At 36.6% G+C, this 72,089-nt stretch overlaps 2 protein-coding genes across 2 annotated transcripts; both read right to left on the reverse strand.

Moving 5' to 3' along the window:
* Positions 1-8,187: 8,187 nt before the first annotated feature.
* slc25a5 (solute carrier family 25 member 5) lies at positions 8,188-20,511 on the reverse strand. Its single transcript, XM_062044274.1, has 4 exons — positions 20,277-20,511; positions 10,286-10,772; positions 10,077-10,217; positions 8,188-8,554 (listed from the first exon to the last, which is right to left on the reverse strand). The coding sequence occupies exons 1-4, from the start codon at positions 20,385-20,387 to the stop codon at positions 8,397-8,399; spliced, it is 897 nt and encodes a 298-aa protein (XP_061900258.1). The 5' UTR covers positions 20,388-20,511; the 3' UTR covers positions 8,188-8,396.
* Positions 20,512-34,105: 13,594 nt separating this feature from the next.
* Positions 34,106-58,238, reverse strand: slc25a43 (solute carrier family 25 member 43). The gene is made up of 5 exons (XM_062043436.1): positions 57,911-58,238; positions 56,170-56,411; positions 55,935-56,107; positions 50,229-50,363; positions 34,106-34,836 (listed from the first exon to the last, which is right to left on the reverse strand). The coding sequence occupies exons 1-5, from the start codon at positions 58,180-58,182 to the stop codon at positions 34,603-34,605; spliced, it is 1,056 nt and encodes a 351-aa protein (XP_061899420.1). The 5' UTR covers positions 58,183-58,238; the 3' UTR covers positions 34,106-34,602.
* Between the last annotated feature and the right edge of the window lie 13,851 nt (positions 58,239-72,089).

Genomic DNA, 72,089 nt, shown 5'->3' on the forward strand with positions numbered 1-72,089 from the left:
GTTTATATTATTATTGTTTTATTATTATATATATATGGTCTATATATATAATAAATCTTTGAACATTACTGCCCTCTGGTGTCAGTTGCCGTCATCTTCCCCTCAGTAACCATAACAGTAAGTTTCCGCCAATATTGATTAGGGACCTGACGGCACAGTGACTTTAGCCCCGCCCCCTGTGAAACATTTTTTTTCTCCTTTTCGCCCCATTCACCATGTCTTTTTCTTTTTTTCGCTTCACACCGGTGGATTTGTCTTGTCCTGCCGAACTATCATGGAAAGGTATGTTTAGTAGCGACATGAGCAAGGAGGAATTTTCTCGTCGCCTGGACACCCTCCTCCCACCCTTAGAGACTGTTCCTCAGTCAGCAGGAAGCGTCTGGCATCCGCTTTCGGAGGGGGGGGATAGTACTGGTGGCTGTGCTGGTGTGGTGGCGCAGCTGCACCCAGACAGGCTACCCCCTGCCAGACAAATTCCACCTGTCTTCCGCTTTTCCCAGCCGCAGCCACCAGTCCCCTGGCTAGCCTCCGAGCTAGCACCAGTCCCCAGGATAGCCCCCGCGTCTCCACCAGCTCCCAGGCTGGCCCCGACCTATGCCCTTCGGCCAGCAGCGCCGACCTCTGCCCCTCAGCCAGCAGCACTGGCTTCAGCACCTCGGCCAGCTCCTCAGCTGCCCTCCTCGTCTCCGGCGCGATGACGTCTGCCGCTTCCACGCCGCCGATGACGTCCGCTGCTTCCACGCCGCCGATGACGTCCGCCGCTTCCACGCCGCCGATGACATCCGCCGCTTCCACGACGGCATCTTCCTGTTCCTCTTCGCCTAAGAAGACAATGTGCCCTCCTCTTCGTGTCCGGCGAGCCGTACCACGGCACCCTCTTCGTTTCCAGCGGGATGCACCACAGCGCCACTCGCGTCCGCCTTCCCGACGGTCAAGAAGTCGACCGTTCCTTGGTCGTCTATATTTTGTTTTATTTACTCAAACTAGAATGTTACAGTACCGTCATAGATGACCACTTTCACGGTGACTTTTAATCACTCAATACATAAACCCTTCTGAAGATCCCAAAAACTCATTTTAAACCCCATGGAGACCTGGCATTCCAGGCTATAGCTCCCAGACTCTGGAACAACTTGCACCAGTCCCTCCGTGATCTTGACCGTGTTGAGACTGTTAAGAAACATTTGAAAACTTCTCTTTTTAGTAAAGCTTTTAGGTAATGCACCTTTAACTGTCATTTGTAATCCACTTTGTATCCTTTTTCCCCTGTTGTTTTAATTGAATTGTTGTTTTACTTCACCTATGTTTTGTACAGCGCTGTGTGATTTTATCTATGAAAAGCGCTTTATAAATTAAATGTACTAAAAATGTACACAAAACCCTGACTGTGACTTCCAAAGTCTGAAAAATGACAACATAATCCAGGCTAGTATGAAGGATCTAAGGCAGTGTTTTTCAACCGTTTTCCCGAGGCACACCACTAGCAGAAAACATAAAAAAAACGAAACTCAGCAGCCGATATTGACAGTAAAAAGTCGTTCTCGCAATTGTTTAATATGAATTCAAACCATAACCCAGCATGCATCACTATAGTTCTTGTCTCAAAGTAGGTGTACTGTCACCACCTGTCACATCACACCCTGACTTATTTGGACTTTTTTGATGTTTTCCTGTGTGTAGTGTTTCCTATTTTGTTGTTGATTGTCATGTCATGTACGGATGTACTTTGTGGACGCCGTCTGCTCCACACGCTGTAAGTCTTTGCTGTCGTCCAGCATTCTGTTTTTGTTTACTTTGCAGCCAGTTCAGTTTTAGTTTTGTTTTGCATAGCCATCCCTAAGCTTCAATGACTTTTCTTAGGGGCACTCGCCTTTTGTTTATTTTTGGTTTAAGCATTAGATACATTTTTACCTGCATCCTTCCTCCCGCTGTCGCCTGCATGTTGCGATCACGACAAACCATGTTCCCGACATCCACAAAGCAATTAGCTACCTGCTGCCACCTACTGATATGGAAGAGCATAATACGGTTAATCTGCCCAGCTCTAGACAGCACTGACACTCAATGGCCCATTATATGCAGTACGTCAGCAGGCTCTCGACAGCCGAGCGATAGAAGGTCACCATCAGCTACCTCTCCAGTCTGTTCTTCCTCAGCACCCTCAGGAAGGGAAGTCTCCGCTGGGCCTTCCGGATGACCGCAGTTGTATTTTGGGTCCAGGAGAGGTCAGCAGATATGAGGGTGCAGAGGAACTTGAAGGAGCTGACTCTCTCCACCTCCTCGCCGTTGTTGTAGAGGGGGGCGGGGTCTGCAGTGTTTTTCCTGAAGTCAAAGATGAGTTCCTTGGTTTTTGTGGTGTTCAGTGCCAGATTATTCACTGAACACCACGCTGATAGTTTCAGGACCTCATCTCTGTATGCAGACTCATCCCCCCTGTAATGGGACCCACCACCGTTGTGTCATCGGCGAATTTGATTATGGTGTTCTCTGGGTGGGCTGGACTACAGTCATGGGTGTAGAGGGAACACAGCAAAGGGCTCAGCACACACCCCTGTGGAGAGCCGATGCTGAGTGTGCGGGAGGGGAGATGGGGGCCCAGTTTCACTGTCTGAGGTTGGTTGGTCAGGAAGTCCTTAATTCAAAGACAGGTGGGTGTGGGGAGGCCGAAGTCCAGCAGATTGGTGACCAGGATGTCTGGAATGATTGTAATGAAGGCGGAGCTATAGTCGATGAAAAGCATCCTGACATAGCTCCCCCGGTGTTCCAGGTGGCTCAGTGCCGAGTGGAGAGCCATGGTTATGGCGTCGTCTGTGGATCTGTTTGCCCGGTAGGCAAACTGCTGTGGGTCTAGGGGGGGGGAGGCAGACTTGAATGTGGTGTAGGACCAGCCTCTCGAAGCACTTCATGATGACAGGTGTGAGTGCTACTGGGCTATAGTCATTGAGGTTGTTTGTGGCAGCTTTCTTGGGTACCGGGATAATTGTGGCAGATTTAAGGCAGGGTGGGATGAGTGCCTGTGCCAAGGAAAGGTTGAAGAGGACAGTTACAATGTAGGAGAGCTGGTCAGCACATGCTTTGAGCATGAGGTACACCGTCTGGACCAGCTGCCTTCCTGGGGTTCATTGCCTTGAGCACCCGCCTGACCTCGTGCTCCTCAAGTGTGAGAGTGGGAGTGCTGGGTGCTGGGGGGGTTGGGAGGGCTGGGGTTGGTGTGGTTGTGACTGTTTGTGATGTCTCAAAGCGAGCGAAGAAGCAGTTCAGCTCCTCTGCCAGCGATACATCCCAGTCCCCGGTTGCTGCGTCACAGCCTTTATAATTGGTGATGTGGTTAGGGGTGAGGTTAAGGTTTTCATTGTATATAAGTGTGACCTCCCACACCCTTTTAAGGGGACGGGCAATATGCGCATTCGTAGGACGAGATGCCTCGTTAAGCGGGAAAAATTTGTTGTTAAGATTGTTGTCTCTAATGACCTCATTAATTAATAACGTTTTGGTAGACAATGATCTTATGTTTAAAAAGCCCATATTATAGGTAGTGGGCTGTTTTGAGGAGTTTTTGTCATTTAACAAGTACAGGAACAGCTAGCTAGCTTGAGTGGAAGTCTGCTCAACCTTTTTTGAGGAAAGGCACATTTTTATAAAAAGGAAAGTACGGAGGCACACCACTAACAGAAAAGGTTAAAAATGAAACTCCACCAGGTTGCCGTGCCTTATTTTGAGTTTGTTGTTGTTTTCCTGTGTGTAGTGCTTTAGTACCTGTCTTGCGGTTATTTTGGTGACCCTTCCTTCCTGTTTTGTTGGTGTTTTCCTGTAGCAGCTTCACGCCTTCCTTTGAGTGCTATTGCCTGACCTGCTTTGTTATAGCAATCGAGACTATTTAAGTTGTGCGTACGCTATCCTTCTTCGTGGGGACATTGTTGTTTGTCATGTCATGTACGGATGCACTTTGTGGACGCCATCTGCTGCTCCACACGCTGTAAGTCTTTGCAGTCGTCCAGCATTCTGTTTTTGTTTACCTTATAGCAAGTTCAGTTTTACTTTCGTTTTGCATAGCCATCCCTAAGCTTCAGTGCCTTTTCCTTTCCCTTTTGTTCATTTTTGGTTTAATCATTACATACCATGCACTTACCTCCCATTGTGCTCTGCATATTGGGATCACGACAAACCATCCTCGACGCATTCCGACTTCTACAAAGCAATGAACTACCTGCAGCCACCTACTGATATGGAAGAGTATTACATGGTTAACCTGCCGAGCTCTATACAGCACAGACACTCGACAACGGCACACTATTTGCAGAATATAATTATTGATTTGCAAAAAATATTTTTTGGACCAATTAGGTGAAGTTGCAAAATTTCCCACGGCACACCAGACAATATCCCACGGCATGTGCCGCGGCACAGTGGTTGAAAAACACTGGTCTACAGTCATACAGTAACAAGCAATTACACCTCTATTAAACTCAAATACCATAGATCAAATATATTAACCCTAGTAATATCATCAACACTTACCTGACTGGATGAAGTCCTTGGGCTCAAATACTAGTGTGGCCTCAATAGCCCTGCTGTAGTGTGTAGCATGCTGGGAATTATCTGTGCATGTGATGGAGGAATGCACAGTGCAGGGTTGAAATTCTACTGAATTTGCATGAAATCAGGTTGTTTCAGCTAATAATCATGCTGCAAGATCTAGCATGTTGCATTCAATGTTTATTCCCATTAATTCCCATATATATCCATGGAAAGTTTCCAACTTTTAATATTCCCGGAATTTTGCAACCCTAGTTTTGACACACCAATGCTCCTCGCCTCGGCTCAACAACGTCACCGCCGCACATGTGGATGAGAAATAACTACGGGTGTTTTCCAAAGGCAGTAATGTGTGGCCAACTTGTCACTTATTACTTAGTGCACTCTAAGTTTAATAATACGCTGTGGAAGTCTTGCACTTCCGGGTCCTTTGGACCACCAATTACCGACATGCCAGGCTCTTCCAGGTTGACAACAATGTTTTATTTTACAATAAAACGTGCAAAGTCTTTTGGGGTGCTTTTCAGCAGTTGCCTTTTCTATCAATTGAGCACACGAATGGTTTCTCTCCAGTGTCGTCTGTCTCGCTCTCGCTCCACCACCAACTCAACTCTCCTCCCCGGCTGCTGCCTTTTAACAGAGCGACAGGTGATTAGATAATCAGGCTGATCTCGAAGCCGGTCCTGGCACACCCCGTTTCGCTGCAGGTCCGCAGGCCACGCCCTCCCTGTCCCGCATACGCAAAGAAAACTTATTGTCTTTTATTCCCGCTCTTATTTCTTCCACTTCCTGGTGTCCAACACACAACACATGTCCTCATATCCTGTGTCCCCCGCCCTTAAGTTCCCCTCACAATGGTTCCGGTGTTGTCCTGTGACCTGAGTAACCAACACATGACAAATAGTAATTTTTTTTAGTACTTTATTATTAGCGGTGTATATATACTAAAACCCTCTAGTCCCACCATTACACAACTAACCCGACAGCAAAAGAGTTAGATTTTGAGATCGTGATTTTTTTTTACATTCCCGATGCTTCGGTTGATGAATAAACAAATTAACTTTACGGGGAAGAAACCGCCATCTATGACTGTTGTCTCTTGTGAATTGTTTGAAGGTATGTAACATTATTGTTTTGACATTCGCAAGCTTTAAAGTTTTAGTATTATTATTTAGTATCTTAGCCTAACACTAAACTTTTAAACACTGAATCATTAAACACTAAATCTTTTAAACACTTCATTTTTATACACCGCATTTTTATGTATCAAACTTATACACACTGAATTTTTACACACCAAATCTTCAAACACTGCATTTTTATACACTGAATTTTTCAGCACTGAATCATTAAACACTAACTTTTTAAACACTGCATTTTTATATATGGAATTTTTAAACACCGGACTTTTATACACTAGATTTTTATACACTAAATGTTTAAACACTGAACTTTTAAACATAGAATTTTTAAACACAGAATTTTTTTACAATAAACCTTTAAACACCGCATTTTCAAACACTGAATTTTTAAACACCAAATTTTTAAACATTGAATTTTTAAACACTGAACTTTTAAACACTGAATTATTAAACACTAAATCTTTAAACACTAAATTTTTATACACCGCATTTTTATGCATCGAACTTATAACACTGAATTTTTACACACTAAATCTTCAAACACCGCATTTTTATGCATCGAACTTATAACACTGAATTTTTACACACTAAATCTTCAAACACTGCATTTTTATACACTGAATTTTTTAAACACTAAATCTTTAAACACTGCATTTTTATATATGGAATTTTTAAACAGCGGACTTTTATACACTACATTTTTATACACTGAATTTTTAAACAATTAACTTTTAAACACTGAATTTTTTTACAATAAACCTTTAAACACCGCATTTTTAAACATTGAACTTTTAAACACCAACTTTTTAAACATTGAACTTTTAAACACTGAATTATTAAACACTAAATCTTTAAACACTTCATTTTTATACACCACATTTTTATGCATCAAACTTATACACACTGAATTTTTACACACTAAATCTTTAAACACTGCATTTTTACACACTGATTTTTTTAAACACTGAATTTTTAAACACTATGGGTGGAATTTTTAAACACCGGACTTTTATACACTACATTTTTATACACTCAATTTTTAAACACTGAACTATTAAACACTGAGTTTTTAAACAATGAATTTTTTTTACAATGAACCTTTAAACACCGCATTTTTAAACACTGAATTTTTAAAACACCAAATTTTTAAACATTGAATTTTTAAACACTGAATTATTAAACCCTAAATCTTTAAACACTTCATTTTTATACACCGCATTTTTATACATCGAACTTATACACACTGAATTTTTACACACTAAATCTTCAAACACTGCATTTTTAAACATTGAATTTTTAAACACTAAATCATTAAACACTGCATTTTTATATATGGAATTTTTAAACACCGGACTTTTATACACTACATTTTTATACACTCAATTTTTAAACACTGAACTTTTAAACACTGAATTTTTTTACAATAAACCTTTAAACACCGCATTTTTAAACACTGAATTTTTATGCATCAGACTTATACACACTGAATTTTTACACACTAAATCTTTAAACACCGCATTTTTATACACTGAATTTTTAAACACCGGACTTTTATACAGTACATTTTTATACACTCAATTTTTAAACGCTGAACTTTTAAACACTGAGTTTTTAAACAGTGAATCTTTTTACAATAAACCTTTAAACACCGCATTTTTAAACACTGAATTATTAAACACTTCATTTTTATACACGCAACTTTTAAACACTGAACTTTTAAACACCAAAATTTTAAACACCAGACTTTTATACACTAAAAATTGAGTGTATAAAAATTTAAACACTGAACTTTTAAACACTGAATTTTTAAATACTGAATTATTTTTTTTTACAATAAACCTTTAAACACCGCAATTTTAAACACTGAACTTTTAAACACTGAATTATTAAACACTAAATCTTTAAACACGGAACTTTTAAACACCAAATTTTTAAACGCTGAATTTTCAAACACTCCCATTTTGCCAACACATTTTTTTTAGTGAAATAGTCAGCATAATTTCATGCAAAAAAATTCCGTTCACAAAATTCAGTGTCCAAAAAAGCTTGTGTAATAGAGACACAAATTAACCCCCACCCCACCCCCCGGTGGGAGTAACCATAGCAACCGCATAGCTTGTTTATGCCGGGGGCCGGCCCTGCTGCGAGAGCTAATAGTGTTAGGTGTGTGTTGTAGTGGTGTTTCAAAGTCACACAGCCCTAGGTGAAAGTCTGGTGGCCGCATTAGTCTGGCAGGAGATCAGAGTGAAATTAGAAAGTCTGCAACGCGTTAATCATGACGCCGCTAAATGTGAACGTGTGAAGGCAGCTTGGATGACACACCGCTGACTTTGGCTCACCCCCTAAGACACACTGACTTTGGCTCACCCCCTAAGACACACTGACTTTGGCTCACCCCCTAAGACACGCTGACTTTGGCTCACCCCCTAACACAACCTGGCGCGCCACTTCTGCTGTTTGCCACTAGAGGGTGCCAAAGGTCACTCGCTGGTGCAGAAAAAGGTCAGACTCAAGACCAAGATGGAGGTTTATTTCTCTTTCTCTGCTTTCTTGCATCAAGGGAACGAGGTTCTGACGTGGCCCAAAACAAAACAAAACAACAACAACAACAACAACAAAGAGTGCCGACCTGGTACAACTAGTAGCCCAATACTAGTTGGTCCCGATAAAGAGATGTGTAGCGTTTCAGTCCGTCTGAATGTACCAACATGTGACACGTTACAGAACTTTCTTCAGCTCGTCGTACAGCACCAGCACGAAGGCCCCGCCCATGCCTCGCAGCACGTTAGACCACGCCCCCTTGAAGAAAGCCTTGGAGCCCTCGTCGCGGGTGATCTTCCTCCAGCAGTCCAGGGTGCCGCTGTACATGATGTCGGCTAGGAGGAGGAACCCGCGTTAGAAGCCACCTTGGCAGAGGGTACTTTCACACACTTCTTTCTAGACTTTCCAGCCAGACAACACCAGTACCATGCTTAGTTACCAACACATAGTTAGTGACTATCAATGACAAAGACAACACCAGTACCATGTTTAGTTACCAACACATAGTTAGTGACTATCAATGACAAAGACAACACCAGTACCATGCTTAGTTACAGACACATAGTTAGTGACTATCAATGACAAAGACAACACCAGTACCATGCTTAGTTACCAACACATAGTTAGTGACTATCAATGACAAAGACAACACCAGTACCATGCTTAGTTACAGACACATAGTTAGTGACTATCAATGACAAAGACAACACCAGTACCATGCTTAGTTACCGACACATAGTTAGTGACTATCAATGACAAAGTTTGGTATCTTGATCTACGAACCATATATATATATATATATATATATATATATATATATATATATATATATATATATGGTTCGTAGATCAAGATACCAAACTTTGTGTATATATATATATATATATATATATATATATATATATATATATATATATATATATATATATATATATATATATATATATACTGCGGCGCGAGCATGATGATGTCATGTTATGGATGGGAAAATGCATTTTTAGACAATATGATTTGCCTGAGTGGCTAGGCGACACAGAGAGTACACAAGCGGCAGAAAATGGATTAGAAAGGACGGATTTTTAAAAATAACAATTAAATAAATAAATAAATAAATATATCCGGCCCGCGGGCTGTAGTTTGGGGACCCCTGCACTAAAGCGTCCCATGTGTGATGTCTGTAGGAGTGTTTTCATGCACATTTGTTACGTGCTATTGAAATGTAATGAAGCTAGCGTCATTAGCATTAGCCAATATGCTAACACGTTTACAAGTGTTTGTGTTAGCATTATTAACTTGCGACGGCATTCTTTTTGTGTTGTTTCAGGTTAAAAAATCCCTCAGTAAATTCACCAAAACGTCACCGTGGAGTTATTGAGTCTGTTTAGTTGATTGGAGAGGTAGCCCATGGCAATGCCTTGTGTTTTGTTTGATCAGCCGTTTTACTGCCGTGTTACAGACAGTTTGGAAACAATTAAGGTATGTAAATACACATTTATAAAATATTTCTGCGTGATTAACGCTGCTAAAATATGGAAAAAAAAAGGTTTTTCCTAAAATTTTGTGGAAAATTAAGGTAGCTGCTAGCTTATAAAAATAGTGTCCGGGATCGGCGTATGTGATCGGCAATAAATTGTATTAATCGACAATGACGATCACGTACTTTTTCATAAAATACTGATCGGTGGCCGATCACATCATTAATTATTATGTTTACTTGAGTTACTTGCTATTAAACATTTGCAGTTTTATAATCTATTGTCAAAGTATCGGCTCAAACCTCGAAATCGTATCGGATCCAAGGCTAAAACATCGGAAACGGAGGTTCCTATGTACAGATGAGACAAAATGGGCGATTACCTCCTTTGCGTCCGGACTGCATCATCATACGACGGCGGACGGTGTCGAAGGGGTAGGACACCAGGCCGGCCACGGCGGTCACAGACTGAGCGATCATCCAGCTGACGAAAATGTGCGTGTTCTTGGGGTCGGGAAGCATGCCTGCCAAGGAAAGACAACGGTCAGAAGGTGTGGCGAAGAAGCGGGAAGGAGCCCGGACCACGTCTCACCCTTGGCGGTGTCGTAGACGCCAAAGTAGGCGGCCCTGTAGATGATGATGCCCTGCACCGACACGCTGAAGCCCTGGTACAGACCCTTGATGCCGTCCGACTTGGAGATCTTCACCAAGCAGTCCCCCAGACCTTTGAACTCGCGCCCGCCTCCGGATTTGCCCACGTCGGCGGCCAGACGCGTCCTGGCGAAGTCCAGGGGGTAGACGAAGCACAGCGACGTGGCGCCCGCCGCCCCGCCGGAGGCCAGGTTCCCGGCGAAGTACCTCCAGAACTGCTTGTGCTTGTCCACGCCGTCCAGGAAGATCTTCTTGTATTTGTCCTTGAAGGCGAAGTTGAGGGCCTGAGTGGGGAAGTAGCGGATGACGTTGGCCAGGTTGCCTCTCCAGAAGGCCAGGAAGCCTTGCTCCTTGGGGATGCGGACCACGCAGTCGATGATGCCCTTGTACTGCTTGTCCACCGAGATCTGCTTGCTGGCGTGTTGGACCTGAGGACACAGCAGAGTGAGCGTCAGACTGCGTCGAGGATCTCTGCACGGTGCGGCCTCTGTGAGACTTCATCCATCACTACAACGCGCCACGGACTTTGACTCTCTGAGGACCAGATCCTGACCATGGGTGACATCAGAGACACCCCGGTGACTTTAGTTCAACTCACGTTTTTGCAGCAGATCCCCCCAAAACACAAGTTCGTCATATACAGTAGAGGATCTTTGACGATAGCATGTTTTGCACTAGTTCCTTGAACACAACGCTAGGGTTAGGGTTAGGGTCATACAAAGTAATGACCAACATTAAAATACAGTAGCCTAGGTAGGCCTAAGTAGTCATTAAAAACAAGACAGGACAAGTAATTTAATATATTTGGACACTGTAACATTACACACAGTTTGAACAGTAACACTGTTTGAATATAGGAATGTAAAACACTGTACTTTCATCAAGTGATTCTTTCGCGTACCACTAGATGGAGCCAGAGAATCACTGTTATAGAGGATCTTTGGCCCAAAACATTTTTTTAAGTCAGTCCATAATAATACTGTCATTTAGAAGGTCTTTGAACAGAGTTTTTGCAACACTTCTTTAAGAACAGCAGTCACTCCCGTCATGTAGAGGATCTTTGTGTAGCATTTTAAGTTTGGCCCTTAGAAACAGCGGAGCACACCAGTCACGTAGGAGATCTTTGACTGTCGTTTTCGCAACACGTCTTTAAAAACCGCAGTCCCTCGTCATTTAGAGGATCTTTGACTATAGCATGTTTTGCACTAGTTCCTTGAACACAACGCATGGCTCCTGTCATATATAATGCTTCTCACACTACCAGCTTAATGACCAACATTAAAATACAGTAGCCTAGTAGGCCTAAGTAGTCATTAAAAACAAGGCAGGACGTTTATTTAATATGTTTGGCCACTGTAACATTACACACAGTTTGAACATTGACACTGTGTTTGAATACAGGAACATAAAACACTGTACTTTCATCAAGTGATTATGGCCTAAGTAGCCGCTGCTACTGCTTTTTCTTTAATGGCGGGGCACTCAATGTTAAAGGTGCATTACTGCCACCTACTGTATTGGAGTGTGAAACAGGGTTGGCTTCCTTCTCCCTCCTACATACATACATATACTGTATATATACATACATACATATATATGTACACAATACACTATATTGCCAAAAGTATTTGGCCACCCACCCAAATGATGAGAATCAGGTGCCCTAATGACTTGGCCCGGTGTATAAAATCAAGCACTTAGGCATGGAGACTGTTTCTACAAACATTTGTGAAAGAATGAGCCACTCTCAGTGATTTCCAGCGTGGAACTGTCATAGGATGCCACCTGTGCAACAAATCCAGTCGTGAAATTTCCTCGTTTTTTTATATATGTTGCCTCGTTTAATAAACAGTAGTCAAAGCTCACGTTTCGCACGGACTGTTTAGGCGTTGCACAGCGTGTTTACGTCACAGATCATACGGCGCCTGCACTGCACAACGGCGCTCTTTTAAATACGCTTGAGTTTAGAAAACTTTTTTTGCCGACATAACTCGCAACGGCAGACGCCGCAGAAAGCAGTGGACAAGAGCCACAGCAAAACGAGGGAATTAAGAAGCCACAAAAGTTGTCTAAGGTGTGGGAACACTTCACACTAAAATGGAAGGAAAATGCAGTCGTATGCAAACATCGCAGCTGGCATACCACAATAGCACAAGTTCGATGCTGTAGCACCTGTCGAGAAAGCGTCCGGAGGCGACGTAAGTCATCGATTATCAAATGTAAACGCAAAAGTTGTGTTAGTAAAATAAATGTTATTCCTTATGATAACCAGGATGTGTTCTCTCACTCCCGCCGAGTCATCAAATGCCGCCGAAAGGTGTTGAAAACTAACAATGCTATCCGAGCTGTCGTGTTCAATTAGCCTTTCACAAGTAACCACGCGAAAGTAGTCGAGCAAAGTTATTCGGGTTATTCAAGTCATGCAACCACATGCTCCTTGGGATAGCTTGCACTCGCATCCCCTATAGCAGGCCTGGGCAATTATTTTGACTCGAGGGGCCAAATTTAGAGACAATAATGTGTCTGGGGCCGGTATATATGATTTTTAAGAACACTAGTGAAGTGAATTACATTTATATAGCACTTTTTCTCAAGTGACTCAAAGCGCTTTACATTGAGGAACCTAATATCTAAGTTACATTTAAACCAGTGAACACTAATACAAAACCTCACAATAATGTCTGATTGAATGCTTAAAACTTTGACTGACCGCCTTGAAAAACAGAATGGAATTTTACATTTTTTTTACTGAATGAGACACCCAGAATTTACATGAAAATAAAGAATGTTACAATATTAACTATGAAGCATAAAACACTGAATATTGACAACATGTGAACGTCACACAAGGTGTGTGACGTTCATCGACATATTTTACAATCAAGCAAAACGCAACAAACACAGCGAAATACAAACGTGAAGGATAAAAAAAAAAAAAACACCACAATCTGATATATGTGATATATCACTAAGCTTTAGAACTTTGTTGTAAAAATCTCCTTCCATGTTTGTCCCTGACACCCGCATTTCAGGCTGGCCGCTCTGGAAACACTCTGTGGAAACGCTCCCCACCCACGTCTTAGCTGCTATGACTTACATTACCATAGTAACTATTGACCTCCCTGCTTGGCACTCAGCATCAAGGGTTGGAATTGGGGGTTAAATCACCAAAAATGATTCCCGGGCGCGGCCACTGCTGCTGCTCACTGCTCCCCTCACCTCCCAGGGGGTGATCAAGGGTGATGGGTCAAATGCAGAGAATAATTTCGCCACACCATGTGTGTGTGACAATCATTGGTACTTTAACTTAACTTTTAATTAGATTACCATAGTAACTGGTCGTGGAACTGTGGACCAGCTCTATACTCTCGGCAGGGTCCTTGAGGGTGCATGGGAGTTTGCCCAACCAGTCTACATGTGTTTTGTGGACTTGGAGAAGGCATTCAAACGTGTCCCTCGGGAAGTCCTGTGGGGAGTGCTCAGAGAGTATGGGGTATCGGACTGTCTGATTGTGGCGGTCCGCTCCCTGTATGATCAGTGCCAGAGTTTGGTCCGCATTACCGGCAGTAAGTCGGACACGTTTCCAGTGAGGGTTGGACTTCGCCAGGGCTGCCCTTTGTCACCCATTCTGTTCATAACTTTTATGGACAGAATTTCTAGGCGCGGTCAAGGCGTTGAGGGTATCTGGTTTGGTGGCTGCAGGATTAGGTCTCTGCTTTTTGCAGATGATGTGGTCCTGATGGCTTCATCTGGCCAGGATCTTCAGCTCTCGCTGGATCGGTTCGCAGCTGAGTGTGAAGCGACTGGGATGAGAATCAGCACCTCCAAGTCCAAGTCCATGGTTCTCGCCCGGAAAAGGGTGGAGTGCGGAGGAGACCCTGCCCCAAGTGGAGGAGTTGAAGTACCTTGGAGTCTTGTTCACGAGTGAGGGAAGAGTGGATGGTGAGATCGACAGGCGGATCGGTGCGGCGTCTTCAGTAATGCGGACGCTGTATCGATCCGTTGTGGTGAAGAAGGAGCTGAGGCGGAAGGCAAAGCTCTCAATTTACCGGTCGATCTACGTTCCCATCCTCACCTATGGTCATGAGCTTTGGGTTATGACCGAAAGGACAAGATCACGGGTACAAGCGGCCGAAATGAGTTTCCTCCGCCGGGTGGCGGGTCTCTCCCTTAGAGATAGGGTGAGAAGCTCTGCCATCCGGGGGGAGCTCAAAGTAAAGCCGCTGCTCCTCCACATCGAGAGGAGCCAGTTGAGGTGGTTCGGGCATCTGGTCAGGATGCCACCCGAGCGCCTCCCTAGGGAGGTGTTTAGGGCACGTCCGACCGGTAGGAGGCCACGGGGAAGACCCAGGACACGTTGGGAAGACTATGTCTCCTGGCTGGCCTGGGAACGCCTCGGGATCCCCCGGGAAGAGCTGGACGAAGTGGCTGGGGAGAGGGAAGTCTGGGTTTCCCTGCTTAGGCTGCTGCCCCCGCGACCCGACCTCGGATAAGCGGAAGAAGATGGATGGATGGACCATAGTAACTAGTATATCATGCAAAAGTGCAGATTCCAACCATTGAAATACTTTGTATAGTTCAAGACTTCTGGTAATTAGAAAACATGACTGCACATCATAATGGCAGCTACACTTTCAATCTTAAAGATCTAAAATAAAAATGGGTGGAATGTCCTGCCAGATTGAAAATCTTAACGGGCCTTAATTTGCCCAGGTCTGCACTATAGTCTCTGTAGAATGTAAGAGTTCCAAGTCCTCGTTTACAGTGGTAGCACTTGTGTGCCAAGTTCCTGTCAGCCATATTGGTTCCGAATATGAAGTTGCACATTTCAAATGCAGTATTAAAGGCACTACCTAATCCACTTTTTATGTTTGATATAATGAAAACTGTTCCTATTGTGTTATTTGTGATATAAGAATATATTGTTATGTTAACTTTCTCAGGGAATATTAATTTTGAACTAATTTTATATATGTGTGTTTTCATCTCAAACATGTTATGATGGCAAAATGAACATTCACTACTATTTTGCATGCAATGAATGCGATGAACTGTATTGCATTCTTAAAATGTAAAACTGTTTTTGTCTTTTTATATTGTTTATGTATTGTTGGCAGGTTGAAAACAGCTCGGCGGAGTTGCGTGGAGAATCCAACATAATCATCAAAAATGCACGAGCGACAAGGACTTTGTTTATGCGGTCACATCACACAGCACATAGGATCTGTGAGCGCACCTGTTTTCATTAGCACACATAAAATTGGCACAATCAAGCGCATTTCAGCTGTGTGTGTCAGCCTTCAATAAAGAAAACAGCTGTGTGTGTTAGCCTTCAATAAAGAAAACAGGCGTATAGTAAATAAAAGACAATTAGGCCAAACACAATAATTGAGGGCAAATCTTAACATGTATAATTAAACCCTAATTTTCGATTTTCGGGATTTTTGATAGAATACACAATTACTAAAATATTCGATAGCTGCAGCTCTAGAAACATCACTAAAATGCTTTGGTAGTTGCTGCTTAGTACCGCTTTGGGAGTAACCTCCTTCTGTCCATGTCTTCCAGCTTCCTCTCTTCGTTTTCTCCTTTCTCTACTATATTTCCCACGATGAGTGATTGCATGTTCCAAGACTCTACTTCATTGCACCTGTCACATCATTCTGTTGGGTGCTTGTTGATAAGGTGCAATGTCTTATTCAGTCTGGTGCGTTCTAATCTAACACGTGATAGGATTCCTTCCTCTGTTGTGCTCCCCCTTACACTTCTTCCCACTTCTGTGTTCTGTATCGCATACGTATTAAGGATCTTTGTCTCGTTTTTTTTCTTTTTTTTTTAAGTCTTTGACTAACATTTTGTCTTTAGGTCCTTAAAAAAAACAGCAAAGCATTCCTGTCGTATAGAAAATCTTGGATTAGCGTTTTAGAAGTAGGTCTTTAAAAAGCAGTAGAGTGCTTCAGTCATTTATTAAACTGTGGTATGTGGGCGCCATCTAGTGGTATGCCAAAGAATCACTTAATTAAATATTGTTTGTGCAATTAATTGTATTTGATTCATTAGTCGAAGGTGCTGTTTGCAAAGCTAAAAATATTACTAGAACACCACCTGCTAGCTTATGTTATCATTAGTGGTTTCACTCAACACATTTGTTGGACAATTGTCTACATTTTTCATAATTACAAAGTTTTTTTTAATACAAAGGTCTACTACATTACTGTATTTTAATGTTGTCATCATGGTGGTACTTGATGAATACTTAGGTCTACTACATTATTGTATTTTAATGTTGTCATCATGGTGGTACTTGATGAATACTTAGGTCTACTACATTATTGTATTTTAATGTTGTCATCATGGTGGTACTTGATGAATACTTAGGTCTACTACATTATTGTATTTTAATGTTGTCATCATGGTGGTACTTAATGAATACTTAGGTCTCCTACATTACTGTATTTTAATGTTGTCATCATGGTGGTACTTGATGAATACTTAGGTCTACTACACTACTGTATTTTAATGTTGTCATTATGGTGGTACTTAATGAATACTTAGGTCTACTACATTACTGTATTTTAATGTTGTCATCATGGTGGTACTTGATGAATACTTAGGTCTACTACAATACTTTATTTAATGTTGTCATTATGTTGGTATTTAATGAATACTTAGGTCTACTCACTACTGTATTTTAATTTTGTCATTATGGTGGTACTTAATGAATACTTTGGTCTACTACACTACTGCATTTTAATGTTTTAATTATGGTGGTACTTAATGAATACTTTGGTCTACTACACTACTGTATTTTAATTAAAGTTAATTTTGGTGGAACTTAATGAATACTTAGGTCTACTACACTACTGCATTTTAATGTTAGTGATTATGGTGGTACTTAATGAATACTTAGGTCTACTACAATACTTTATTTAATGTTGTCATTATGGTGGTAATTATTGAATACTTAGGTCTAATACACTACTGTATTTTAATTAAAGTTAATTTTGGTGGTACTTAATGAATACTTAGATCTACTACACTACTGTATTTAATGTTCTCATTATGGTGGTACTTAATACTTAGGCCTACTACAGTACTGTATTTTAATGTCAGTGATTACGGTGGTACTTAATGAATACTTAGGACTACTGTCAGGGTTGTCCCTGACAGTTTGATCAAGTTTTAGTTTGCCTCTGCGTTTGTCTTGGTTTCCTGTTCTTAGTTTCCTGTCAGTGCTTTTATTTTGTCTTCATTTCCTGATTCTCCCTGACTGCTTTGTCCCCTCCGTTGTGGCTGATTGGCACGTGGCCACACCTGGTGCCAGTCAGCCAGCTGCCTATTTAAACCTGTACTGCCCTCCAGTCACGGCTGGATTATTGTCATTAAGACTTGTAGCTCCTACCTGTTACTTGTCTCTGTTCCTGTATGCCGTGGACTGCTTTCAGTCTTTTTGTTCCTAGCTCCTGTTTGCTGGATCCTGTTTCCCGTTTTCCAGTTTGGCGTTCCTGGTTTGTGTCTTTTTATGAGTAGCTGTGCAGCTGGGGAGGCACAGCTACACATCCCAGTGGGTCTGCAAGAGATGGCGCCATCATCTCCGAGGGGTCTGCAACAGACGGCGCCATCCTCTCCGGTGGACCAGCAGACGCCACCACCCTCCTTCCCGGGTGGCTGGGAAGGAGGGTGGTGGCGTCTGCTCGTCCACCGGAGAGGATGGCGCCGTCTGTTGCAGACCCCTCGGAGATGATGGCGCCATCTCTTGCAGACCCACTGGGATGTGTAGCTGTACCTCCCCAGCTGCACAGCTCCTCATAAAAAGACACAAACCAGGAACACCAAACTGGAAACAGGATCCAGCAAACAGGAGCTAGGAACAAAAAGACTGAAAGCAGTCCACGGCATACAGGAACAGAGACAAGTAACAGGTAGGAGCTACAAGTCTTTATAGGAAATGAAGACAAAATAAAAGCACTGACAGGAAACCAAGACAAACGCAGAGGCACACTAAAACTTGATCAAACTGTCAGGGACAACCCTGACAACTACAACACTACTGGATTTAATGTTGCTATGGTGGTACTTAATGAATACTTTAGTCTACTACATTACTGTATTTTAATGTTACAGTGGTACTTAATGAATACTTAGGTCTACTACATTACTGTATTTTAATGTTATTATAGTGGTACTTAATGAATACTTAGGTCTACTACACTACTGTATTTAATGTTGTCATTATGGTGGTACCTAATGAATACTTAGGTCTACTACATTACTGTATTTTAATGTTATTATGGTGGTACTTAATGAATACTTAGGCCTACTACACTACTGTATTTTAATGTTACTATGGTGGTACTTAATGAATACTTTCGTCTACTACATTACTGTATTTTAATGTTACAGTGGTACTTAATGAATACTTAGGTCTACTACATTACTGTATTTTAATGTTATTATAGTGGTACTTAATGAATACTTAGGTCTACTACATTATGTATTTTAATGTTATTACGGTGGTACTTAATGAATACTTAGATCTACTACACTACTGTATTTAATGTTGTCATTATGCTGGTACTTAATTAATACTTAGGTCTACTACACTACTGTATTTAATGTTATGGTGGTACTTAATGAATACTTAGGTCTACTACACTACTGTATTTAATGTTGTCATTATGGTGGTACTTAATGAATACTTAGATCTACTACACTACTGTATTTAATGTTGTCATTATGGTGGTACTTAATGAATACTTAGGTCTACTACACTAATTGTATTTAATGTTCCCATTACGGTGGTACTTAATTAATACTTAGGTTTACTACATTACTGTATTTTAATGTTATTATGGTGGTAATGAATACTTAGGTCTGCTACACTACTGTATTTTAATGTTGTCATTATGGTGGTACTTAATGAATACTTAGGTCTACTACACTACTGTATTTAATGTTGTCATTATGGTGGTACTTAATGAATACTTAGGTCTACTACACTACTGTTTTTAATGTTGTCATTATGGTGGTACTTAATGAATACTTAGGTCTACTACACTACTGTATTTAATGTTATTATGGTGGTACTTAATGAATACTTAGGTCTACTACACTACTGTATTTAATGTTATTATGGTGGTACTTAATGAATACTTAGGTCTACTACATTACTGTATTTTAATGTCATTATGGTGGTACTTAATGAATACTTAGGTTTACTACATTACTGTATTTTAATGTTGTTATTATGGTGGTACTTAATGAATACTTAGGTCTACTACACTACTGTTTTTTAATGTCATTATGGTGGTACTTAATGAATACTTAGGTCTACTACATTACTGTATTAATGTCATTATGGTGGTACTTAATGAATACTTAGGTTTACTACATTACTGTATTTTAATGTTGTTATTATGGTGGTACTTAATGAATACTTAGGTCTACTACACTACTGTATTTAATGTTATTATGGTGGTACTTAATGAATACTTAGGTCTACTACACTACTGTATTTAATGTTATTATGGTGGTACTTAATGAATACTTAGGTCTACTACACTACTGTGGTCATTATGGTGGTACTTGGTAAACAAAGTAAGAGAATCACTAATATAGAGCATCGTGTTTCTTTAGTTTATGACTTCATAACTTTATCATAATTTGGTGAGGTAACAATGATGCATTTACTTGACATCGCAGCACTATATTACACACAAATTAAGAATAAGTGACCTTGTGAAAATGAAGTTAAAATAAACGTGACGTAGTTAGTGAAAGTTAAAAGTCGACATATTTGGTGAGAGTATTACATAACAGCTGCTCCAGTAGCTGAACTCTTGGCAGCGTTGAGCAAAAGATAGACAACATGACAACTCATTTCATGTCGGTAAAAGAAGTAAATGGAATAAAAAAAAGGTGTTTTGACGCACCTGCAGCAGCAGCTTGACTCTCTCGATGGGGGCCACGGCTGTCTTGGAGATGGCCGCGGCGATACCGCCAGCCAGGAAGTCCTTGGCGAAAGAAATGGCTTGTTCATTCATCCTCCTGACGTCTTGGTTTCACAAATTAAAATACAATTTAAAAAAAGGGCTCGGTCGGGATGGTTCGCCGCTCGGGTGGCAATGGCCGAGTCCGAGGAGGAGGAGATGGGATTTAATGCTGAGGGCGGGAACGCCAACTTCTGCTCTTCGTTTTCATTGGTGGAGCGTCTGGGCAAGTGGGCGGGGCTTACCTTCTTCCGCCTCGACTCTGCTGGTGGTGATCGCCTGATTGGTGATGGGCATTCCGACTCCTTTTGAAAAGAGTCGCTTCGTATGAATCGGCTCAATAAAAGAGTCATTAAACACCAATTCTATGATTCTATTGCCAAGTTATGTGCGGAATGATGGACTATCGTACGAAACATGCATTGTGACTACTATGTTTCATTAAAGGAATGTTTTCAAATCTCTCTCTTTGGTGTGTGTACTCAAGTAAGTTGCACCCTTCCTGGTTTAACAGATCACATTTTGATCTGGATTGCTAAACAATCACAAATGTTTTGTAAAAAACAAAACAAAACCAAAGCGTCTGGCTCCAATTATTCGCTCCAAAGAGTCTGTTCGAATATTATTATATCAGTTTTTTCACCAAGTATCACCTCAGAAAACACTTTGCTCTCCAAGTACCACCATAATAACATTAAATACAGTAGTGTAGTAGACCTAAGTATTCATTAAGTACCACCATAATAACATTAAATACAGTAGTGTAGTAGACCTAAGTATTCATTAAAGTAGTGTAGTAGACCTAAGTATTCATTAAGTACCACCATAATGACAACATTAAATACAGTAGTGTAGTAGACCTAAGTATTCATTAAGTACCACCATAATGACAACATTAAATACAGTAGTGTAGTAGACCCAAGTATTCATTAAGTACCACCATAATAACATTAAATACAGTAGTGTAGTAGACTTAAGTATTCATTAAAGTAGTGTAGTAGACATAAGTATTCATTAAGTACCACCATAATGACCAACATTAAAATACAGTAGTGTAGTAGACCTAAGTATTCATTAAGTACCACCATAATAACATTAAATACAGTAGTGTAGTAGACCTAAGTATTCATTAAGTACCACCATAATAACATTAAATACAGTAGTGTAGTAGACCTAAGTATTCATTAAGTACCACCATAATAACATTAAATACAGTAGTGTAGTAGACCTAAGTATTCATTAAAGTAGTGTAGTAGACCTAAGTATTCATTAAGTACCACCATAATGACCAACATTAAAATACAGTAGTGTAGTAGACCTAAGTATTCATTAAGTACCACCATAATAACATTAAATACAGTAGTGTAGTAGACCTAAGTATTCATTAAGTACCACCATAATAACATTAAATACAGTAGGGTAGTAGACCTAAGTATTCATTAAAGTAGTGTAGTAGACCTAAGTATTCATTAAGTACCACCATAATGACCAACATTAAAATACAGTAGTGTAGTAGACCTAAGTATTCATTAAGTACCACAATAACATTAAATCCAGTAGTGTAGTAGACCTAAGTATTCATCAAAAACAAGGCAGAGGTTTTATTTAACAAGTATATTTATTTAATATGTAAACAAAAAAGGAAAACATATATGTTGTCGATAATAGTTGTTTAATGTCAATAAAATATGAATAGGGTCACCATTACAAACTGTAATGTGTACAGTACCCACCTTTGAACTGTTTTCTGACTACCATGATGCATAAGCAGCTTGGCACTAATAATATACAGTAATATAATAATATACAGTATAATAATAGTAATAACAATAATATGCAGTAATATAATAATATACAGTATAATAATAGTAATAATAATAATATACAGTAATATAATAATAATATATAGTAATATAATAATATACCGTATACTAATAATAATATACACTATAATAATAATATACAGTAATATAATAATAATATATAGTAATATCATAATAATAATATACAGTAATATAATAATAATAATGATAATAGACAGTAATATAATAATAATGTACAGTAATATAATAATAATGATAATAGACAGTAATATAATAATGTACAGTAATATAATAATAATATTACACAGTATTAAAGCATAATAATTAATAACAATAATAATCCATTGCTTTCGGTCTCCCCTAGAGGGGGGGGGATACCCACATATGCGGTCCTCTCCAAGGTTTCTCATAGTCATTCACATTGACGTCCCACTGGGGTGAGTTTTCCTTGCCCGTATGTGGGCTCTGTACCGAGGATGTCGTTGTGGCTTGTACAGCCCTTTGAGACACTTGTGATTTAGGGCTATATAAATAAACATTGATTGATTGAATAAGAATGTACAGTAATATAGTAATAATAATACACAGTAATTTAATAATATACAGTAATGTAATGAAAATATACAGTCATTTAATAATGACGATAATATTCAGTAATATAATAATGAAAATATTCAGAAATATAATGATAATATTTAGTAGTATAATAATAATATACAGTAATATAATAATACTGAGGCAGCACGGTGGAACAGGGGTCAGTGCATGTGCCTCGCAATACGAAGGTCCTGAGTAGTGCTGAGTTCAATCCCGGGCTCGGGATCTTTCTGTGTGGAGTTTGCATGTTCTCCTCCGTGACTGCGTGGGTTCCCTCCGGGTACCTCCGAAGACATGCACCTGGGGATAGGCTCCTCCCACCTCCAAAGACATGCACCTGGGGATAGGCTCCTCCCACCTCCAAAGACATGCACCTGGGGATAGGCTCCTCCCACCTCCAAAGACATGCACCTGGGGATAAGTTGATTGGCAACACTAAATGGTCCCTAGTGTGTGAATGTGAGTGTGAATGTTGTCTGTCTATCTGTGTTGGCCCTGTGATGAGGTGGCGACTTGTCCAGGGTGTACCCTGCCTTCCGCCCGAATGCAGCTGAGATAGGCTCCAGCACCCCCGCCACCCCAAAAGGGACAAGCGGTAGTAAATGGATGGATGGATGGATGGATAATAATACTGAGATAGGCTCCAGCACCCCGCGACCCCGAACAGGACAAGCGGTAGAAAATGGATGGATGGATAATATTCAGTAATATGATAATAATATTCAGTACTTTAGGACAGTGGTCCCCAACCAATGCTTGAAAATTTGTCCCATGCACTTGGACGCCTTAACATGCACGAAAAGTCCGCAAATTTTGCAGGCGCGTCAGGTACGGCCAATATATATTGGGTATAGTGTTGTCCCCATACCAATATTTTGGTATTGGTACCAAAATGTGTTTCGATACTTTGATACATTTCTAAATAAAGGGGGGACCACAAAAAAATGGCAATATTGTCTTTATTTGAACATATGTTTATTATTGTAATTTAGTCCTTAAATAAAATAGTGAACATACTAGACAACTTGTCTTTTAGTAGTAAGTAAACAAACAAAGACTCCTAATTAGTCTGCTGACGTATGCAGTAACATATTGTGTCATTTATACACCTATTATTTTGTACACATTATGAGGGACAAACTGTAAAAATTGATTATTAATCTACTTGTTCATTTACTGTTAAAATATGCTTATTTTCTGTTTGAACATGTTCTATCTACACTTCTGTTCAAATGTAATAATTATTCTCTTCTTTGATACTTTACATTAGTTTTGGATGATACCACACATTTAGGTATCGATCCGATACCAAGTAGTTACAGGATCATACATTGGTCATATTCAAAGTCCTCATGTGTCCAGGGACGTATTTCCCGACTTTATAAACGTAGTATACATTTTTTTTGAAAGAAAAAAGATTTTAAAAAATATCGATGTAATCACAATAGTATCAACTAGATACGCTATTGTACTTGGTATCATTACAGTGGATGTCAGGTGTAGATCCACCCATGGCGTTTGTTTACATTGTGACGCCGGTGAGCTGTTGTATCCTCCTACGGTGTGCATGTTTAGCTATTCCTTGTCCTCCAGTGATAATAATACTTGTAAGAAACTCAGTGATTTAGAAGTAGCTAAAACACTGCCGACTGCGGATGGACGTTAGCTGCTAGCTAGCTAGCTAGCCATGTCTTAACGCACCTCTTCCTGAGGGTGTTTCAGTGTTTTAACTTCACCTTTATCTGTACTTTTTACGCCAAAATGCGTCCGTTCTCCCTTTTCTGTCTACACACTGTGTCTGCTTGTAAGTACTCTGTGCGTGTGCGCTGCCGAACATGCTCATCTGCTCGTAAAACCAGCGATAAATTGGAAACTGGTACTTTTCAAACAGAGTATAGTACCGTTTTTGATTCATTAGTACCGTGATACTATACTAGTATTGTACAACCCTAATTGGGGGGGGGGGGGGGGGGGGGGGTCCCGAATTTTTGGCGGTAAGTCAGAGCATGGGAGAGGACGTGACCACAAGCGTGACAAGGTCGAGGGCCTTTTTTAATTGTTATTTATTTTTTTGGCAAACTTTTCTCAAGTAAATAATGTGGGTGATAATAAAAGGACAATAAGTCTCATTAGAGAAAGTCGAAAGATTTCCGACTTTGTGTGAGGGGAAGCAGCTGCTATGGAGGGTAAAGGTCACCCCAGCTGTCACGCTCCTTTGGCTGTCACTCTGTAAAGTGTGTGCGTGCGCGTAGTATGACGTGAGTAAATCAGCTGACCACTTACACACCTTAAATGCGTCAGTCGAAGAGACCCCCGGGTGTACTTTCCACTCCATGCAGGCAGCGACTGACATGAAAAGCACCAAAAAAAAAAAGTCCAACACAAATCAACGTGAAGTTTATTGCTCTCCAACTTGCTGGTTAAAAACATCCACACCGTCTGAAATATCGACTCTTTTCATTTCAGGTTGTGACGTCGCCGCTGGAATGCACCACTTGGAAGGCACGTGGTGTACTAATAACACTTTAGCAGCAGGACATGAAGGAGATTGTTATGGAGTCCAGTCCTTCAGTCCGTCCAGGTTTTTGGGGGTTTCACGTGTTTAATGGCACTATGGTGGTCATGACAGTTAGTACAAAACCCCCAAAGCAGTGAAGTTGTCACGTTGTGTAAATGGTAAATAAAAAGAGAATACAATGATTTGCAAATCCTTTTCAACTTAACATTCGAACTGGTAAACTTTGTTATTTTTCGCAAATAATCATGAACTTAGAATTTAATGGCAGCGACACATTGCAAAAAAAAGTTGTCACAGGGGCATTTTTACCACTGTGTTACATGGCCTTTCCTTTTAACAACACTCAGTAAAGGTTTGGGAACTGAGGAGACACATTTTTGAAGTGGAATTATTTCCCGTTCTTGCTTGATGTACAGCTTAAGTTGTTCAACAGTCTCCCTTCTGCTACAGGCAGGCCAGTCTAGTACCCGCACTCTTTTACTATGAAGCCACGCCAGTTGTAACACGTGGCTTGGCATTGTCTTGCTGAAATAAGCAGGGGCGTCCATGGTAACGTTGCTTGGATGGCAACATATGTTGCTCCAAAACCTGTATGTACCTTTCAGCATTAATGGTGCCTTCACAGATGTGTAAGTTACCCATGTCTTGGGCACTAACACACCCCCATACCATCACACATGCTGGCTTTTACACTTTGCGCCCAGAACAATCTGGATGTTTTTTTTCCTTTGTTCACGACGTCCACAATTTCCAAAAACAATTTGAAATGTGGACCCGTCAGACCACAGAACACTTTCCCACTTTGTATCAGTCCATCTTAGATGAGCTCGGGCCCAGCGAAGCCGGCAGCGTTTCTGGGTGTTGTTGACAAATGGCTTTCGCTTTGCATAGTAGAGTTTTAACTTGCACTTACTTATGTAGCGACCAACTGTAGTTACTGTCAGTGGTTTTCTGAAGTGCTCCTGAGCCCATGTGGTGATATCCTTTATACACTGATGTCGCTTTTTGAGGGATCAAAGGTCACGGGCATTCAATGTTGCTTACGTGCAGTGATTTCTCCAGATTCTCTGAACCTTTTGATGATATTACGGAGCGTAGATGGTGAAATCCCTAAATTCCTTGTAATAGCTGGTTGAGTAATCCATTCATCCATCCATTTTCTACCAAATGTCCCTTTCCGGGTCGCGGGGGGTGCTGGAGTCTACCTCGGCTGCATTCGGGTGGAAGGCGGGGTACACCCTGGACAAATCGCCACCTCATCGCAGAGCCAACACTGAAAGAATGTTGTTCCTAAACAATTTGCTCAGGCATTTGTTGACAAAGTGGTGACCCTCGCCCCGTCCTTGTTTGTGAATGACTGAGCATTTCATGGAAGCTGCTTTTATACCCAATCATGGCACCCACCTGTTCCCAATTAGCCTGTTCATCTGTGGGATGTTCCAAATAAGTGTTTGATGAGCATTCCTCAACTTTATCACTCTTTTTTGCCACTTGTGCCAGCTTTTTTGAAACATGTCGCAGGCATCAAATTCCAAATGAGCTAATATTTGCAAAAAATAAAGTTTTCCAGTTTAAATGTTAAATATGTTGTCTTTGCAGTCTATTCAATTGAATATAAGTTGAAAAGGATTTGCAAATCATTGTATTCGGTTTTTATTTACCATTCACACAACGTGACAACTTCACTGCTTTTGGGTTTTGAAGAGCAGGTTAGGAGGTAGAGATTTGCTTCCGGAATGTGTAACTTATAATTTAGTTACATGAACCATGCAGGTATGTGACAAAATTGGACTATATCCAAAAAAGTTATAATGCTTGGAGAGAACATCAAATGAGAGCAAAATAAGTTACATGCAGATACAGTAAGTGTACATTTGTGGACTGAATGCTTTCTATAATGTTGATGACTTTAGTAATACGAGAGTGGCAAACTAAATAAATACAAATAATGTCAGAGTGCAACCTCTCGAAAATAGGGTCAATCCAAATTTTTGGGTGGTGTACCTAATGAAGTGTCCGGCTCCCAATAAGACCTCATTGGGTGGTGTACCTAATGAAGTGTCCGGCTTCCAATAGGCCCTCATTGGGTGGTGTACCTAATGAAGTGTCTGGCTCCTAATACCTTATTGGGTGTTGTACCTAATGAAGTGTCCGGCTCCTAATAGGACCTCATTGGGTGTTGTACCTAATGAAGTGTCCGGCTCCTAATAGGACCTCATTGGGTGGTGTACCTAATGAAGTGTCCGGCTCTTAATAGGACCTCGTTGGGTGGTGTACCTAATGAAGTGTCCGGCTCCTAATACCTTATTGGGTGGTGTACCTAATGAAGTGTCCTGCTCCTAATAGGACCTCGTTGGGTGGTGTACCTAATGAAGTGTCCGGCTCCTAATAGGCCCTCATTGGGTGGTGTACCTAATGAAGTGTCTGGCTCCTACTACCTTATTGGGTGGTGTACCTAATGAAGTGTCCGGCTCCTAATAGGACCTCATTGGGTGGTGTACCTAATGAAGTGTCCGGCTCCTAATAGGACCTCATTGGGTGTTGTACCTAATGAAGTGTCCGGCTCCTAATAGGACCTCATTGGGTGTTGTACCTAATGAAGTGTCCGGCTCCTAATAGGACCTCATTGGGTGTTGTACCTAATGAAGTGTCCGGCTCCTAATAGGACCTCATAGGGTGGTGTACCTAATGAAGTGTCCGGCTCCTAATAGGACCTCATTGGGTGTTGTACCTAATGAAGTGTCCGGCTCCTAATAGGACCTCGTTGGGTGGTGTACCTAATGAAGTGTTCGGCTCCTAATAGGACCTCATTGGGTGTTGTACCTAATGAAGTGTCCGGCTCCTAATAGGACCTCATTGGGTGTTGTACCTAATGAAGTGTCCGGCTCCTAATAGGACCTCATTGGGTGGTGTACCTAATGAAGTGTCCGGCTCTTAATAGGACCTCGTTGGGTGGTGTACCTAATGAAGTGTCCGGCTCCTAATACCTTATTGGGTGGTGTACCTAATGAAGTGTCCTGCTCCTAATAGGACCTCGTTGGGTGGTGTACCTAATGAAGTGTCCGGCTCCTAATAGGCCCTCATTGGGTGGTGTACCTAATGAAGTGTCTGGCTCCTAATACCTTATTGGGTGGTGTACCTAATGAAGTGTCCGGCTCCTAATAGGACCTCATTGGGTGGTGTACCTAATGAAGTGTCCGGCTCCTAATAGGACCTCATTGGGTGTTGTACCTAATGAAGTGTCCGGCTCCTAATAGGACCTCATTGGGTGGTGTACCTAATGAAGTGTCCGGCTCTTAATAGGACCTCGTTGGGTGGTGTACCTAATTAAGTGTCCGGCTCCTAATACCTTATTGGGTGGTGTACCTAATGAAGTGTCCGGCTCCTAATAGGACCTCATTGGGTGGTGTACCTAATTAAGTGTCCGGCTCCTAATACCTTATTGGGTGGTGTACCTAATGAAGTGTCCGGCTCCTAATACCTTATTGGGTGGTGTACCTAATGAAGTGTCCGGCTCCCAATAGGACCTCATTGGGTGGTGTACCTAATTAAGTGTCCGGCTCCTAATACCTTATTGGGTGGTGTACCTAATGAAGTGTCCAGGCTCCTAATACCTTGTTGGGTGGTGTACCTAATGAAGTGTCCTGCTCCTAATAGGACCTCGTTGGGTGGTGTACCTAATGAAGTGTCCGGCTCCTAATAGGCCCTCATTGGGTGGTGTACCTAATGAAGTGTCCGGCTCCGAATACCTTGTTGGGTGGTGTACCTAATGAAGTGTCCGGCTCCTAATACCTTATTGGGTGGTGTACCTAATGAAGTGTCCTGCTCCTAATAGGACCTCGTTGGGTGGTGTACCTAATGAAGTGTCCGGCTCCTAATAGGCCCTCATTGGGTGGTGTACCTAATGAAGTGTCCGGCTCCTAATACCTTATTGGGTGGTGTACCTAATGAAGTGTCCGGCTCCGAATACCTTGTTGGGTGGTGTACCTAATGAAGTGTCCGGCTCCTAATACCTTATTGGGTGGTGTACCTAATGAAGTGTCCGGCTCCGAATACCTTGTTGGGTGGTGTACCTAATGAAGTGTCCGGCTCCTAATACCTTATTGGGTGGTGTACCTAATGAAGTGTCCGGCTCCCAATAGGACCTCATTGGGTGGTGTACCTAATGAAGTGTCCGGCTCCTAATACCTTGTTGGGTGGTGTACCTAATGAAGTGTCCGGCTCCTAATACCTTATTGGGTGGTGTACCTAATGAAGTGTCCGGCTCCCAATAGGACCTCATTGGGTGGTGTACCTAATGAAGTGTCCGGCTCCTAATACCTTATTGGGTGGTGTACCTAATGAAGTGTCCGGCTCCTAATACCTTATTGGGTGGTGTACCTAATGAAGTGTCCGGCTCCGAATACCTTGTTGGGTGGTGTACCTAATGAAGTGTCCGGCTCCTAATACCTTATTGGGTGGTGTACCTAATGAAGTGTCCGGCTCCCAATAGGACCTCATTGGGTGGTGTACCTAATTAAGTGTCCGGCTCCTAATACCTTATTGGGTGGTGTACCTAATGAAGTGTCCGGCTCCTAATACCTTATTGGGTGGTGTACCTAATGAAGTGTCCGGCTCCTAATAGGACCTCGTTGGGTGGTGTACCTAATGAAGTGTCCGGCTCCCAAAAGGACCTCATTGGGTGGTGTACCTAATGAAGTGTCTAGCTCCTAATACCTTATTGGGTGGTGTACCTAATGAAGTGTTCGGCTCCTAATAGGACCTCGTTGGGTGGTGTACCTAATGAAGTGTCCGGCTCCTAATAGGACCTCGTTGGGTGGTGTACCTAATGAAGTGTCCGGCTCCCCATAGGACCTCGTTGGGTGGTGTACCTAATGAAGTGTCCGGCTCCTAATAGCACCTCGTTGGGTGGTGTACCTAATGAAGTGTCCGTCTCCCCATAGGACCTCGTTGGGTGGTGTACCTAATGAAGTGTCCGGCTCCTAATAGGACCTCGTTGGGTGGTGTACCTAATGAAGTGTCCGGCTCCTAATAGGACCTCGTTGGGTGGTGTACCTAATGAAGTGTCCGGCTCCTAATAGGACCTCGTTGGGTGGTGTACCTAATGAAGTGTCCGGTTCCTAATAGGACCTCATTGGGTGGTGTACCTAATGAAGTGTCCGGCTCCCAATAGGACCTCATTGGGTGGTGTACCTAATTAAGTGTCCGGCTCCTAATACCTTATTGGGTGGTGTACCTAATGAAGTGTCCGGCTCCTAATAGGACCTCATTGGGTGGTGTACCTAATTAAGTGTCCGGCTCCTAATACCTTATTGGGTGGTGTACCTAATGAAGTGTCCGGCTCCTAATACCTTATTGGGTGGTGTACCTAATGAAGTGTCCGGCTCCTAATACCTTATTGGGTGGTGTACCTAATGAAGTGTCCGGCTCCTAATAGGACCTCGTTGGGTGGTGTACCTAATGAAGTGTCCGGCTCCTAATAGGCCCTCATTGGGTGATGTACCTAATGAAGTGTCCGGCTCCTAATACCTTATTGGGTGGTGTACCTAATGAAGTGTCCGGCTCCGAATACCTTGTTGGGTGGTGTACCTAATGAAGTGTCTAGCTCCTAATACCTTATTGGGTGGTGTACCTAATGAAGTGTCCGGCTCCTAATAGGACCTCATAGGGTGGTGTACCTAATGAAGTGTCCGGCTCCTAATAGGACCTCGTTGGGTGGTGTACCTAATGAAGTGTCCGGCTCCTAATACCTTATTGGGTGGTGTACCTAATGAAGTGTCCGGCTCCTAATACCTTATTGGGTGGTGTACCTAATGAAGTGTCCGGCTCCCAATAGGACCTCGTTGGGTGGTGTACCTAATGAAGTGTCCGGCTCCTAATAGGACCTCGTTGGGTGGTGTACCTAATGAAGTGTCCGGCTCCCAATAAGACCTCATTGGGTGGTGTACCTAATGAAGTGTCCGGCTCCTAATAGGACCTCGTTGGGTGGTGTACCTAATGAAGTGTCCGGCTCCTAATAGGACCTCGTTGGGTGGTGTACCTAATGAAGTGTCCGGCTCCCAATAGGACCTCATTGGGTGGTGTACCTAATGAAGTGTCCGGCTCCCAATAGGACCTCGTTGGGTGGTGTACCTAATGAAGTGTCCGGCTCCTAATAGGACCTCGTTGGGTGGTGTACCTAATGAAGTGTCCGGCTCCTAATAGGACCTCGTTGGGTGGTGTACCTAATGAAGTGTCCGGCTCCTAATAGGACCTCGTTGGGTGGTGTACCTAATGAAGTGTCCGGCTCCTAATAGGACCTCCTTCGGTGGTGTACCTAATGAAGTGTCCGGCTCCCAATAAGACCTCATTGGGTGGTGTACCTAATGAAGTGTCCGGCTCCTAATAGGACCTCATTGGGTGGTGTACCTAATGAAGTGTCCGGCTCCTAATAGGACCTCATTGGGTGGTGTACCTAATGAAGTGTCCGGCTCCTAATAGGACCTCGTTGGGTGGTGTACCTAATGAAGTGTCCGGCTCCTAATAGGACCTCGTTGGGTGGTGTACCTAATGAAGTGTCCGGCTCCTAATAGGACCTCGTTGGGTGGTGTACCTAATGAAGTGTCCGGCTCCTAATAGCACCTCGTTGGGTGGTGTACCTAATGAAGTGTCCGGCTCCTAATAGGACCTCGTTGGGTGGTGTACCTAATGAAGTGTCCGGCTCCTAATAGGACCTCGTTGGGTGGTGTACCTAATGAAGTGTCCGGCTCCTAATAGGACCTCGTTGGGTGGTGTACCTAATGAAGTGTCCGGCTCCTAATAGGACCTCCTTCGGTGGTGTACCTAATGAAGTGTCCGGCTCCCAATAAGACCTCATTGGGTGGTGTACCTAATGAAGTGTCCGGCTCCTAATAGGACCTCATTGGGTGGTGTACCTAATGAAGTGTCCGGCTCCTAATAGGACCTCATTGGGTGGTGTACCTAATGAAGTGTCCGGTTCCTAATAGGGCCTCGTTGAGTGGTGTACCTAATGAAGTGTCCGGCTCCTAATAGGACCTCGTTGGGTGGTGTACCTAATGAAGTGTCCGGCTCCTAATAGGACCTCGTTGGGTGGTGTACCTAATGAAGTGTCCGGCTCCTAATAGGACCTCGTTGGGTGGTGTACCTAATGAAGTGTCCGGCTCCTAATAGCACCTCGTTGGGTGGTGTACCTAATGAAGTGTCCGGCTCCTAATAGGACCTCGTTGGGTGGTGTACCTAATGAAGTGTCCGGCTCCTAATAGGCCCTCGTTGGGTGGTGTACCTAATGAAGTGTCCGGCTCCTAATAGCACCTCGTTGGGTGGTGTACCTAATGAAGTGTCCGGCTCCTAATAGGACCTCGTTGGGTGGTGTACCTGATGAAGTGTCCGGCTCCTAATAGGACCTCGTTGGGTGGTGTACCTAATGAAGTGTCCGGCTCCTAATAGGACCTCGTTGGGTGGTGTACCTAATGAAGTGTCCGGCTCCTAATAGGACCTCGTTGGGTGGTGTACCTAATGAAGTGTCCGGCTCCTAATAGGACCTCGTTGGGTGGTGTAGCTAATGAAGTGTCCGGCTCCTAATAGGACCTCGTTGGGTGGTGTACCTAATGAAGTGTCCGGCTCCTAATAGGACCTCGTTGGGTGGTGTACCTAATGAAGTGTCCGGCTCCTAATAGGACCTCGTTGGGTGGTGTACCTAATGAAGTGTCCGGCTCCTAATAGGACCTCGTTGGGTGGTGTAGCTAATGAAGTGTCCGGCTCCTAATAGGACCTCGTTGGGTGGTGTACCTAATGAAGTGTCCGGCTCCTAATCGGACCTCATTGGGTGGTGTACCTAATGAAGTGTCCGGCTCCTAATAGGACCTCGTTGGGTGGTGTAGCTAATGAAGTGTCCGGCTCCTAATAGGACCTCGTTGGGTGGTGTACCTAATGAAGTGTCCGGCTCCTAATAGGACCTCGTTGGGTGGTGTACCTAATGAAGTGTCCGGCTCCTAATAGGACCTCGTTGGGTGGTGTACCTAATGAAGTGTCCGGCTCCTAATAGGACCTCGTTGGGTGGTGTAGCTAATGAAGTGTCCGGCTCCTAATAGGACCTCGTTGGGTGGTGTACCTAATGAAGTGTCCGGCTCCTAATAGGACCTCGTTGGGTGGTGTACCTAATGAAGTGTCCGGCTCCTAATAGGACCTCGTTGGGTGGTGTACCTAATGAAGTGTCCGGCTTCTAATAGGCCCTCGTTGGGTGGTGTACCTAATGAAGTGTCCGGCTCCTAATAGCACCTCGTTGGGTGGTGTACCTAATGAAGTGTCCGGCTCCTAATAGGACCTCGTTGGGTGGTGTACCTAATGAAGTGTCCGGCTCCTAATAGGACCTCGTTGGGTGGTGTACCTAATGAAGTGTCCGGCTCCTAATAGGACCTCGTTGGGTGGTGTACCTAATGAAGTGTCCGGCTCCTAATAGGACCTCGTTGGGTGGTGTACCTAATGAAGTGTCCGGCTCCTAATAGGACCTCGTTGGGTGGTGTAGCTAATGAAGTGTCCGGCTCCTAATAGGACCTCGTTGGGTGGTGTAGCTAATGAAGTGTCCGGCTCCTAATAGGACCTCGTTGGGTGGTGTACCTAATGAAGTGTCCGGCTCCTAATAGGACCTCGTTGGGTGGTGTAGCTAATTAAGTGTCCGGCTCCTAATAGGACCTCGTTGGGTGGTGTACCTAATGAAGTGTCCGGCTCCTAATAGGACCTCGTTGGGTGGTGTACCTAATGAAGTGTCCGGCTCCTAATAGGACCTCGTTGGGTGGTGTACCTAATGAAGTGTCCGGCTCCTAATCGGACCTCATTGGGTGGTGTACCTAATGAAGTGTCCAGCTCCTAATAGGACCTCGTTGGGTGGTGTACCTAATGAAGTGTCCGGCTCCCAATAGGACCTCATAGGGTGGTGTACCTAATGAAGTGTCCAGCTCCTAATAGGACCTCGTTGGGTGGTGTACCTAATGAAGTGTCCGGCTCCCCATAGGACCTCATTGGGTGGTGTACCTAATGAAGTGTCCGGCTCCTAATAGGACCTCATTGGTTGGTGTACCTAATGAAGTGTCCGGCTCCTAATAGGACTTAATTGGGTAGTGTACCTAATGAAGTGTCCGGCTTCTAATAGGCCCTCGTTGGGTGGTGTACCTAATGAAGTGTCCGGCTTCTAATAGGCCCTCGTTGGGTGGTGTACCTAATGAAGTGTCCGGCTCCTAATAGGCCCTCGTTGGGTGGTGTACCTAATGAAGTGTCCGGCTCCTAATAGGCCCTCGTTGGGTGGTGTACCTAATGAAGTGTCTTCCACAAACCTTCATTTATGAGAGTTTTTCACCAGCCGTTCCCAAAAGTCGTCGGTCTGCCCCGCCCCCGCCCCGTAGTTCCTCAGGTAGCGCTTGGCCTCCCGCAGCTCGGCCGGGCCCAGGCTCTGGTCCACGCCCGGCGCCAGCTGGTAGCTGAGGGGCGACACGATGTAGCCGTTGCGGTAGAGGCAGGCCTGCTTGCAGAGCTCGAAGCAGGCGAAGAGGAGGCCGAAGTAGGGAAGGATCTGGCGGGGGAAGGAAGGACACGTCAAATGTCGGCCTGGTGTACAACGACCACCTTGACATTTGCAGCTGAAACCGGAGAGGCCGGCATGCTGTTCCCCAGACCGCCCGCTCACCTCGCTCGTGATAGCGCTGCTATTAATTACCCACTCTGCATTGTTTCACCTCACATATAGGCCAAGGGTTACCCACAGAAGTGTACAAAAAGGTGTGATGACGACCATAGAACAGAGGAAAGCGGTAGATTGTGATTATTTGAATATTTCAAACTGTACTGCCGACTTTAACATTGCATTCAGGAACACCCGGAATTATGAGCGTCAAACATTACAACGCTCAAGTAAGTCGTTTTTTTGCACTTTCTCCATGTTCTATGTTGCTGCAGATATTAAGACCATTTTTTGTTCTTTCTTGTTTTCTAAAGTATTACATAGTTATTTAATTTATATCATTGAAGTATTTAAATTAATAGACGGCTCAAATTGAATGTCACAAAATAAAAAGGCTTTGTTTTTTTGGTTTTGAACAGTACTAAAGTTGCAAACATGAGTAAGTTTTGGACGGTACTAAAGTTGCAAACATGAGTAAGTTTTGGACAGTACTAAAGTTGCAAACATGAGTAAGTTTTGGACAGTACTAAAGTTACAAACACGAGTACGTTTTGGACAGTACTAAAGTTGCAAACATGAGTAAGTTTTGGACAGTACTAAAGTTGCAAACATGAGTAAGTTTTGGACAGTACTAAAGTTGCAAACATGAGTAAGTTTTGGACAGTACTAAAGTTACAAACACGAGTACGTTTTGGACAGTACTAAAGTTGCAAACATGAGTAAGTTTTGGACAGTACTAAAGTTGCAAACATGAGTAATATTTGGACAGTACTAAAACTGCAAACATGAGTAAGTTTTGGACAGTACTAAAGTTGCAAACATGAGTAAGTTTTGGACAGTACTAAAGTTGCAAACATGAGTAAGTTTTGGACAGCACTAAAACTGCAAACATGAGTAAGTTTTGGACAGTACTAAAGTTGCAAACATGAGTAAGTTTTGGACAGTACTAAAGTTGCAAACATGAGTAAGTTTTGGACAGTACTAAAGTTACAAACACGAGTACGTTTTGGACAGTACTAAAGTTGCAAACATGAGTAATATTTGGACAGTACTAAAACTGCAAACATGAGTAAGTTTTGGACAGTACTAAAGTTGCAAACATGAGTAAGTTTTGGACAGCACTAAAGTTGCAAACATGAGTAAGTTTTGGACAGCACTAAAACTGCAAACATGAGTAAGTTTTGGACAGTACTAAAGTTGCAAACATGAGTAAGTTTTGGACAGTACTAAAGTTGCAAACATGAGTAAGTTTTGGACAGCACTAAAACTGCAAACATGAGTAAGTTTTGGACAGTACTAAAACTGCAAACATGAGTAAGTTTTGGACAGTACTAAAACTGCAAACATGAGTAAGTTTTGGACGGTACTAAAGTTGCAAACATGAGTAAGTTTTGGACGGTACTAAAGTTGCAAACATGAGTAAGTTTTGGACTGTACTAAAGTTGCAAACATGAGTAAGTTTTGGACGGTACTAAAGTTGCAAACATGAGTAAGTTTTGGACGGTACTAAAGTTGCAAACATGAGTAAGTTTTGGACGGTACTAAAGTTGCAAACATGAGTAAGTTTTGGACAGTACTAAAGTTGCAAACATGAGTAAGTTTTGGACAGTACTAAAACTGCAAACATGAGTAAGTTTTGGACAGTACTAAAACTGCAAACATGAGTAAGTTTTGGACAGTACTAAAGCTGCAAACATGAGTAAGTTTTGGACAGTACTAAAGTTGCAAACATGAGTACGTTTTGGACAGTACTAAAGTTGCAAACATGAGTAAGTTTTGGACAGTACTAAAGTTGCAAACATGAATAAGTTTTGGACAGTACTAAAGTTGCAAACATGAGTAAGTTTTGGACAGTACTAAAGCTGCAAACATGAGTAAGTTTTGGACAGTACTAAAGTTGCAAACATGAGTAAGTTTTGGACAGTACTAAAGTTGCAAACATGAGTACGTTTTGGACAGTACTAAAGTTGCAAACATGAGTAAGTTTTGGACAGTACTAAAGCTGCAAACATGAGTAAGTTTTGGACAGTACTAAAGTTGCAAACATGAGTACGTTTTGGACAGTACTAAAGTTGCAAACATGAGTAAGTTTTGGACAGTACTAAAGTTGCAAACATGAGTAAGTTTTGGACAGTACTAAAGTTGCAAACATGAGTAAGTTTTGGACAGTACTAAAACTGCAAACATGAGTAAGTTTTGGACAGTACTAAAGTTGCAAACATGAGTACGTTTTGGACAGTACTAAAGTTGCAAACATGAGTAAGTTTTGGACAGTACTAAAGTTGCAAACGTGAGTAAGTTTTGGACAGTACTAAAGTTGCAAACATGAGTAAGTTTTGGACAGTACTAAAGTTGCAAACATGAGTAAGTTTTGGACAGTACTAAAGTTGCAAACATGAGTAAGTTTTGGACAGTACTAAAACTGCAAACATGAGTAAGTTTTGGACAGTACTAAAGTTGCAAACATGAGTAAGTTTTGGACAGTACTAAAGCTGCAAACATGAGTAAGTTTTGGACAGTACTAAAGCTGCAAACATGAGTAAGTTTTGGACAGTACTAAAGTTGCAAACATGAGTAAGTTTTGGACAGTACTAAAGTTGCAAACATGAGTAAGTTTTGGACAGTACTAAAGTTGCAAACATGAGTAATATTTGGACAGTACTAAAACTGCAAACATGAGTAAGTTTTGGACAGTACTAAAGTTGCAAACATGAGTAAGTTTTGGACAGTACTAAAGTTGCAAACATGAGTAATATTTGGACAGTACTAAAACTGCAAACATGAGTAAGTTTTCGACAGTACTAAAGTTGCAAACATGAGTAAGTTTTGGACAGTACTAAAGTTGCAAACATGAGTAATATTTGGACAGTACTAAAACTGCAAACATGAGTAAGTTTTGGACAGTACTAAAGTTGCAAACATGAGTAATATTTGGACAGTACTAAAACTGCAAACATGAGTAAGTTTTGGACAGTACTAAAGTTGCAAACATGAGTAAGTTTTGGACAGTACTAAAGTTGCAAACATGAGTAAGTTTTGGACAGTACTAAAGTTGCAAACATGAGTAAGTTTTGGACAGTACTAAAGTTGCAAACATGAGTAAGTTTTGGACAGTACTAAAGTTGCAAACATGAGTAAGTTTTGGACAGTACTAAAGCTGCAAACATGAGTAAGTTTTGGACAGTACTAAAGCTGCAAACATGAGTAAGTTTTGGACAGTACTAAAGTTGCAAACATGAGTAAGTTTTGGACAGTACTAAAGTTGCAAACATGAGTAAGTTTTGGACAGTACTAAAGTTGCAAACATGAGTAATATTTGGACAGTACTAAAACTGCAAACATGAGTAAGTTTTGGACAGTACTAAAGTTGCAAACATGAGTAAGTTTTGGACAGTACTAAAGTTGCAAACATGAGTAATATTTGGACAGTACTAAAACTGCAAACATGAGTAAGTTTTCGACAGTACTAAAGTTGCAAACATGAGTAAGTTTTGGACAGTACTAAAGTTGCAAACATGAGTAATATTTGGACAGTACTAAAACTGCAAACATGAGTAAGTTTTGGACAGTACTAAAGTTGCAAACATGAGTAATATTTGGACAGTACTAAAACTGCAAACATGAGTAAGTTTTGGACAGTACTAAAGTTGCAAACATGAGTAAGTTTTGGACAGTACTAAAGTTGCAAACATGAGTAAGTTTTGGACAGTACTAAAGTTGCAAACATGAGTAAGTTTTGGACAGTACTAAAGTTGCAAACATGAGTAAGTTTTGGACAGTACTAAAACTGAAAACATGAATAAGTTTTGGACAGTACTAAAGTTGCAAACATGAGTAAGTTTTGGACAGTACTAAAGTTGCAAACATGAGTAATATTTGGACAATACTAAAACTGCAAACATGAGTAAGTTTTGGACAGTACTAAAGTTGCAAACATGAGTAATATTTGGACAGTACTAAAGTTGCAAACATGAGTAATATTTGGACAGTACTAAAACTGCAAACATGAGTAAGTTTTGGACAGTACTAAAGTTGCAAACATGAGTAAGTTTTGGACAGTACTAAAGTTGCAAACATGAGTAAGTTTTGTACAGTACTAAAGTTGCAAACATGAGTAAGTTTTGGACAGTACTAAAGTTGCAAACATGAGTAATATTTGGACAGTACTAAAACTGCAAACATGAGTAAGTTTTGGACAGTACTAAAGTTGCAAACATGAGTAAGTTTTGGACAGTACTAAAGTTGCAAACATGAGAAAGTTTTGGACAGTACTAAAGTTGCAAACATGAGTAAGTTTTGGACAGAACTAAAGTTGCAAACATGAGTAAGTTTTGGACAGTACTAAAACTGCAAACATGACTAAGTTTTGGACAGTACTAAAACTGCAAACATGAGTAAGTTTTGGACAGTACTAAAGTTGCAAACATGAGTAAGTTTTGGACAGTACTAAAGTTGCAAACATGAGTAAGTTTTGGACAGTACTAAAGTTGCAAACATGAGTAAGTTTTGGACAGTACTAAAGTTGCAAACATGAGCAAGTTTTGGACAGTACTAAAGTTGCAAACATGAGTAAGTTTTGGACAGTACTAAAGTTGCAAACATGAGTAAGTTTTGGACAGTACTAAAGCTGCAAACATGAGTAAGTTTTGGACAGTACTAAAGTTGCAAACATGAGTAAGTTTTGGACAGTACTAAAGTTGCAAACATGAGTAATATTTGGACAGTACTAAAGCTGCAAACATGAGTAAGTTTTGGACAGTACTAAAGTTGCAAACATGAGTAAGTTATGGACAGTACTAAAGTTGCAAACATGAGTAAGTTTTGGACAGTACTAAAGTTGCAAACATGAGTAATATTTGGACAGTACTAAAACTGCAAACATGAGTAAGTTTTGGACAGTACTAAAGTTGCAAACATGAGTAAGTTTTGGACAGTACTAAAGTTGCAAACATGAGTAATATTTGGACAGTACTAAAACTGCAAACATGAGTAAGTTTTGGACAGTACTAAAGTTGCAAACATGAGTAAGTTTTGGACAGTACTAAAGTTGCAAACATGAGTAATATTTGGACAGTACTAAAACTGCAAACATGAGTAAGTTTTGGACAGTACTAAAGTTGCAAACATGAGTAAGTTTTGGACAGTACTAAAGTTGCAAACATGAGTAATATTTGGACAGTACTAAAACTGCAAACATGAGTAAGTTTTGGACAGTACTAAAGTTGCAAACATGAGTAAGTTTTGGACAGTACTAAATTTGCAAACATGAGTAATATTTGGACAGTACTAAAACTGCAAACATGAGTAAGTTTTGGACAGTACTAAAGTTGCAAACATGAGTAAGTTTTGGACAGTACTAAAGTTGCAAACATGAGTAAGTTTTGGACAGTACTAAAGTTGCAAACATGAGTAAGTTTTGGACAGTACTAAAGTTGCAAACATGAGTAAGTTTTGGACAGTACTAAAACTGAAAACATGAGTAAGTTTTGGACAGTACTAAAGTTGCAAACATGAGTAAGTTTTGGACAGTACTAAAGTTGCAAACATGAGTAATATTTGGACAATACTAAAACTGCAAACATGAGTAAGTTTTGGACAGTACTAAAGTTGCAAACATGAGTAATATTTGGACAGTACTAAAGTTGCAAACATGAGTAATATTTGGACAGTACTAAAACTGCAAACATGAGTAAGTTTTGGACAGTACTAAAGTTGCAAACATGAGTAAGTTTTGGACAGTACTAAAACTGCAAACATGAGTAAGTTTTGGACAGTACTAAAGTTGCAAACATGAGTAAGTTTTGGACAGTACTAAAGTTGCAAACATGAGTAATATTTGGACAGTACTAAAACTGCAAACATGAGTAAGTTTTGGACAGTACTAAAGTTGCAAACATGAGTAAGTTTTGGACAGTACTAAAGTTGCAAACATGAGTAATATTTGGACAGTACTAAAACTGCAAACATGAGTAAGTTTTGGACAGTACTAAAGTTGCAAACATGAGTAAGTTTTGGACAGTACTAAAGTTGCAAACATGAGTAATATTTGGACAGTACTAAAACTGCAAACATGAGTAAGTTTTGGACAGTACTAAAGTTGCAAACATGAGTAAGTTTTGGACAGTACTAAAGTTGCAAACATGAGTAAGTTTTGGACAGTACTAAAGTTGCAAACATGAGTAAGTTTTGGACAGTACTAAAGTTGCAAACATGAGTAAGTTTTGGACAGTACTAAAACTGAAAACATGAGTAAGTTTTGGACAGTACTAAAGTTGCAAACATGAGTAAGTTTTGGACAGTACTAAAGTTGCAAACATGAGTAATATTTGGACAATACTAAAACTGCAAACATGAGTAAGTTTTGGACAGTACTAAAGTTGCAAACATGAGTAATATTTGGACAGTACTAAAGTTGCAAACATGAGTAATATTTGGACAGTACTAAAACTGCAAACATGAGTAAGTTTTGGACAGTACTAAAGTTGCAAACATGAGTAAGTTTTGGACAGTACTAAAGTTGCAAACATGAGTAAGTTTTGTACAGTACTAAAGTTGCAAACATGAGTAAGTTTTGGACAGTACTAAAGTTGCAAACATGAGTAATATTTGGACAGTACTAAAACTGCAAACATGAGTAAGTTTTGGACAGTACTAAAGTTGCAAACATGAGTAAGTTTTGGACAGTACTAAAACTGCAAACATGAGTAAGTTTTGGACGGTACTAAAGTTGCAAACATGAGTAAGTTTTGGACGGTACTAAAGTTGCAAACATGAGGAAGTTTTGGACAGTACTAAAGTTGCAAACATGAGTAAGTTTTGGACAGTACTAAAGTTGCAAACATGAGTAAGTTTTGGACAGTACTAAAGTTGCAAACATGAGTAAGTTTTGGACAGTACTAAAGTTGCAAACATGAGTAAGTTTTGGACAGTACTAAAGTTGCAAACATGAGTAAGTTTTGGACAGTACTAAAACGGCAAACATGAGTAAGTTTTGGACAGTACTAAAGTTGCAAACATGAGTAAGTTTTGGACAGTACTAAAACTGCAAACATGAGTAAGTTTTGGACAGTACTAAAACTGCAAACATGAGTAAGTTTTGGACAATACTAAAGTTGCAAACATGAGTACGTTTTGGACAGTACTTAAACTGCAAACATGAGTAAGTTTTGGACAGTACTAAAGTTGCAAACATGAGTAAGTTTTGGACAGTACTAAAGTTGCAAACATGAGTAAGTTTTGGACAGTACTAAAACTGCAAACATGAGTAAGTTTTGGACAGTACTAAAGTTGCAAACATGAGTACGTTTTGGACAGTACTAAAGTTGCAAACATGAGTAAGTTTTGGACAGTACTAAAACTGAAAACATGAGTAAGTTTTGGACAGTACTAAAGTTGCAAACATGAGTAAGTTTTGGACAGTACTAAAACTGCAAACATGAGTAAGTTTTGGACAATACTAAAGTTGCAAACATGAGTACGTTTTGGACAGTACTTAAACTGCAAACATGAGTAAGTTTTGGACAGTACTAAAGTTGCAAACATGAGTAAGTTTTGGACAGTACTAAAGTTGCAAACATGAGTAAGTTTTGGACAGTACTAAAACTGCAAACATGAGTAAGTTTTGGACAGTACTAAAGTTGCAAACATGAGTACGTTTTGGACAGTACTAAAACTGCAAACATGAGTAAGTTTTGCACAGTACTAAAACTGCAAACATGAGTAAGTTTTGGACAGTACTAAAACTGCAAACATGAGTAAGTTTTGGACAGTACTAAAACTGCAAACATGAGTAAGTTTTGGACAGTACTAAAGTTGCAAACATGAGTAAGTTTTGGACAGTACTATAGTTGCAAACATGAGTAAGTTTTGGACAGTACTAATGTTGCAAACATGAGCAAGTTTTGGACAGTACTAAAGTTGCAAACATGAGTAAGTTTTGGACAGTACTAAAGTTGCAAACATGAGTAAGTTTGGACAGTACTAAAACTGCAAACATGAGTACGTTTTGGACAGTACTAAAACTGCAAACATGAGTAAGTTTTGGACAGTACTAAAACTGCAAACATGAGTAAGTTTTGGACAGTACTAAAACTGCAAACATGAGTAAGTTTTGGACGGTACTAAAACTGCAAACATGAGTAAGTTTTGGACGGTACTAAAGTTGCAAACATGAGTAAGTTTTGGACAGTACTAAAGTTGCAAACATGAGTAAGTTTTGGACAGTACTAAAGTTGCAAACATGAGTAAGTTTTGGACAGTACTAAAGTTGCAAACATGAGTAAGTTTTGGACAGTACTAAAGTTGCAAACATGAGTAAGTTTTGGACAGTACTAAAGTTGCAAACATGAGTAAGTTTTGGACAGTACTAAAGTTGCAAACATGAGTAAGTTTTGGACAGTACTAAAGTTGCAAACATGAGTAAGTTTTGGACAGTACTAAAGTTGCAAACATGAGTAAGTTTTGGACAGTACTAAAACGGCAAACATGAGTAAGTTTTGGACAGTACTAAAGTTGCAAACATGAGTAAGTTTTGGACAGTACTAAAACTGCAAACATGAGTAAGTTTTGGACAGTACTAAAACTGCAAACATGAGTAAGTTTTGGACAATACTAAAGTTGCAAACATGAGTACGTTTTGGACAGTACTTAAACTGCAAACATGAGTAAGTTTTGGACAGTACTAAAGTTGCAAACATGAGTACGTTTTGGACAGTACTAAAGTTGCAAACATGAGTAAGTTTTGGACAGTACTAAAACTGCAAACATGAGTAAGTTTTGGACAGTACTAAAGTTGCAAACATGAGTACGTTTTGGACAGTACTAAAACTGCAAACATGAGTAAGTTTTGCACAGTACTAAAACTGCAAACATGAGTAAGTTTTGGACAGTACTAAAACTGCAAACATGAGTAAGTTTTGGACAGTACTAAAACTGCAAACATGAGTAAGTTTTGGACAGTACTAAAGTTGCAAACATGAGTAAGTTTTGGACAGTACTAAAGTTGCAAACATGAGTAAGTTTTGGACAGTACTAAAACTGCAAACATGAGTAAGTTTTGGACAGTACTAAAGTTGCAAACATGAGTAAGTTTTGGACAGTACTATAGTTGCAAACATGAGTAAGTTTTGGACAGTACTAATGTTGCAAACATGAGCAAGTTTTGGACAGTACTAAAGTTGCAAACATGAGTAAGTTTTGGACAGTACTAAAGTTGCAAACATGAGTAAGTTTGGACAGTACTAAAACTGCAAACATGAGTACGTTTTGGACAGTACTAAAACTGCAAACATGAGTAAGTTTTGGACAGTACTAAAACTGCAAACATGAGTAAGTTTTGGACAGTACTAAAACTGCAAACATGAGTAAGTTTTGGACGGTACTAAAACTGCAAACATGAGTAAGTTTTGGACGGTACTAAAGTTGCAAACATGAGTAAGTTTTGGACAGTACTAAAGTTGCAAACATGAGTAAGTTTTGGACAGTACTAAAGTTGCAAACATGAGTAAGTTTTGGACAGTACTAAAGTTGCAAACATGAGTAAGTTTTGGACAGTACTAAAGTTGCAAACATGAGTAAGTTTTGGACAGTACTAAAGTTGCAAACATGAGTAAGTTTTGGACAGTACTAAAGTTGCAAACATGAGTAAGTTTTGGACAGTACTAAAGTTGCAAACATGAGTAAGTTTTGGACAGTACTAAAGTTGCAAACATGAGTAAGTTTTGGACAGTACTAAAACGGCAAACATGAGTAAGTTTTGGACAGTACTAAAGTTGCAAACATGAGTAAGTTTTGGACAGTACTAAAACTGCAAACATGAGTAAGTTTTGGACAGTACTAAAACTGCAAACATGAGTAAGTTTTGGACAATACTAAAGTTGCAAACATGAGTACGTTTTGGACAGTACTTAAACTGCAAACATGAGTAAGTTTTGGACAGTACTAAAGTTGCAAACATGAGTAAGTTTTGGACAGTACTAAAGTTGCAAACATGAGTAAGTTTTGGACAGTACTAAAACTGCAAACATGAGTAAGTTTTGGACAGTACTAAAGTTGCAAACATGAGTACGTTTTGGACAGTACTAAAACTGCAAACATGAGTAAGTTTTGCACAGTACTAAAACTGCAAACATGAGTAAGTTTTGGACAGTACTAAAACTGCAAACATGAGTAAGTTTTGGACAGTACTAAAACTGCAAACATGAGTAAGTTTTGGACAGTACTAAAGTTGCAAACATGAGTAAGTTTTGGACAGTACTATAGTTGCAAACATGAGTAAGTTTTGGACAGTACTAATGTTGCAAACATGAGTAAGTTTTGGACAGTACTAAAGTTGCAAACATGAGTAAGTTTTGGACAGTACTAAAGTTGCAAACATGAGTAAGTTTGGACAGTACTAAAACTGCAAACATGAGTACGTTTTGGACAGTACTAAAACTGCAAACATGAGTAAGTTTTGGACAGTACTAAAACTGCAAACATGAGTAAGTTTTGGACAGTACTAAAACTGCAAACATGAGTAAGTTTTGGACAGTACTAAAACTGCAAACATGAGTAAGTTTTGGACGGTACTAAAGTTGCAAACATGAGTAAGTTTTGGACGGTACTAAAGTTGCAAACATGAGGAAGTTTTGGACAGTACTAAAGTTGCAAACATGAGTAAGTTTTGGACAGTACTAAAGTTGCAAACATGAGTAAGTTTTGGACAGTACTAAAGTTGCAAACATGAGTAAGTTTTGGACAGTACTAAAGTTGCAAACATGAGTAAGTTTTGGACAGTACTAAAGTTGCAAACATGAGTAAGTTTTGGACAGTACTAAAGTTGCAAACATGAGTAAGTTTTGGACAGTACTAAAGTTGCAAACATGAGTAAGTTTTGGACAGTACTAAAGTTGCAAACATGAGTAAGTTTTGGACAGTACTAAAACTGCAAAATGAGTAAGTTTTGGACAGTACTAAAACTGCAAACATGAGTAAGTTTTGGACAATACTAAAGTTGCAAACATGAGTACGTTTTGGACAGTACTTAAACTGCAAACATGAGTAAGTTTTGGACAGTACTAAAGTTGCAAACATGAGTAAGTTTTGGACAGTACTAAAGTTGCAAACATGAGTAAGTTTTGGACAGTACTAAAACTGCAAACATGAGTAAGTTTTGGACAGTACTAAAGTTGCAAACATGAGTACGTTTTGGACAGTACTAAAACTGCAAACATGAGTAAGTTTTGGACAGTACTAAAACTGCAAACATGAGTAAGTTTTGGACAGTACTAAAACTGCAAACATGAGTAAGTTTTGGACTGTACTAAAACTGCAAACATGAGTAAGTTTTGGACATTGCTAAAGTTGCAAACATGAGTAAGTTTTGGACAGTACTAAAGTTGCAAACGAGTAAGTTTTGGACAGTACTACAACTGCAAACATGAGTAAGTTTTGGACAGTACTAAAGTTGCAAACATGAGTAAGTTTTGGACAGTACTAAAACTGCAAACATGAGTAAGTTTTGGACAGTACTAAAACTGCAAACATGAGTAAGTTTTGGACAGTACTAAAACTGCAAACATGAGTAAGTTTTGGACAGTACTAAAACTGCAAACATGAGTAAGTTTTGGACAGTATTAAAGTTGCAAACATGAGTAAGTTTTGGACAGTACTAAAGTTGCAAACATGAGTAAGTTTTGGACAGTACTAAAGCTGCAAACATGTATAAGTTTTGGACAGTACTAAAGCTGCAAACATGAGTAAGTTTTGGACAGTACTAAAACTGCAAACATGAGTAAGTTTTGGGCAGTACTAAAACTGCAAACATGAGTAAGTTTTGGACAGTACTAAAGTTGCAAACATGAGTACGTTTTGGACAGTACTAAAGTTGCAAACATGAGTAAGTTTTGGACAGTACTACAACTGCAAACATGAGTAAGTTTTGGACAGTACTAAAGTTGCAAACATGAGTACGTTTTGGACAGTACTAAAACTGCAAACATGAGTAAGTTTTGCACAGTACTAAAACTGCAAACATGAGTAAGTTTTGGACAGTACTAAAACTGCAAACATGAGTAAGTTTTGGACAGTACTAAAGTTGCAAACATGAGTAAGTTTTGGACAGTACTAAAGTTGCAAACATGAGTAAGTTTTGGACAGTACTAAAACTGCAAACATGAGTAAGTTTGCACAGTACTAAAACTGCAAACATGAGTAAGTTTTGGACAGTATTAAAGTTGCAAACATGAGTAAGTTTTGGACAGTACTAAAGTTGCAAACATGAGTAAGTTTTGGACAGTACTAAAGTTGCAAACATGAGTAAGTTTTGGACAGTGCTAAAGTTGCAAACATGAGTAAGTTTTGGACAGTACTAAAACTGCAAACATGAGTAAGTTTTGGACAGTACTAAAGTTGCAAACATGAGTAAGTTTTGGACAGTACTAAAACTGCAAACATGAGTAAGTGTTGGACACTACTAAAACTGCAAACATGAGTACGTTTTGGACAGTACTAAAACTGCAAACATGAGTACGTTTTGGACAGTACTAAAACGGCAAACATGAGTAAGTTTTGGACAGTACTAAAACTGCAAACATGAGTAAGTTTTGGACAGTACTAAAGTTGCAAACATGAGTACGTTTTGGACAGTACTAAAGTTGCAAACATGAGTACGTTTTGGACAGTACTTAAACTGCAAACATGAGTAAGTTTTGGACAGTACTAAAGTTGCAAACATGAGTAAGTTTTGGACAGTACTAAAGCTGCAAACATGAGTAAGTTTTGGACAGTACTAAAGTTGCAAACATGAGTAAGTTTTGGACAGTACTAAAGTTGCAAACATGAGTAAGTTTTGGACAGTACTAAAGCTGCAAACATGAGTAAGTTTTGGACAGTACTAAAACTGCAAACATGAATAAGTTTTGGACAGTACTAAAACTGCAAACATGAGTAAGTTTTGGACAGTACTAAAGTTGCAAACATGAGTAAGTTTTGGACAGTACTAAAACTGCAAACATGAGTAAGTTTGCACAGTACTAAAACTGCAAACATGAGTAAGTTTTGGACAGTATTAAAGTTGCAAACATGAGTAAGTTTTGGACAGTACTAAAGTTGCAAACATGAGTAAGTTTTGGACAGTACTAAAGTTGCAAACATGAGTAAGTTTTGGACAGTACTAAAGTTGCAAACATGAGTAAGTTTTGGACAGTACTAAAGTTGCAAACATGAGTAAGTTTTGGACAGTACTAAAGCTGCAAACATGAGTAAGTTTTGGACAGTACTAAAGTTGCAAACATGAGTAAGTTTTGGACAGTACTAAAGTTGCAAACATGAGTAAGTTTTGGACAGTACTAAAGTTGCAAACATGAGTAAGTTTTGGACAGTACTAAAGTTGCAAACATGAGTAAGTTTTGGACAGTACTAAAGTTGCAAACATGAGTAAGTTTTGGACAGTACTAAAGCTGCAAACATGAGTAAGTTTTGGACAGTACTAAAGTTGCAAACATGAGTAAGTTTTGGACAGTACTAAAGTTGCAAAGATGAGTAAGTTTTGGACAGTACTACAACTGCAAACATGAGTAAGTTTTGGACAGTACTAAAACTGCAAACATGATTAAGTTTTGGACAGTACTAAAACTGCAAACATGAGTAAGTTTTGCACAGTACTAAAACTGCAAACATGAGTAAGTTTTGGACAGTACTAAAGTTGCAAACATGAGTAAGTTTTAGACAGTACTAAAGTTGCAAACATGAGTAAGTTTTAGACAGTACTAAAGTTGCAAACATGAGTAAGTTTTGGACAGTACTAAAGTTGCAAACATGAGTAAGTTTTGGACAGTACTAAAACTGCAAACATGAGTAAGTTTTGGACAGTACTAAAGTTGCAAACATGAGTAAGTTTTGGACAGTACTAAAACTGCAAACATGAGTAAGTTTTAGACAGTACTAAAGTTGCAAACATGAGTAAGTTTTAGACAGTACTAAAGTTGCAAACATGAGTAAGTTTTGGACAGTACTAAAGTTGCAAACATGAGTAAGTTTTGGACAGTAATAAAACTGCAAACATGAGTAAGTTTTAGACAGTACTAAAGTTGCAAACATGAGTAAGTTTTAGACAGTACTAAAGTTGCAAACATGAGTAAGTTTTGGACAGTAATAAAACTGCAAACATGAGTAAGTTTTAGACAGTACTAAAGTTGCAAACATGAGTAAGTTTTAGACAGTACTAAAGTTGCAAACATGAGTAAGTTTTGGACAGTAATAAAACTGCAAACATGAGTAAGTTTTAGACAGTACTAAAGTTGCAAACATGAGTAAGTTTTAGACAGTACTAAAGTTGCAAACATGAGTAAGTTTTGGACAGTACTAAAGTTGCAAACATGAGTAAGTTTTGGACAGTACTAAAGCTGCAAACATGAGTAAGTTTTGGACAGTACTAAAGTTGCAAACATGAGTAAGTTTTGGACAGTACTAAAGTTGCAAAGATGAGTAAGTTTTGGACAGTACTAAAACTGCAAACATGAGTAAGTTTTGGACAGTACTAAAGTTGCAAACATGATTAAGTTTTGGACAGTACTAAAACTGCAAACATGAGTAAGTTTTGCACAGTACTAAAACTGCAAACATGAGTAAGTTTTGGACAGTAATAAAACTGCAAACATGAGTAAGTTTTAGACAGTACTAAAGTTGCAAACACGAGTAAGTTTTAGACAGTACTAAAGTTGCAAACATGAGTAAGTTTTGGACAGTACTAAAGTTGCAAACATGAGTAAGTTTTGGACAGTACTAAAACTGCAAACATGAGTACGTTTTGGACAGTACTAAAACTGCAAACATGAGTAAGTTTTAGACAGTACTAAAGTTGCAAACATGAGTAAGTTTTAGACAGTACTAAAGTTGCAAACATGAGTAAGTTTTGGACAGTACTAAAGTTGCAAACATGAGTAAGTTTTGGACAGTACTAAAGTTGCAAACATGAGTAAGTTTTGGACAGTAATAAAACTGCAAACATGAGTAAGTTTTAGACAGTACTAAAGTTGCAAACATGAGTAAGTTTTAGACAGTACTAAAGTTGCAAACATGAGTAAGTTTTGGACAGTAATAAAACTGCAAACATGAGTAAGTTTTAGACAGTACTAAAGTTGCAAACATGAGTAAGTTTTAGACAGTACTAAAGTTGCAAACATGAGTAAGTTTTGGACAGTAATAAAACTGCAAACATGAGTAAGTTTTAGACAGTACTAAAGTTGCAAACATGAGTAAGTTTTAGACAGTACTAAAGTTGCAAACATGAGTAAGTTGTGTACCTTTATGGTGCTCGCAGTAAGGCCACTCCAGAGTGAGAAGATCCCCTTATTTTTCACCACTTGAACAAAACAGTCGGTGACACCATTAAAATGCACATCAACGCCACCAAAATGGGGGAGACAGGAACTCTGCGCCTGCAAAAGAAAGAGTTGCACATTTAGTATTAACTTTGTGACATGAAAAAACACAAGTAATGTTTACTTTTTGATACCAATATAAAACACAAAGCAGTATGGCTAATATAAAGTCTAATAAACAAGCTTTGTTCTTCTCCAACAACACCTCCTAGTGGCCAGTTTGGCCCCAAAGAAACAAAAACAGGAGTGATACCTCCCGCATCTAATACACAATCTTTGTATGTCAGCGTGTTGATACATCACAGCCTGCGTTCAATTGGATGAGATGACATAACATTTAGCTAGTATTGATGTTATTTGAACACTGATACAAATAGTTTTCTCCTCTGCTGTATACTTTTAGTGTGGAACAAATGTGTCCGTCTCCAATATTGTCCACACTTGTCTCCATCTAACACCAGCGCTATTAAATCATACTTATCATTTAAACCGGAAAACATAGTTATTTTTTGCAAATATTAGCCCATTTAGAATTTGATGCCTGCAACATGTTTCAAAAAAGCTGGCGCAAGTGGCAAAAAAAGAGAGAAAGTTGAGGAACGCTCATCAAAGACTTATTTGGAACATCCCACAGGTGAACAGGTAAATTGGGAACAGGTGGGTGCCATGATTGGGTATAAAAGTAGATTCCATGAAATGCTCAGTCATTCATAAACAAGGATGGGGCGAGGGTCACCACTTGACAACCACGCGCCGTCAAAAGGGGATCCGGTACTTTTCAAACAGAGTATAGTACTAGTACCGGTATACCGTACAACCCTAATGTCCACACGATGACAGCTATAATACTCTAAGATCTTTAATTTTTATCAGATATTTAAACGCCGCTGATACAGAAGATACAAAACACAGGAATGTTAACAAGCAGTCTTTCTACATGAATATATTATACTGTACAATTGCTGCGTGGCAAAAGTCCTACGCAGCTTTTTTATTAAGCACACATGTCCCGCCTGACTGTCATGTGACGGTTTCACATTTCACAAAGAGCTTTGCCGCCCTTAAGCTATTTTTAACCTCAATTTAAAAGTGACTGAGGCGTTTAAAACATGCACTGTCCTATTCTGAGATCATATTCTGCTTGTGCAGAAATGATCTTGCATGTGCCCAAATCTTCAAATATCATTTAGTTTGATGCTATATGGTTGAAAAATGAGGAAAATATGGAAGCGAATGATGACAGCTGGCTATATTTGGACATTTTGTCAAGAGCTGGTGTAGCATTCACATGCCCAGCTGCTGTTTAAGGCCCTGGCAGAAGATAATAAATAAATAAATAAATAAATAAATATATAAATATATAAATAAAATAAATAAAAGGCAGATCAATTATTCTGTCCTTACAGTGCCATTGTTCCATTTATGTGCTCAAAACAAACAACAATGTCAGGGAATGTTTTCTGTAGACTACAAACAGTCTTTACTGTACAGCCTAGGGACTGGGAATATTTTAGCACTGACCAGACCCACACTGCCCCCTTGTGGATCACACCTGCTAATACAAGTGAACATTACATTTTCATTTAAAAGCTGGAAAGTTAATATTACTTTTACACAACAAAAATACAGCATGGATTAATATCAATTTGTTTCTATTCCCATACAACAAAACATGAATAATACATTTATTTATTATTTTTTTTGCATCATATTAGCAATTACTGCATCAATAATTTAAAGTGTAAAATATGACCACTTATTGTGTTATATATTACATCATTAAACAAGAATGCATCAAAAATAAATACTAAATAGATTTAATCAAGAGGATTTGTTTTGATTAACGGTAAAAAAAAAAAAAAGGAGTTAGTATTAGGGACAAAAATATATATTGTCAGAATTATGACTTAGAAATTAGGTTAGACATTACAAATAAAAAGTTAAATAAATTCCATGAAAAAAAGTAAAAAGTTCACAAGAATAAGTATTACTTGAATAAATAATCATTAAAATATATATTCTTTCAAATTAATTTTAAGATGCTAAAGCTGTAATTTTACATTTTTAACGCATAAAATAAGAACCTTGTCAAACTACACTTTAATAAAAAAATATATTAAAAAAAAAATCGATTCATAGCTCTTTTAAATAAAAGAACATTTTCCATGCAAAAAGTAAAAAGTTTACAAGAATAAATATTATTACTTGAATAAATAATCATTACATATTAAAATATTTTAAAAAACAATGTAATTTTAAGATGCTAAAGCTGTAATTTTACACTTTTAATGCATAAAATAAGAACCTTGTCAAACTACACGTTAATAAAAAAATATATTTAAAAAAAAAAAAATCGATTTTTAATAGCTCTTTTAAATAAAATTAATTTTCCATGAAAAAAAGTAAAAAGTTTACAAGAATAAATATTATTACTTGAATAAATACTCATTACATATTAAAATATTTTAAAAAACAGTGTAATTGTAAGATGCTAAAGCTTTAATTTTACAATTTTAATGCATAAAATAACAACCTTGTCAAACTACACTTTAATAAAAAAATATATTTAAAAAAAAATCGATTTTCATAGCTCTTTTAAATAAAAGAAAATGTTCCATGAAAAAAAGTTAAAAGTTTACAAGAATAAATATTATTACTTGAATAAATAATCAATACATATTAAAATATTTTAAAAAACAATGTAATTTTAAGATGCTAAAGCTGTAATTTTACACTTTTAATGCATAAAATAAGAACCTCGTCAAACTACACGTTAATAAAAAAATATATTTGAAAAAAAATCGATTTTTAATAGCTCTTTTAAATAAAATTAATTTTCCATGAAAAAAAGTAAAAAGTTTACAAGAATAAATATTATTACTTGAATAAATAATCATTACATATTAAAATATTTTAAAAAACAATGTAATTGTAAGATGCTAAAGCTTTAATTTGACAATTTTAACACATAAAATAAGAACCTTGTCAAACTACACTTTAATAAAAAAATATATTAAAAAAAAATCGATTTTCATAGCTCTTTTAAATAAAATTAATTTTCCATGAAAAAAAGTAAAAAGTTTACAAGAATAAATAGTATTACTTGAATAAATAATCATTACATATTAAAATATTTTAAAAAACAATGTAATTGTAAGATGCTAAAGCTTTAATTTTACAATTTTAACGCATAAAATAAGAACCTTGTCAAACTACACTTTAATAAAAAAATATATTTAAAAAAAATCGATTTTCATAGCTCTTTTAAATAAAAGAAAATTTTCCATGAAAAAAAGTAAAAAGTTTACAAGAATAAATATTATTACTTGAATAAATAATCATTACATCTTACAATATTAAAAAAATATATATAATTTTAAGATGCTAAAGCTGTAATTTTACACTTTTAACGCATAAAATAAGAACCTTGTCAAACTACACTTTAATAAAAAAAATATATTTAAAAAAATGGATTTTCATAGCTCTTTTAAATAAAAGAAATTTTTCCATGAAAAAAAGGAAAAAGTTTACAAGAATAAATATTATTACTTGAATAAATAATCATTACATATTAAAATATTTTAAAAAACAATGTAATTTTAAGATGCTAAAGCTTTAATTTTACACTTTTAACGCATAAAATAAGAACCTTGTCAAACTACACTTTAATAAAAAAATATATTTTAAAAAAATCGATTTTCATAGCTCTTTTAAATAAAAGAAAATTTTCCATTAAAAAAGTAAAAAGTTTAGAAGAATAAATATTATTTGAATAAATAATCATTACATATTAAAATATTTTAAAAAACAATGTAATTTTAAGATGCTAAAGCTGTAATTTTAAACTTTTAACGCATGAAATAAGAACCTTGTCAAACTACACTTTAATAAAAAAATATATTTAAAAAAAGAAATCGATTTTCATAGCTCTTTTAAATAAAATTAATTTTCCATGAAAAAAAGTAAAAAGTTTACAATAAATATTATTACTTGAATAAATAATCATTACATCTTAAAATATATATTTTTTAAAAGTAATTTTAAGATGCTAAAGCTGTAATTTTACACTTTTAATGCATAAAATAAGAACCTCGTCAAACTATACGTTAATAAAAAAAATATATTTGAAAAAAAATCGATTTTTAATAGCTCTTTTAAATAAAATTAATTTTCCATGAAAAAAAGTAAAAAGTTTACAAGAATAAATATTATTACTTGAATAAATAATCATTACATATTAAAATATTTTAAAAAACAATGTAATTGTAAGATGCTAAAGCTTTAATTTGACAATTTTAACACATAAAATAAGAACCTTGTCAAACTACACTTTAATAAAAAAATATATTAAAAAAAAAATCGATTTTCATAGCTCTTTTAAATAAAATTAATTTTCCATGAAAAAAAGTAAAAAGTTTACAAGAATAAATAGTATTACTTGAATAAATAATCATTACATATTAAAATATTTTAAAAAACAATGTAATTGTAAGATGCTAAAGCTTTACTTTTACAATTTTAACGCATAAAATAAGAACCTTGTCAAACTACACTTTAATAAAAAAATATATTTAAAAAAAATCGATTTTCATAGCTCTTTTAAATAAAAGAAAATTTTCCATGAAAAAAAGTAAAAAGTTTACAAGAATAAATATTATTACTTGAATAAATAATCATTACATCTTACAATATTAAAAAAATATATATAATTTTAAGATGCTAAAGCTGTAATTTTACACTTTTAACGCATAAAATAAGAACCTTGTCAAACTACACTTTAATAAAAAAAATATATTTTAAAAAATGGATTTTCATAGCTCTTTTAAATAAAATAAATTTTTCCATGAAAAAAAGGAAAAAGTTTACAAGAATAAATATTATTACTTGAATAAATAATCATTACATATTAAAATATTTTAAAAAACAATGTAATTTTAAGATGCTAAAGCTTTAATTTTACACTTTTAACCCATAAAATAAGAACCTTGTCAAACTACACTTTAATAAAAAAATATATTTAAAAAAAATCGATTTTCATAGCTCTTTTAAATAAAAGAAAAGTTTCCATTAAAAAAGTAAAAAGTTTAGAAGAATAAATATTATTTGAATAAATAATCATTACATATTAAAATATTTTAAAAAACAATGTAATTTTAAGATGCTAAAGCTGTAATTTTAAACTTTTAACGCATGAAATAAGAACCTTGTCAAACTACACTTTAATAAAAAAATATATTTAAAAAAAGAAATCGATTTTCATAGCTCTTTTAAATAAAATTAATTTTCCATGAAAAAAAGTAAAAAGTTTACAATAAATATTATTACTTGAATAAATAATCATTACATCTTAAAATATATATTTTTTAAAAGTAATTTTAAGATGCTAAAGCTGTAATTTTACACTTTTAACGCATAAAATAAGAACCTTGTCAAACTACACTTTAATAAAAAAATATATTTGAAAAAAAAAATCGATTTTCATAGCTCTTTTAAATAAAATAAATCATCTGAATATTAGGCTAAAAATACAAATTTTTCTTTGTAATTTAAAGTGAATTTTTCTCCAGTGGGCGTTGAAAAGTGAGGAGAAATAAACACTGATTTAAAGAGATGTGCCAAAGTGCTTACTTGCATCTTGCGTTTCACGGTCTCAAAAGGGTAGGAGAGCGTTTGGGCCACGCCTGCTGCCAGACAGCCGTTCAGAAAGTTCTGGAGAGGTGAGAAGCGAGAAGGATGCTCCTGCCACAGCTTGTCCACGTTCATGTAGATGACGTAGCAGCCCAGGGAGAAGGGGAAGGCGCCTGGAAGCAAAATGGCGCGGCGTGAGAAGGTTGCAGACGCTGCAGGGTGGAGTGTGGCGTACCCAGGACGGTGAGGGAGAAGCCCCTGTAGAGAGCCGGCAGCCCTTCAGCGCGCTGGACCTTGGACATGGTGTGCAGAACCCCCACGTATGTGGGCTGGCGGCCGTTCTGCACCATCAGCCTGGTCTCGGCCACCTCCAGGGGGTACGTGAGTAAGGCGGCCGCCACGCCGGCGACACCCCCCGCCACCATGGCCCTCGCCTGGGAGATGAAGCCCAGTTCGTCCATGTGAATGTGCACTATCCTGCACGCGGGGCGCAGAAAACACTCATTCATGATCTTTGTACAGTATTTACTTTCTAGGTGTTGAAAATTATTTTTCAAATCCTCTGGGATTTTTTGTTGATTGTTGAAGTCTAAAATACTTGAATTAGCAGCAGATTCTTCAGAAAGACTTTTGCTTCACCCAGGGTTCGATCTGGCAAGCAACACTATCTCCAACTTCAAATCGGAAAATACACTAAACAACGCTCTGTTAGACGATTAGAACGAATTGGCAAGTTTTATTTGTCAAAAATAGCCAAAGCTATCGCGAAACAACACCCGAATTTAAAACTGATCGATTTGAGCGCAATTAAGAACACCTGCAAGACAAAACCCGGGGCTACATTGCGCCTGCGCTGTTTAAACGTCGACTGAGAAAATAGAGTCACCTGACTGGCTGGAAAAATACACAGGACACTGAAACCGGAAGTGCATAACCATCTACAAAACACACTTTTTACGACAGACTGGAGCATTTTAGCAACACAAACACAAAGTTTATTAAGTATTCTGGTTAATTCGAATCATTACAATGATAAAGTTATTGTCAACATTTGCGCATTCGTAGTTTAAACGTCGGCTGAGAAAATAAAGTCACCTGATTGGCTGGAAAAAATACACAGGACACTGAAACCGGAAGTGCATAATCCTTTACAAAACACACTTTTTACGACAGACTGGAGCATTTTAGCTACATAACCACAAAGTTTATTAACTATTTTGGTTAATTCGAATCATTAAGATGATAAAGTTGTTGTCAGCATTTGCGCATTCGTAATTTAAAAGTCGGCTGAGAAAATAAAGTCACCCGATTGGCTGGAAAAATACCGGAAGTGCATAACCATCTACAAAACACACATTTTACGACAAACTGGAGCATTTTAGCTACGTAAACACAAAATGTATTAAATATTCTGGTAAATTTGAATCATTACGATGATGAGGTTGTCAACATTTGCGTCTGCTTAGTTTAAACGTCGGCTGAGAAAATAAAGTCACCTGATTGGCTGGAAAAAATACACAGGACACTGAAACCGGAAGTGCATAACCATCCACAAAACACAATTTTTGCGATAGACTGGAGCATTTTAGCTACATAAATACAAAGTTTATTAAAGGATTCTATTTAATTCGAATCATTACGATGATAAAGTTGTCAACATTTGCGTCTGCTTAGTTGAAACGTCGGCTCAGAAAATAAAGTCACCTGATTGGCTGGAAAAATACACAGGACACTAAAACAGGAAGTGCATAATTCTTTACAAAACACACTTTTTACGACCGACTGGAGCATTTTAGCTACATAAACACAAAGTTTATTAAATATTCTGGTTAATGCGAACCAACACGATGCTAAAGTTGTAGTTGTTGTCAACTTGTTCGCCACACGCGAACACTTTGGCTGGTATGACGTCACCGAAGCTGCTGTGTCATCCAAATAAAGTGCGATCAAAAACATGAAGATTTGTGTCGACTTACTTCTTATAAGTTGCCAGGTGCACGGCGGTGTAAGGGAACAACCGCAGGCAAGAAGCCAGGTTTCCCTTCCAGAAGCCTTTGAGTCCCTCATGGCGGTAGACGAGGGCGAAAGTTTGCCAGAAGCCCTTTTTGCAGTGAAAAGTTCCCACCTGACTTTTAATCTTCACCACCTCCAGAGGGGAAGTCACGCTCTTGCTCGCCACGCCCGCGAAACCCACGCACAAGAAGCTCTGGGATCGCGTCAGTCTGTTGTCTTTCTTCACGGTGGCCATCCGGACATTTATTTGTGGAGGAAGATGAGACGCGTCCTGTTTGTTTCCACTGCCAGCGGCACTTTAAAGTGACACGTCAAAAGGGGTGGGGCGGATCGATACAATATCGACATTGAAGATACCAAGTGTGGTATCCGTATCGGGTCAATACTGATGTAACGAAATACACATGTTTAGTTCTCGTCTTTGTTTATATTGACAAATGTGTTTTGTTGTGTTGTTTAAATATATTGTGTATATCTGTACATTGTTTACAAACTCAGAGAATATGTTATTGAACACGGGATAGAAATATACAAAAAAAAACTATTTTTTGGAGGAATTTGTGGTCAGAAATCTTAGCTTTTTGTGTTTTTTTATTTAATTAGAGCTAATAGCAGTTTTTGTTTTTAAGTTATTGTGTAAAATTGATTTTATTTTTGTTTAATTAATGTGATTTTTTTTTTTTAATTAAAAAAAAATAAAAATCTAAATATCTAATTAGAGTGGTAATACTATAATATCCAGTCATTTACAATATTATTATGTGATACTTAAGGAGTTAGTATTAGGGACACACTGAAGAGAAAACAATATATATCATTAAAATCATGACTTATATATTATGAATAATAATAATTATTATTATTATTATAAAAAAAGTCGAACTTTTACAAGAATAAATTCATATTATCAGAGTATAAAGATATATTTTTAAAATATTTAAAAAATTTAATTTTAAGACACTAAAGTTGAGAATATGTTATTGAACACAGGATAGATAGATATACCTTATTAATCCTCTAAAAAACACATAAAAACTATTTTTTGGAGGACTTTGTGGTCAGAAATCTTAGCTTTTTGTGTTTTTTTTGTTTTTTTAATTAGAGCTAATAGCAGTTTTTGTTTTTAAGTTATTTTGTACAATTGATTTTATTTTTGTTAAATGTGATTTTTTCTTTAATTAAAAAAAAAAATTCTAATTAGAGTGGTAATACTATAATATTCAGTAATTTACAGTATTATTATGTGATACTTAAGGAGTTAGTATTAGGGACACACTGAAGAGAAAACAATATATATCATTAGAATTATGACTTATATATTATGATTAATAATAATTATTATTATTATAAAAAAGTCGAACTTTTACAAAAATAAATTCATATTATCAGAGTATAAAGATATATTTTTAAAATATTTAAAAAATGTAATTTTAAGACACTAAAGTTGAGAATATGTTATTGAACACAGGATAGATGGATACACTTTATTAATCCTCTAAATAAAACACGTCAAAACTATTTTTTGGAGGACTTTGTGGTCAGAAATCTTAGCTTTTTGTGTTGTTTTTTTTTTAATTAGAGCTAATAGCAGTTTTTGTTTTTAAGTTATTTTGTACAATTGATTTTATTTTTGTTTAATGTGATAACAAAAAAATAAAAAATAAAAAAAATAATATATATATCTAATTAGAGTGGTAATACTATAGTATCCAGTCATTTGCAGTATTATTATGTGATACTTAAGGAGTTAGTATTAGGGACTGTAGTGGATTGTCCGAAGTTTAAACAGGCAACAAAAGTAGTTTAGTACAACACATTTATTTACCCATTATCAGAAGTGCAGGTTGAATTAAGTTGGCCGTGCAGACAGACCACACGTTACTCCGGAGCAAACAAGACACACACAAGCCAAAATCACTGTCCAGTTCCGGTGTTCTGCCATTTTTTATATGTCTCTTGTGCGTCATTGTTTGTTATCTAAATGCGTCAATGTCTTGTTGTTTTCCCTATCTGTTCCATAACAACTCGAATCCTTTAGACAGTCAACACATTCTGTAGACAGGTTGGCACGACTTAATATTCACTTTTGTCCCACAACTGGTCCATTCAATGGCACAAAATACAAGAGAATTGAAAATGAGCGGACATTCTTAAAAGACAAGAAATATAGGTCAAAAGGTCAGAAATTCTACGACAGGACACACTGAAGAGAAAACAATATATATCATTAGAATTATGACTTATATATTATGAATAATAATAATAATAATAATTATAAAAAAGTCAAACTTTTACACGAATAACTTCATATTACCAGAGTAAAAAAAGATATTTTTAAAATATTTTAAAAATGTAATTTTAAGATGCTCAAGTTGAGAATATGTTATTGAACACAGGATACATAGATACACTTTATTAATCCTCTAAAAAACACATAAAAACTATTTTTTGGAGGACTTTGTGGTCAGAAATCTTAGCTTTTTGTGTTTTTTTTTATTTTTTATTAGAACTAATAGCAGTTTTTGTTTTTAAGTTATTTTGTACAATTGATTTTATTTTTGTTTAATGTGATAACAAAAAAATGAAAACAATAAATAAATATATATATATATATTTATATCTAATTAGAGTGGTAATACTATAGTATCCAGTCATTTGCAGTATTATTATTGTGATACTTAAGGAGTTAGTATTAGGGACACACTGAAGAGAAAACAATATATATCATTAGAATTATGACTTATACATTATGAATAATAATAATAATAATATATAAAAAAGTCAAACTTTTACACGAATAAATTCATATTACCAGAGTAAAAAAAGATATTTTTAAAATATTTTAAAAATGTAATTTTAAGATGCTCAAGTTGAGAATATGTTATTGAACACAGGATAGATAGATACACTTTATTAATCCTCTAAAAAAACACATAAAAACTATTTTTTGGAGGACTTTGTGGTCAGAAATGTTAGCTTTTTTTATTTTTTTTATTTTTTATTAGAACTAATAGCAGTTTTTGTTTTTAAGTTATTTTGTACAATTGATTTTATTTTTGTTTAATGTGATAACAAAAAAATAAAAAATAAAAAAAATAATATATATATCTAATTAGAGTGGTAATACTATAGTATCCAGTCATTTGCAGTATTATTATGTGATACTTAAGGAGTTAGTATTAGGGACTGTAGTGGATTGTCCGAAGTTTAAACAGGCAACAAAAGTAGTTTAGTACAACAAATTTATTTACCCATTATCAGAAGTGCAGGTTGAATTAAGTTGGCCGTGCAGACAGACCACACGTTACTCCGGAGCAAACAAGACACACACAAGCCAAAATCACTGTCCAGTTCCGGTGTTCTGCCATTTTTTATATGTCTCTTGTGCGTCATTGTTTGTTATCTAAATGCGTCAATGTCTTGTTGTTTTCCCTATCTGTTCCATAACAACTCGAATCCTTTAGACAGTCAACACATTCTGTAGACAGGTTGGCACGACTTAATATTCACTTTTGTCCCACAACTGGTCCATTCAATGGCACAAAATACAAGAGAATTGAAAATGAGCGGACATTCTTAAAAGACAAGAAATATAGGTCAAAAGGTCAGAAATTCTACGACAGGACACACTGAAGAGAAAACAATATATATCATTAGAATTATGACTTATATATTATGAATAATAATAATAATAATAATTATAAAAAAGTCAAACTTTTACACGAATAACTTCATATTACCAGAGTAAAAAAAGATATTTTTAAAATATTTTAAAAATGTAATTTTAAGATGCTCAAGTTGAGAATATGTTATTGAACACAGGATACATAGATACACTTTATTAATCCTCTAAAAAACACATAAAAACTATTTTTTGGAGGACTTTGTGGTCAGAAATCTTAGCTTTTTGTGTTTTTTTTATTTTTTATTAGAACTAATAGCAGTTTTTGTTTTTAAGTTATTTTGTACAATTGATTTTATTTTTGTTTAATGTGATAACAAAAAAATGAAAACAATAAATAAATATATATATATATATTTATATCTAATTAGAGTGGTAATACTATAGTATCCAGTCATTTGCAGTATTATTATTGTGATACTTAAGGAGTTAGTATTAGGGACACACTGAAGAGAAAACAACATATATCATTAGAATTATGACTTATACATTATGAATAATAATAATAATAATATATAAAAAAGTCAAACTTTTACACGAATAAATTCATATTACCAGAGTAAAAAAAGATATTTTTAAAATATTTTAAAAATGTAATTTTAAGATGCTCAAGTTGAGAATATGTTATTGAACACAGGATACATAGATACACTTTATTAATCCTCTAAAAAACACATAAAAACTATTTTTTGGAGGACTTTGTGGTCAGAAATCTTAGCTTTTTGTGTTTTTTTTTATTTTTTATTAGAACTAATAGCAGTTTTTGTTTTTAAGTTATTTTGTACAATTGATTTTATTTTTGTTTAATGTGATAACAAAAAAATGAAAACAATAAATAAATATATATATATATATTTATATCTAATTAGAGTGGTAATACTATAGTATCCAGTCATTTGCAGTATTATTATTGTGATACTTAAGGAGTTAGTATTAGGGACACACTGAAGAGAAAACAATATATATCATTAGAATTATGACTTATACATTATGAATAATAATAATAATAATATATAAAAAAGTCAAACTTTTACACGAATAAATTCATATTACCAGAGTAAAAAAAGATATTTTTAAAATATTTTAAAAATGTAATTTTAAGATGCTCAAGTTGAGAATATGTTATTGAACACAGGATAGATAGATACACTTTATTAATCCTCTAAAAAAACACATAAAAACTATTTTTTGGAGGACTTTGTGGTCAGAAATGTTAGCTTTTTTTATTTTTTTTATTTTTTATTAGAACTAATAGCAGTTTTTGTTTTTAAGTTATTTTGTACAATTGATTTTATTTTTGTTTAATGTGATAACAAAAAAATAAAAAATAAAAAAAATAATATATATATCTAATTAGAGTGGTAATACTATAGTATCCAGTCATTTGCAGTATTATTATGTGATACTTAAGGAGTTAGTATTAGGGACTGTAGTGGATTGTCCGAAGTTTAAACAGGCAACAAAAGTAGTTTAGTACAACAAATTTATTTACCCATTATCAGAAGTGCAGGTTGAATTAAGTTGGCCGTGCAGACAGACCACACGTTACTCCGGAGCAAACAAGACACACACAAGCCAAAATCACTGTCCAGTTCCGGTGTTCTGCCATTTTTTATATGTCTCTTGTGCGTCATTGTTTGTTATCTAAATGCGTCAATGTCTTGTTGTTTTCCCTATCTGTTCCATAACAACTCGAATCCTTTAGACAGTCAACACATTCTGTAGACAGGTTGGCACGACTTAATATTCACTTTTGTCCCACAACTGGTCCATTCAATGGCACAAAATACAAGAGAATTGAAAATGAGCGGACATTCTTAAAAGACAAGAAATATAGGTCAAAAGGTCAGAAATTCTACGACAGGACACACTGAAGAGAAAACAATATATATCATTAGAATTATGACTTATATATTATGAATAATAATAATAATAATAATTATAAAAAAGTCAAACTTTTACACGAATAACTTCATATTACCAGAGTAAAAAAAGATATTTTTAAAATATTTTAAAAATGTAATTTTAAGATGCTCAAGTTGAGAATATGTTATTGAACACAGGATACATAGATACACTTTATTAATCCTCTAAAAAACACATAAAAACTATTTTTTGGAGGACTTTGTGGTCAGAAATCTTAGCTTTTTGTGTTTTTTTTATTTTTTATTAGAACTAATAGCAGTTTTTGTTTTTAAGTTATTTTGTACAATTGATTTTATTTTTGTTTAATGTGATAACAAAAAAATGAAAACAATAAATAAATATATATATATATATTTATATCTAATTAGAGTGGTAATACTATAGTATCCAGTCATTTGCAGTATTATTATTGTGATACTTAAGGAGTTAGTATTAGGGACACACTGAAGAGAAAACAACATATATCATTAGAATTATGACTTATACATTATGAATAATAATAATAATAATATATAAAAAAGTCAAACTTTTACACGAATAAATTCATATTACCAGAGTAAAAAAAGATATTTTTAAAATATTTTAAAAATGTAATTTTAAGATGCTCAAGTTGAGAATATGTTATTGAACACAGGATAGATAGATACACTTTATTAATCCTCTAAAAAAACACATAAAAACTATTTTTTGGAGGACTTTGTGGTCAGAAATGTTAGCTTTTTTTATTTTTTTTATTTTTTATTAGAACTAATAGCAGTTTTTGTTTTTAAGTTATTTTGTACAATTGATTTTATTTTTGTTTAATGTGATAACAAAAAAATGAAAACAATAAATATATATATATATATATATATATATATATATATATATATATATATATATATATATATATATATATATATATATATATATATATATATATATATATATATATATATATATATATATATATATATATATATAATTAGAGTGGTAATACTATAGTATCCAGTCATTTGCAGTATTATTATTGTGATACTTAAGGAGTTAGTATTAGGGACACACTGAAGAGAAAACAATATATATCATTAGAATTATGACTTATATATTATGAATAATAATAAGAATAATAATGATAAAAAAGTCAAACTTTTACACGAATAAATTCATATTACCAGAGTAAAAAAAGATATTTTTAAAATATTTTAAAAATGTAATTTTAAGATGCTCAAGTTGAGAATATGTTATTGAACACAGGATACATAGATACACTTTATTAATCCTCTAAAAAACACATAAAAACTATTTTTTGGAGGACTTTGTGGTCAGAAATCTTAGCTTTTTGTGTTTTTTTATTTTTTATCAGAACTAATAGCAGTTTTTGTTTTTAAGTTATTTTGTACAATTGATTTTATTTTTGTTCAATGTGATAACAAAAAAATGAAAACAATAAATAAATATATATATATATATATATATATATATATATATATATATATATATATATATATATATATATATATATATATATATATATATATATATATATATATATATATATATATATATATATATATATATATATATATATATATATATATATATATATATATATATATATAATTAGAGTGGTAATACTATAGTATCCAGTCATTTGCAGTATTATTATTGTGATACTTAAGGAGTTAGTATTAGGGACACACTGAAGAGAAAACAATATATATCATTAGAATTATGACTTATATATTATGAATAATAATAATAATAATAATATATATAAAAAAGTCAAACTTTTACACGAATAAATTCATATTACCAGAGTAAAAAAAGATATTTTAAAAATGTAATTTTAAGATGCTCAAGTTGAGAATATGTTATTGAACACAGGATAGATAGATACACTTTATTAATCCTCTAAAAAAACACATAAAAACTATTTTTTGGAGGACTTTGTGGTCAGAAATGTTAGCTTTTTTTATTTTTTTTATTTTTTATTAGAACTAATAGCAGTTTTTGTTTTTAAGTTATTTTGTACAATTGATTTTATTTTTGTTTAATGTGATAACAAAAAAATGAAAACAATAAATATATATATATATATATATATATATATATATATATATATATATATATATATATATATATATATATATATAAATATATATATATATATATATATATATATATATATATATATATATATATATATATATATATATATATATATATATATATATATATATATATATATATATATATATATATATATATATATATATATATATAATTAGAGTGGTAATACTATAGTATCCAGTCATTTGTAGTATTATTATTGTGATACTTAAGGAGTTAGTATTAGGGACACACTGAAGAGAAAACAATATATATCATTAGAATTATGACTTATATATTATGAATAATAATAATAATAATATATATAAAAAAGTCAAACTTTTACACAAATAAATTCATATTACCAGAGTAAAAAAATATATTTTTAAAATATTTTAAAAATGTAATTTTAAGATGCTCAAGTTGAGAATATGTTATTGAACACAGGATAGATAGATACACTTTATTAATCCTCTAAAAAACACATAAAAACTATTTTTTGGAGGACTTTGTGGTCAGAAATCTTAGCTTTTTGTGTTTTTTTTATTTTTTATTAGAACTAATAGCAGTTTTTGTTTTTAAGTTATTTTGTACAATTGATTTTATTTTTGTTTATTTGTGATAACAAAAAAATAAAAAATATAATAAGCGGTAGAAAATGGATGGATGGATATCTAATTAGAGTGGTAATACTATAGTATCCAGTCATTTGCAGTATTATTGTGTGATACTTAAGGAGTTAGTATTAGGGACACACTGAAGAGAAAACAATATATATCATTAGAATTATGACTTATATATTATGAATAATAATAATAATAATAATTATAAAAAAGTTGAACTTTTACAAAAATAAATTCATATTATCAGAGTATAAAGATATATTTTTAAAATATTTTAAAAATGTAATTTTAAGACACTAAAGTTGAGAATATGTTATTGAACACAGGATAGATAGATACACTTTATTAATCCTCTAAAAAACACATAAAAACTATTTTTTGGAGGACTTTGTGGTCAGGGGACGTACTTATCAAGCTTCTTAGAATTACTCCTAAGAAGTCTGCTAAGAGTTGACTTAAGAGTAAATAAATTATTCGCTGAAAGCTGCACTTAAAAGTTAGTTATCAAGCGTCTTACTCACACTTTCAGCGAAGTGTAGGACTGAATCTTAAGTGTCACACTCAGAGCTGAATTACGACATTACTATGTGCCGTAAACGGAATTTTAGGTGACGTCATTTCTGTGTCCATAGAAATGACCAATCACGGAAGGGAATCCCTTGTCTAAGAATAAAGAAATATCTTGGAAATATTTAAGTGGACAACAATGGGAGTGTATATTTTGACAATAAACTACAAAATAATACAAAACAAACAAACAATATTGGCAATGAATCAAAAATAAATGTTTCCTTTTTGTTGCACCTTTCCTGCTTCCTGCTCCCAGACCATAACAAAGAGGCAGGGGAGACACTTCTCCAGGATGTATGCTCGGGGCAACACCCTTCACTTTACCCGGCAGTGGGTCTCCACAGCGGACGACTTTAGAGTGAATGATGAGTCCGGCGATTAGTTGCAAATCTTGCTTTGTTGACTGCTTGCACACAGCCAATCCAACACAAAACAAACTAGTCCCCGTTCGCACTCACAATACCGCTCCCTCTCTTCTCTCGCCCACACGCTCACTGACGTCACTCACCTCACATGCTGTAACCTAGCGTATGTGTGTGCCACACACATACGCTACTCTCATAACATTTTCTTTCCAATTCATTAATTAGGCAACTAATTTGAAACTGGTGTGGGTGGCTCTATATATACTAGTCCACTGCAGCCACATGCAGAAATCAACAAGGAATCGAAAATTATTAAATCTGTGACAAAAATAATACCTGCTCTGTCTAAACCAGGGGTCGGCAACCTTTACCACTCAAAGAGCCATTTTGGCAAGTTTCACAAATTAAAGAAAGTAATGGGAGCCACAAAAAAAAATTTAAAATTTAAAATGAATAACACCGCATACAAAGCTTAAACACTTTGTGCTATGTTAACCAGGGGTCTCCGACACACGCAACGGCACGCACCGGCACGCACTTTAATGTGGAATTTTGATGTTAGTGCAGCCCGCGAGTTTTGAGTGAGTGGCACTTGATAGTGTCATACTTGCCAACCCTCTCATTTTTCCCGGGAGACTCCCGAATATCAGAGCGTGATGACACTGCATTTGGCGCCCTCTACAGTCTGCCCTAACAGTGTACCTGTTCGACCACACGTAGAATGCAATTTCAGCTTGCTCACGTAAGTGACAGCAAGGCGTACTAACTCAGCAGCCACACATCTTACACTGACGGTACCAATACCCAGAATCCCATGCAGCCCTAACTCTTCCGCTCAACCAACGCACGGAGAGGGGGGGGGGGGTTGATGTGTGGGGGGATTTGGTGGTAGCGGGGGTGTATAATGTAGACCGGAAGAGTTAGGGCTGCATGGGATTCTGGGTAATGGTTGTGTTGTGTTTATGTTGTGTTACGGTGGGATGTTCTCCAGAAATGTGTTTTTCATTCTTTTTTGGTGTGGGTTCACAGTGTGGCGCATATTTGTAACGTAACAATGTTAAAGTTGTTTGATACGGCTACCGTCAGTGTAAGCTGTGTGGCTGATGAGTAAGTATGCTTTGCTGTCTCCTGTGTGTGCAAGTAATAACAACATGCAACATGTGGCTGGACTGGCACGCTGTATGTAAATGCTATAGAGGACAATTACTGCAGTGCAATTAGGGCACGCCCTTTATTTAGTAATTAGAGTGTAAATAGGATTATTTTTTCCCTGGGAGTAATCTATGAGGGACACTGAGATCCATAAATCTCCTGGGAAAATCGGGGGGGTCGGCATGTATGTAGCTGAGCCGCATTAGAGTGGTCAAGGAGCCGCATGCGGCTCCGGAGCCGCGGGTTGCCGACCCCTGGTCTAAACGATACCGTTTGATCAGCTGCTCGTCATCAAACAAAGATGAACGTTCGCGCACGTCTCTTGCCTCAGTGCCATCCCCTGCTGGCAACTCCTAACCACTTAAGACACCTCTGAAGGTCTCTTAAATATCGTGGAGAGTAGGAGTGATTCTTAGACTTAAGAACGTTGATAAAAAGCTTTTATTCTTAAGTTTGAGAGTAGGACTAAATTTCGCAAATTTTCACGACTTAAGTGTAAAATGGCACTCTAAGAAGCTTGATAAGTACGGCCCCAGAAATCTTAGCTTTTAAATAAATGATAAATGGGTTATACTTGTATAGCGCTTTTCTACCTTCAAGGTACTCAAAGCGCTTTGACAGTATTTCCACATTTACCCATTCACACACACATTCACACACTGATGGCGGGAGCTGCCATGCAAGGCGCTACCAGCAGCCATCAGAGGCAAAGGGTGAAGTGTCTTGCCCAAGGACACAACGGATGTGACTAGGAAGGTAGAAGGTGGGGATTGAACCCCAGTAACCAGCAACCCTCCGATTGCTGGCACAGCCACTCTACCAACTTCGCCACGCCGTGTTTTTTTGTTTGTTTTTTTAATTAGAGCTAATAGCAGTTTTTGTTTTTAAGTTATTTTGTACAATTGATTTTATTTTTGTTTAATGTGATTTAAAAAAATAAATAAATATATATATATATCTAATTAGAGTGGTAATACTATAATATCCAGTCATTTGCAGTATTATTATGTGATACTTAAGGAGTTAGTATTAGGGACACACTGAAGAGAAAACAATATATATCATTAGAATTATGACTTATATATTATGAATAATAATAATAATAATTATTATAAAAAAGTCGAACTTTTACAAAAATAAATTCATATGATCAGAGTACAAAGATATATTTTTAAAATATTAAAAAAATGTAATTTTAAGACACTAAAGTTGAAAATGTGTTATTGAACACAGGATAGATAGATACACTTTATTAATCCTCTAAAAAACACATAAAAACTATTTTTTGGAGGACTTTGTGGTCAGAAATCTTAGCTTTTTGTGTTGTTGTTTTTTTTTAAATTTAATTAGAGCTAATAGCAGTTTTTGTTTTTAAGTTATTTTGTACAATTGATTTTATTTTTGTTTAATGTGATTTAAAAAAATAAATATATATATATATATATATATATATATATATATTATTAGAGTGGTAATACTATAATATCCAGTCATTTGCAGTATTATTATGTGATACTTAAGGAGTTAGTATTAGGGACACACTGAAGAGAAAACAATATATATCATTAGAATTATGACTTATATATTATGAATAATAATAATAATAATAATTATAAAAAAGTCGAACTTTTACAAGAATAAATTCATATTATCAGAGTACAAAGATATATTTTTAAAATATTAAAAAAATGTAATTTTAAGACACTAAAGTTGAAAATATGTTATTGAACACAGGATAGATAGATACACTTTATTAATCCTCTAAAAAACACATAAAAACTATTTTTTGGAGGACTTTGTGGTCAGAAATCTTAGCTTTTTGTGTTGTTGTTGTTTTTTAAATTTAATTAGAGCTAATAGCAGTTTTTGTTTTTAAGTTATTTTGTACAATTGATTTTATTTTTGTTTAATGTGATTTTTTTTTAAATAAAAATAAATAAAAAAATATATATATCTAATTAGAGTGGTAATACTATAATATCCAGTAATTTACAGTATTATTATGTGATACTTAAGGAGTTAGTAGTAGGGACACACTGAAGAGAAAACAATATATATCATTAGAATTATGACTTATATATTATGAATAATAATAATAATAATAATAATAATAATTATAAAAAAGTCGAACTTTTACAAGAATAAATTCATAATATTAACAAAGTTAAAAAAATATTTTAAAAATGTAATTTTAAGACACTAAAGTTGATAATATGTTATTAAACACAGGATAGATAGATACACTTTATTAATCCTCTAAATAAAACACGTCAAAAGTACTTTTTTGAAGGACTTTGTGGTCAGAAATCTTAGCTTTTTGTGTTGTTTTTTTTAATTAGAGCTAATAGCAGTTTTTGTTTTTAAGTTATTTTGTACAATTGATTTTATTTTTGTTTAATGTGATTTTTTTTTAAAAATAATAAAAAAAACAACAACATCTAATTAGAGTGGTATTATTTTATCATCCAGTCATTTACAGTATTATTATGTGATACTTAAGGAGTTAGTATTAGGGACACACTGAAGAGAAAACAATATATATATCATTAGAATTATGACTCAGAAATAAGACATGACCATATGAATAAAAAACTAAGTTACATATAAAAAAGTCAAACTTTTACAAGAATGGATTCATGATTTTACCAGAGCAAAAAAACATATACTTTAAAAATGTAGTTTTAAGACACTAAAGTTGAGAATATGTTATTGAACACAGGCGAGATTGATACACTTAATTAATCCTCTAAATAAAACACATTAGTGGAAGGCTTTGTGGTCACAAATATATGTTAATAGTTTATTTTTTCTTATCTTAATGAGAGCTAATAGTAGTTTTTGTTACGGTGTATTGTACAATCGACTTTATTGTGATCACACAACTGCTCTTTTATTCCTACTTTGGTATGGATGTGTGTAAATAAATGTGAATGTGTTATTTTATAATTCATTGTTTTTAGTAGTTGTGTCTTGTGTTTTCTCCCACGTCAGGTGGTGTCAAATTCAGGACTAGAAATGTGGTGCAGCCATCAGTTCCTTGTGAATAATGCATCATGCATAAAACCTGGACAAAAACACAATAATTGTGATTTTTTATTTATTTTTTTTACACTGGATGCTCATACTGATGCAACCAGGAAACACACCCATGAAATGCAGAAGTATATTTAATAAAAAGGGAATAAATGAGTATTTTTTTTATATAAAATTGTTGCATTAAATATTATTACAATGGTTTGTTGATACAAATATGTGTCGTGCCTAAACTCTGTGTCTATGTGGGTTTTTTCTGATTATAATAAATAAATACAAATTCACAAAACAATCTCTCATGCATCCCACAATGGGACAGTTATGTGGTTACAAAACACTGCAAAAATAAGGTAAAAACACACATGGAAATCCATCCATTTCCTACCGCTTGTCGCTTTTACATTCGGCGAATCTATCATTTTTTTTTAATTTTACACTACCATTTTTTTCCGTAAAGAAAACAGTAGTTCTGTTTTTCAATTTATGATAATATCTTCTAAAAATTGCCATAATTTTTACTGTAAAATTCTGGGGACTAAGTTGCCAGTTTTTATCTGTAAAAATAATCACTGTAATTTTTACTGTAAAATGCAGTCGACTACACTACCAGTTTTTTCGTTTTAAAAAAACATTGATACTGTTTTTCATTTTACGATATGTTCTAAAAATTGCCATAATTTTTACTGTAAAATTCTGGGGA

The sequence above is a fragment of the Entelurus aequoreus genome, linkage group LG04, assembly GCF_033978785.1.
Source record: "Entelurus aequoreus isolate RoL-2023_Sb linkage group LG04, RoL_Eaeq_v1.1, whole genome shotgun sequence".
Classification (NCBI taxonomy): domain Eukaryota; kingdom Metazoa; phylum Chordata; class Actinopteri; order Syngnathiformes; family Syngnathidae; genus Entelurus; species Entelurus aequoreus.

Bases quoted from the DNA above. Each gene is read 5' to 3' on its own strand.
- slc25a5 (XM_062044274.1), bottom strand. From the start codon at position 20,387: ATGAATGAACAAGCCATTTCTTTCGCCAAGGACTTCCTGGCTGGCGGT. The intron at 10,773-20,276 runs GTGCGTCAAAAC...CTGTGTCCTCAG, and splicing joins GAGTCAAGCTGCTGCTGCAG to GTCCAACACGCCAGCAAGCA. The intron at 10,218-10,285 runs GTGAGACGTGGT...TTTCCTTGGCAG, and splicing joins CGTCTACGACACCGCCAAGG to GCATGCTTCCCGACCCCAAG.
- slc25a43 (XM_062043436.1), bottom strand. From the start codon at position 58,182: ATGGCCACCGTGAAGAAAGACAACAGACTGACGCGATCCCAGAGCTTC. The intron at 56,412-57,910 runs GTAAGTCGACAC...CCCCGCGTGCAG, and splicing joins CACCTGGCAACTTATAAGAA to GATAGTGCACATTCACATGG. The intron at 34,837-50,228 runs GTACACAACTTA...TTCCCCCGCCAG, and splicing joins TTACTGCGAGCACCATAAAG to ATCCTTCCCTACTTCGGCCT.